This window comes from Nuphar pumila, chromosome 11 (genome assembly GCF_984573655.1).
Source record: "Nuphar pumila chromosome 11, dmNupPumi1.hap1.1, whole genome shotgun sequence".
NCBI classification, from domain to species: Eukaryota; Viridiplantae; Streptophyta; class Magnoliopsida; order Nymphaeales; family Nymphaeaceae; genus Nuphar; species Nuphar pumila.
Genome location: NC_143259.1, coordinates 96720288 through 96781235, shown reverse-complemented (window position 1 = coordinate 96781235; position 60948 = coordinate 96720288). Strand labels below are relative to the sequence as shown.

The 60948-nt window shown below is 36.7% G+C and overlaps 2 protein-coding genes across 2 annotated transcripts; one reads left to right on the top strand and one right to left on the bottom strand.

Annotated features, from left to right (window-relative positions):
* The first annotated feature begins 1868 nt into the window (after positions 1-1868).
* Positions 1869-14736, top strand: LOC149822562 (ras-related protein RABH1b-like). The gene is made up of 6 exons (XM_089981127.1): positions 1869-2113; positions 3241-3311; positions 6472-6560; positions 7045-7156; positions 13952-14042; positions 14290-14736. Exons 1-6 carry the CDS (start codon positions 1997-1999, stop codon positions 14434-14436), a joined length of 627 nt encoding a protein of 208 aa, XP_089837253.1. The 5' UTR covers positions 1869-1996; the 3' UTR covers positions 14437-14736.
* Positions 14737-26592: 11856 nt separating this feature from the next.
* On the bottom strand, positions 26593-27456 carry LOC149822561 (uncharacterized). The gene has a single exon (XM_089980303.1). The coding sequence runs from the start codon at positions 27454-27456 to the stop codon at positions 26593-26595; it is 864 nt and encodes a 287-aa protein (XP_089836429.1).
* Between the last annotated feature and the right edge of the window lie 33492 nt (positions 27457-60948).

The following is a 60948-nucleotide window of genomic DNA, read 5'->3' as shown; positions in this document are numbered from 1 at the left end:
ATATATATATATATATATATATATATATATAATATGAGCTACCATGAGAATTTTCCATTTTAAACACTTTTTTTTTGCAAATTCAGCCTCACAAATGTGTTCAGCATGGTGAATATGTTAGAAATCAACTGTTAGACTGTGTATTTTTTTTATGAAAAATGCACAATTTTTAGATGCTTGAATATTTATGATGATTGTGAGCCGTTGATTTTAAAGCCTTAAAAAATCTTATTTATGCATAATCATGATTGAACAGTAATAACAAAAACAATACTTTTGGAGGAGAATAACAAACACAATATTAGTAAATTTTTACTTAACTTTCCACCTCTTAAATAACCATTTATTCAAAGTAGAAAACTCAAGATACAAATAAACCTTCTGAAGAGCTGAAAATACAAGTATTAATCCACCAATAAAACTTTTTTTTTTTTAATAATTGCAAAAGACCATCAAACTCATTTTGGAGATCATTGATAAGGCTGTACATAAACTGAGGTTGGGCTGGCTCAGCTCAACTCGTTTAGAAGAAGATAGCTATTCAAGTTTGGGACAAGTTCTAGCCAAGCTAGGCTTAGCATGGTTCAAGCCGAACACATTTGAGTAAAAAAAAAAACTGAAATGAATAGAGGAGGCAAGGCTGTACATGAACTGGGGGGTTTGGGGGCTTTTTCACAAATATGACCCTGCTGATGCATTGGACATGGTTGATTTATTAGAAAACGATACTTGGATCATGTTTTTTTTATGACAAATGTAATTTTTTCAGCTTGAATAATTATGAAAATTGTAGACCGTTGATTTTCAAACCTTATAAAAGCTTACCTATATGTTAGATTGGATGATCCAAGAGTTCATCCTTATAACATCAATCCTGTACAGCACATTTGTGTCATCAAATTTGAGAAAAAACATAAAAAAATAGTTCAAAAACACAATAGGCACAGATCAAAGTAAGCAATTATCCTTTTATATATATATATATATATATATATATATAGAGAGAGAGAGAGAGAGAGAGAGAGATATAGAGAGAGAGAGAGCTGCTAACCACTTTTTAGCTAACTGCCAAGTTAATCGGGCTTCTGGGTTTTCCTTAAATCTAACCATAAAAATGTATTCTACATGCTTGATTTTATAAGACTCATCTCTGGGATCATCTGATTCCAATAGGCAAGTAGGTTTTTATAAGGTTTAAAAAATTAACAGTCTAAGATTTTCTAAAATATTTAAGGCTTAAAAACATCTTTTTTTTTTAATTTAAAAAACACGATCCAATCGTTGTTTCCCTTGTGAGCAATTGTTGTCATTGTCATTATTGTTTAGGGCTCCAACCTAAATCCCCAAGCATGGGCATGGAAAGTTCCAACCCAAATAATATTTGGGTCAATTCGTACCCGACTCGATACCTGACATTTTTGCCAGGTGGCTGACCCAACTTAAATATTATATATATAACAACAACAACAACTACGCCTTCATCCCAAAACAATTGGGGTCGGCGATATGAACCAACAAAGAAAATCATTCTGGGTGGGTTTGATTCTATTTTTGTGACCCGACAAAACCCGAACCTCGTTATTAGTTATACGGGCTGGCTCGACTCGTTGACAGCCCTATTATTGTCATTATCAAGAAAAATTCTTCATAGAAACCCAAGTTATGAGGTTTACCCTAAAACGCACCTATCTTTTGAAAATTTCTAAAACACCAACAATTCGATGGTCGGATCCAGATCCAATCAAGGTTGCTCCGAACCGTTGTTGGAGGGGTAGGATCGTCATTTCGAATGGGTATTTCCGTTACAGAGTTTAAAATAAAAAAGAAATTTCGACCCAAACTTTCTCTCTAATTCTTTTTTCCCCATTTCCGCCGGCGATTAAAAAAAAAATCTAGGGTTCCGCTTCTTCCCGGCATCCTCGTTCTCAGATCTCTCTCTCTCTCAGTGTGTGTGAGCGTGTGAGGGGAATTAGGGTTTCTGAGATCGGGAGGGAAAATGGCGACTGTCTCTCCTCTGGCCAAGTACAAGCTCGTGTTCTTGGGCGATCAATCGGTTGGGAAGACGAGCATCATCACCCGATTCATGTACGACAAGTTCGACAACACCTACCAGGTTAGCAACCCCCCGTCTCTCTCTCTATCTGCATCATTCCTTCGACGATTTGCTCTAATCTGAGGGAACGATCGCTTTCTACGTCGTATCTGGTGCTGTTTTTCACTCGATCCATCTGATTAAGAGTTGATACGAAGTTGATTGCCGCAAGAATCTCATGTGCTTTTCGTTTCACGCATTTCGTAAACGGAGACCACCGATCTGCGTTTTGTCCACTGAATTTGCCATGATTACGTGACGGGAACTCATCCAATCTTGATCGTTGAGGTTTTCTCCGTTTTGTGTGTTTGATCCAGTATATCTGTTTTATTTGCCTGAATTCGAAGATACCTCGATTGTTTCATCTTCCCAATCGTGTCAGTTGCGATTTTTCTTGTGTTCTTGATCGTCATCCGCGTTTCTGGGCTGTTTTAGTGTTGGTTTCTGAAATTCGGACGTGGTAGACTTGGTTAATTGCGGTGAATTTGATCATTTTCTTCAATTATTCCGCTGAATTTTGGGGTAATACAACTTCGTTTGCCCCGTTATTGTATTTATGCCGTTTGCTTGAATGTGAATGTTGATTATTTCATTTATATGGCAAGGTCACAGGCAGATTTTTCCTGTTATTATATTGTTTCTTTTTTTTCATTTAAAAAGAGGGTCTATGTTTTGCCGTACTAATGAAACTGGGATTCAAAGATCGAGATAGTTGATATAATTCCAGAGTGGAGCTATAGATGGTACCTAATCTGAGTTGTCTTTGGCATGACTTGATCTCTCACGGGAGAGGTGATCCATAAAGGTGTATTACCAGGCATTATAGAGTGCAGTGCTATTGCTAGTGGATGCTGCTTTCATCTTTCTCCACTAATTTGCTCAGGGTCCAAGGGGAAGTTGAATTGCATGTCCCGGATCAGATCAAGGTCCACATCCAATTCATTTGCGGCTGTGTGTACACACACACACACACACACAGTAGAGAGACCACTTAAGTTTTGTTAATCTTCACAAAGGACACCTAAATCTGACATTCTGGATAATATTCTTACCCTTTCTTTTCTCTTGTGATATGATAGATGCAATCATGTTAACTTGTTTTTGTCTATTCTCTCACATATGTTCATTCTTGTTGGTTTGTATTGCAGGCTACTATTGGCATTGATTTCTTGTCCAAGACGATGTACCTTGAAGATCGAACGGTCCGCTTGCAGCTCTGGTAGGACATTCTTTTTTATCATGTGTAAAATCTGATGAAAACAAAAGTTTCTCTGAAGTCTGAAGAGGATCTTGCTGGCTGCATGCATGTTGTAAATCTAAATGCTATAAAGGCATTAATGTTAGTTAATGCATTATTTGAATTAATAGAGCATTTCTGGTAGACAATTCAGCAATAGCTTGAAATTTTTGTAAGTTTACTAGCCTCTCAAATTTATCAACATTATATAATTTTGAATAATGTCTTGTGTTATAAAACTGGAATTTACTAACTTTGAGAGACCTTTATATGAACGCTGGTGCATCTATGAGTGGTTGCAAACTTACTTTGATTTCATCTGGAATAATAACTTATGAATAAACTTAAGTGTGGCTCATTGTAGACGTATGTTGCACTCATCAGTCTAGAGAGCGTCATGTTTTTACTTCTTAAGAGTGCTCAACTAATGGATTTGTTTTATGTCACACATTCTGCGCTTTGAGTAATTTGAACCTTTCTGGCGTGCTTAGATTTACTGCCACTCAACTGCAATTACATTTATATGTGCACCTTTGATCCAATGCACAAAATGTCATCCTATTGATTGTCTCAAATTTCTATAAGTCACTAGCTAGTAAAACCTTGAAATTAGGGCTGCAACAATGTTGTTAAAATTGGTTCAGTAGGTCAATCAGTTTCTCAAAAAAACATCTGAATCAAATCAAATCGTTTGTGAATCGTTACTTTAGTTTTCACCAATGACACACATCATTAAAAAATACTAAAAAGATTTTAACCCTCTTAAAAAATATTTAAAAACTTGAGTTAAGTGACAGGTGAATCAGCCAAGAACTGATTAGATCTGAATCGGCTGATTCAGACCGATTCTGACAACATTGCTCGAAATGGATGATATATGGTTGGATATCCGATTTGAGTCCGACATGTTATTTCCGAATATGGATCCTTTTAAGTAAAATCTGAATGTGCATTCGGATCAGATTCAGATATGTTCAATTTGGATTACTTTCAGATTTGGCTCGGATTCAGATAAGCATTTTAAGTCAGATCTAGAGTTGATCGAAATAAAAATCCGACGGATTGCATTTTTTACATGTAAATAGTTTGTTTTTGTTCTATTTTTTCTGCATCCAATAACCATATGCATTTCGGATTCAGATTCAACCTTACTTCCTCAAATCTGATTCGGATCCGGATCTGGATTCAGATGTACTATTTACATTTCATATTTGGATTCAGATCTGGCAAGATATGGCCTGAATCTGACCCGTTTATATCCCTACTTGAAATGGCAACAAAAATTTCACTGGCTGATCTGAGACTCTGGGAGTATGTGATTTAACTAGGATGTGCATGATCTGCTTTATATCGTAATAAGTTGGGTTTGTGGAGTTGCATTGTCTTTCCCTAGAGAGCCTTGTATCCAAACCAGGCAGGGTTATACCCAGATTTCATGTAAAAATCTAACAGGAAAAGGGGTAATTTTCAGTTGGCTACCTATTTTTCACTTGAAATACCAGAAAAGGAAAGCAAATCTCAAAACAAGACATCCAAGTGTGTATACAAATTCACCACCTGTGCTTCACTGATGGAAGTTGTTAAAATGTCTATAAAATTATTTTTTAACTCTATTTTGATATATTTTTTTTAAAGAGTTGAACACATTTTGTGTTTATATATTATTTGTAAAATTCATGAAATACAGATTGCAGTAACAGGCGGTTGGTCTAGCCCATTTAAACAGAAACTTGTGTTACAAAATGTCCTTCACAAAAACATCAGTTAATTTTGTGTAGAAAGTGTGCAAGTTACAAAAGAAAGGAAAAAAACTTGCAGTTTAAAGCAAAGAGTGAGCAACTGCATAAACTAGGATGCAACTGGAATATAATTTTTTTCCCATGTGTCTTTGCACACTAATGTGCCATGAAGAATGCAGTTTTGCTTGATTACCCAAACATTAGTGCCAAGTTTCATGTCAGAAATTGATCACACATAATCTTAGGTTCCATTGTAACCTAATTCTTTTTAAAGTTGTAGTTGTGATTGAAGAATTTCAAGAAGATTCATCAATATCCAGTACCTTTTATCTTCTCGTCTTTCATCTTGTGTTTGCAATGGAATGATTTCCTTGTGACTAATTGTCTGTTTCCAGATTTTGTTTTTTTGGAACTAGTATTGCATGAGATATCTATGGTTTTCTGTTGCTCGTGTTTGATATTGTGGGGCTTGCACAAGATGTTTTTATTTCATTTTAGCGATAGCTTCCAGTTGCAGCTATGGATTTTGGTGAATGTTTGTTGCTCCTTTAGAAATTTGTTCCTTTTACTAGTCCTGGTGTTGATAACCAGACACTTTTAAAATTATAAACTTTACCTTGCATGACAATTGGAAAGCTAAAGCAGTTCCATAGAAACTGTGATTAAACTAGGACAGGCATAATAAATTATCTGAGAGCATTTTTTTTTTATTTAATGTATGACATCAGCCAACAGCAAATGCTGCCTGGATTCCTGCATCAATCTTTTTTCTCCAGGACAAAACTATGTGAATCTTTCAATTGGAAGTATTTTTTCAAGCTTGCATATTTTCAGATTCTGTGTATAGTAAAAGCTAAAGCAGTTCCATAGAAACTGTGATTAAACTAGGACAGGCATAATAAATTATCTGAGAGCAATTTTTTTTTTATTTAATGTATGACATCAGCCAACAGCAAATGCTGCCTGGATTCCTGCATCAATCTTTTTTCTCCAGGACAAAACTATGTGAATCTTTCAATTGGAAGTATTTTTTCAAGCTTGCATATTTTCAGATTCTGTGTATAGTAAAATCACATAATGTCTAACTTAGTTTGAACTAAGTTAACTAGCTAATTAGTTTCTTGGACGTATCTCATAAGTGAAGAAAATACATCAGTAACAAAAATAATAATAAGTGAAAAGCTGTAGCTGGAAATTGACCATAAGGTTTAAATAAACTTTTGCTTTAAGACTCTTGCATCCCTGTGGTGTTTGCATTCGCTGGTTAGACTTCACACTTGCTGTTATATTCATAGGGTGTTGATACACATGCTACTGCTATCTCCTTTTTTGATGGAATTAATCCTTTAAATGAAGTTAATTTCCCTTCTGACTATAATATAAATGATTTCAAAAATTAACAGGGATACAGCTGGACAAGAGAGATTTAGGAGTCTCATTCCAAGCTATATCAGAGATTCCTCTGTTGCAGTGATTGTATACGATGTTGCAAGTATGTAGACCTCTATCAAGATTTTCCTTTTATCCTTGTTGCTGAGAAAGTATGATAGGTGGATAATTAAGATTATTTAACATTATATACTGAAGTATTTGATGTTGACGTTGACATCTTGATGCTGTTTATGCAAGTTGTCTCCATAAATCCATATGTTTGTTTACCTACATTTCTAAATACACATGCAAGCACATGCATTCCTGCATCCGTTTTTGGTAAAATCTTCTTCATTTTAAGGCTAGATGTTCACCTTGATTTTAATGATTCTGCAGAGATTTGTTTCATTCAATGCTTAACGTTCTCGCAAGAAAATTTGTTTGTTTCTTCTTGGTTGAGATCTAGACAAATTGTGGCTTATGATTTTCCAATTGTGTTTCTAAGTGCTATTATTGTTCAGCTGTTTTATTTTATTTTTTTCTATCTATTTTTTCACTGCAGATATGTTGCTTTATATTGCTTTTTTTTCCTCTCTGTGTTGCAGGTCGGCAATCCTTTCTGAATACTGCAAAGTGGATTGAGGAAGTACGGACTGAACGTGGCAGTGATGTTATCATTGTTCTTGTTGGAAATAAAACAGATCTCGTGGACAAGAGGTAATTCTATGTGCTCGCTATATTTGGTCCCCCATCAACAAATGGTTTGCTCATTTTGCATTTCTTGGTGGTTATATCCATGATTTGAAACAGGTGTATTTGCCTGTTCTCATGCTTACAGACACGTAATTGAAATAAATAAAAGCCTTTTTAAAATTTACAAGTGATTACATAACTAAGTTTTCTTGAAAGTGATGGCTCCTTTTGTCCATGAATTTGAAGATACTTCTGTGATTTTTATGGATTTTTCTATGGTGGTTACCAAAATGTGAGTGTGGTCACTGTTGTGAATGGAAAAAAATTAAGAATTGTGATGGATACAACAGGTAAAGTAAAGAAACTATAGCATTGAGCAATCAAGAAATAGCATAAATCAATCTAAACTTGCGTAGGGGTGTTAAAACAGTAAAGAATACAGTCTAATACAGCAAAAGCTGACCCATGAATACATCCTTGTCTGGGCTGGCACATATTTGGTACCGAAACACATCCTGGTTTGAATGGAACATAGTAGTAGATATTCTCTTCTAAAGTATGCTGCACAAGTAGTGAGTTGATGCTGCATAAATGGTACTTTATCTATTCAATTGTATTAGTATATCGGCTCTTGTTATAGGAAGCTACACAAATGCTACTTTAATAACTTTAATGTTTGAGGTTAAACCAACGTTAAAAGACTAGGAAGCGGAAGTGGGAAACAAACGAGAAGCCAGATATTTTAAAATTTATAACAAGTGAAAAGCGAGGAATCAACTTAAAGGCAAAATAAGAATAAAAAAAGAATTGATATGGGATCGAGTGAGAAGCAAAATACTAATCAAAGGAGAAGGGAATAAATACCAAAATAAAAATGACTTCTTAAATTTTGTGATTTTGTAGTGTATAATTTTTTCTCAAAATCTAAAAATGATGGTTGTCAATTTAAAGAAAGTATATGAGAAGTGTGTGGGAAGCGTGAAAAAAAGCACATGGAAAACATGAAAAGAAACATGAGAGAAGTGCATATGAATCATGTAGGAAAATAAAGAAGAAACATGTAGGAAGCATAGAAGTGTAGGAGAATTGAGATTCCTATCAAGTTTCAGAAGCGAGGAGTTTTGCGCTTCCAAAGCGAGTTTTCAGGAAGCGCATTTCCCACCTATCTATGGAGCTTCTGGTAACTCTGGGTTAAACTTTTAAATTTTTATATGGGCATATGTCTAAAGATTCTTCTTTAGTTTATTCTTTTATTTTTTGTGATGCTTATTTTCATTTGGATACTCCTTGTTTTTGTTTCTTGCTATAGTAAGGTTTTTGTTGATCAAATCAGAACACCATGTGGAATGGCTTCTGCAATTTAGTTTTTCTTTTCTATTAATCAACAAGTAAAGGGTTGTTGCTTGTTTATCTGTTTTTTCCTGTCATGTGGACATGGGTAAGAGTGCTGTGGCAGGGGGGGGGGTCTTTTCCTTGAAGCAAGCTAATGTAGTATTATTTGATATGCAAGTGCTAGGATTAAATGGATGTTTTTACTACAGTAAGACTTCTCTTACAAGACACTGAACTTGGCAAAGTGTCACGAAAACAAAGCATGCACTATGGAAATGTATATTACAAGATGGAAGGATGGAGTAATAAAAGAAGGATGTTAAGTAGATGAAACTAGGGGAAGAGGAGAACAATGAGCACTTGAAGGGAGGGAGGCTGTAAAGAGGGATATAAAAATTTGAGTGACTTAGGTTGTAGCTAGAGATAGGAAGAAATATAGAAATAGGATTTCCATGTTGTAGGTGAAAATCATCATGATGATGAATATGATGAATTAGATCTGGTTCTCCATGTAAGTGTAACAAGAAGCCTGAGGAATTAGATTTTGATATGAAACACTTCTCATGTTTTTATATGGAATTCGATTTCTTTTTCAGTTGTGGCTGTTTTCTTTTCATGTAGATTCCGAGACGGTGACCAGGTAAATTAACATCAGTATGACATCTTGAATTAATGATAGGAACAATATAGTAACCGTTATTGTGTAACTTCCTTACAACAAACAACAACAACAACTACGCCTTCATCCCAAAACAATTGGGGTCGGCGATATGAAGCAAAAAAGAAAATCATTCTGGGTCTTCCACATGAATCTTTCTCCTCCAATCATTTCTATCCAATGCCATGTCCTTGGTGAGGTTCAAAGCATTCATATCCTTTCCTATCACCTCCATCCATGTCTTCCTAGGCCTACCCCAACCTCTTTTAACTAATATATTTTCCCATTTCTCCATCCTTCTAACTGGAGCATCATTAGGCTTTCGCCGAATATGTCCAAACCACTGTAAACGATTCTCTCTCATCTTATTTTCAATGGGTGCAACGCCTACCTTCTTACGTATCTCCTCAATCCGAATCTTATTTTTTATTGTATTTCCATACATCCATCTCAGCATACGCATCTCAGCTACACTCATTTTTTGAATATGATATCTCTTGGCAGCCCAACATTTCGTACCATATAGTAAAGCGGGCCTAATAGTCGTCCTATAAAACTTTCCCTTCAACCGCAATGGCATTCTACGATTGCACAACACTTCAGTTGCACTTTTCCATTTCATCTACCCAACCTTTATCCTATGATTTACATCTCCATCAATTTCTCCATACTTTTGAATGATAGATCCCAAATATTTGAAACAATCATCCACCAGTATTTCTTGCTCACCAAGCTTTACTACACTCCCATCACTACTTCATTGCTTACTAAATCGACATTCCATGTATTCTGTCTTACTCTTACTCAACTTAAAACCTCTTACTTCCAATGTCTGTCTCCATAATTCTAACTTAGCATTAACCCCAACTCTAGACTCATCAATCAAAACAATATGATCAGCAAACATACACCACGACACATTTTCTTGAATTGATCTCGTAAGCTCATCCATCACTATAGCAAATAGGAAAGGGCTTAAAGCAGATCCTTGATGTAACCCAACCGTTATAGGAAAATTGGTTGTCACTCCTCCACAAGTGCAGACATTGGTTATTACTCCTTCATACATATCTTTAATTATACTAATGTACTTGATAAAAACACCTTTCTTCATCATTGTCCACCAGAGAACGTCCCTAGGTACTCTATCATATGCCTTCTCCAAATCAATAAAAACCATATGCAAATCTTTGTTCCTCTCTCTATTTCTCTCAATAAGTTGTCTAAGAAGATGTATAGCTTCCATAGTTGATCTTCTAGGCATAAAACCAAATTGATTCTCCGATATCATGACAACCTTCCTCAACCTAGACTCAATCACAATCTCCCAAAGTTTCATAGTATGACTCATGAGTTTTATACCACGATAGTTTGTGCAATCTTGTATATCACCCTTATTCTTATATAGAGGCACCAAAGTACTCTTCCTCCACTCATTAGGCATCTTATTTGTCTGCCAAATCTTGTTAAAAAGATTTGTCAACCATTTTAAACCTTTCTCTCCCAAGCATTTCCAAGCCTCGATAGGTATACCATCTGACCCAACTGCCCTTCTTGATTTCATTTTCTTCAAAGCCTCTGCAATTTCTTTCTTTTGAATCTTGCGCATGAAGTCACGATTCATCTCATGAAAAGGAATGAAGAAGTCTCCAAGATCCTGATCATAACTTTCATTAAATAGCTTATCAAAATAATCTTTCCATCTCTCCTTAATCTCCTCGTCTTTAACTAAAACCCTTTGCGTTTCATCTTTGATACATCTAACCATACCCAGATCCCTCGATTTCCTATCTCTCATCTTTGCAAGCCTATAAATATCCTTCTCGCCCTCTTTGGTATCCAACTTGTCATAAACCTCCTTATATACCTTATCTCTCGCGTTTCAAACTACTTTTTTAGCTTCCTTCTATGCTATCATTTACTTCTCCAAATTCTCATTATCGCGACTCTTACTTAGATTTTTATAACACTCTCTTTTAACCTTAATAGCTAATTTGACATCTTTGTTCCACCACGATGTATCCTTACCTAGCGGTGCACCGCCTTTAGACTCACCCAATACCTCCTTAGCCACTTTTCTCATGCCACCCGCTATCTTATTCCACATTGATTCTGAATCCTCCTCGAGACACCAATCAGCTTCCTTAACTACTTGCTCTACAAACATTCCTTGTTTAGCTCCTTTGAGTGCCCACCACTTAATTTTAGGATCTATCCTATGTCTATCTCTTTTTGCGGCATTGTCTAATTCTAAGATCTAAAATTAAGACTCTATGTTGTGTAACTATACTTTCTCCCGGTATAACGTTACAATCGATGCAACAACCCCGATCTCTCTTTCTAAGTAGGAAAAAAAATCTATCTGACTCGTATTAACCTCACTTTTAAATGTTACTAGGTGAGACTCCCTCTTCCTAAACCAAGTGTTTGCTAAGATCATATCATAGGACAAACCAAAATCTAAAATCCTTTCTCCACTTTTGTTTCTTTCTCCTATACCATTAGCCTCCATGGATACTCTCAAATCCATCCCTACTAATGCCTACATGCCCATTAAGGTCACCGCTGATTAAAAGCCTTTCTCCATAAGATATCCTTTGTACTACTCCATCTAAATCTTCCCAAAATTGATGCTTAATGGAATCATCTAAACCTACTTGAGGTGCATAAACACTAATAATATTAATAATATCCATGCCTAATACTAATTTAATAAGTAAAATCCTATCACCCTTCCTACGGACCTCAACTACATTATCTATAAACTCACGACTCATAACAATCCCTACTCCATTCCTATTCCTATTTATTCCTGCATACCAAATCTTATATCCCCAAGGTTCTATCACTTTTGCTTTCTCACCTACCCATTTGGTCTCTTGTAGACATAAAATATCAATCTTTCTCCTATACATAACATCTACTAACTCTACCAACTTATCAGTTAAAGACCCTATGTTCCAAGTGGCTAACCTAATGTTATGGTCTTGGACTAACTTCTTTACCCCCCACCCGTCCAACAAAGTGAGGGAACCCTTGCCTATTCGACACCACACCCGGGCGCCGGTGTGACGCGTCGCTTCCGGGCGACGACTGTGTAACTTCCTTAAGTGAAATAAAAATTGAGCAAACATAACAAGACCTGGAGTGCATGCAAATTATATTGGATTTCGCCATCTTGGAGAAGGATTTAGGGACAATTAGCACTTTTCTAATTTCTTGATTTTTCTTTTATTGTTTTCTTGGTTGGTGACACCTTGTCCCCTACCTTGTGTGTGTTTCATCTTTTACTCTCATTAAGGAATAAATTTTTTAAGGTATCATTGAGGCCTTTTCTCAATGTGGTAAAAAAAAGCACCTTCTAACTTGTGTTTAATATGCGAAGTTTTAGTAATGGGCTATGCTGCTGCTAACTAGGGGTGGGCAACAGGCCGGGCAGCCCAATGGGCCACACCGACCCGGCCCTCTATGGGCCGGGTCTAGGCCAAGATTTTAGGCCCGGCCCCGTTAGGTACCAGACCGAAACCCGGTCCGTTATATACGTGGGCCGGGCTTGGGCCAGCCCAATGAGCCTGAGCTATTTATTAAGTTTTTAATAATATAAATTTTTTAAAAATTAACTATTATATAGTAACTTGGTAACTATTACTGTTTACCTAATTAATTGCACTAATTTTATGAAAACTAGAAAGATAATTAGTTGAGTACTTGAGAAGTTGGAAACTTGTTAATTACTACTATTTACAAATTGATTTGGGTAGGGCTAGGCCGGACTTGGCCCGCTTCACATTGGCATGTTGGGCCAATGGGCCGGGCCATGGGCTGGTCTTCAAACCTGAGCCCATTAAGAATCTGGCCAAAACCTGGCCCGTTAGTAAACAGGCCGGGCCGCACTTAAAGCCGGGCAGGCCGAGCTTTAAATGGGCCAGGGACGCACTTGAAGCCCGGCAGGCCGAGCTCTAAACTGGCCCGGCCCGGCCCCATGCCCACTACTACTAAAATTGCTAATTGCTGCAACTTTAAAAAACATGCTAATAGATATGTCCTCTTGACATCTTTTGTGGTCACTAGGAACTCAGATCAGATGTACTTAATCAGTTATAGCCTAATTAGATCCAGAGTTAGATCTGGATACAGATGAAGGAAACCTTTATTAAAATCCAGGTCTCGATAGCTGATTCTCCCATTCAGATATACATCTACATGTAAATGCGTTCAGGTCTGCTCATATTCAGGGTCAGAGCTGGAGTCAGATTCACATGTGGATGTAAAAACCTAAAGCTGTATCCAACCCTATTAATTAATTGGATCTTGGAACTTTAGCTGAACGTAAATAAACAGATTCAGTCAGTCTGGTATCTGATCCAAACCCGTTATGTATCCCTACCAGGTATTTTATATTACAACTACTTTTAGTTCTGGATATAGTGGGTATCGTGTCACTAGTTGATCGCATGGTATTTATTTTGTTATTTTTTTATTTCTTGTACATTAAACACTAGTTATATTATGAATTTTAAATGTTGAAGCCACAAACATCCTTGAATACAGTCTACCTTTCGTTGTATTTTAAACTATCAGCGAAATTTTCTCATTGATGTAAGGTTATTTTTTTCCTTTTGGAAACACTAAAAGCTAGAAAGCTTGTCATCTAAAGGAGGAACTCTCAGGGTACATCCATCACTTTAGAAGACAAAACAGTAGGCTATGCTTGAGATGAGTGGAATTTTTCTAGAAGCTTCCTCTCTTTAAGTTCGACTTATTGATGCAAACACAGGTTTTTTTAACAAACGTAATTCAATTTCATACTCTTCATCTGTTTGCAACAGGCAAGTTTCTATAGAGGAGGGAGAGGCCAAAGCCCGTGAACTTGGTGTCATGTTCATTGAAACAAGTGCCAAAGCCGGATTCAATATTAAGGTCTAACTCCTCACTGTAATTTTCTCCCGTTGCAAGTTCAGACTAATGACTCATGCAGTTGATTGTAATTGGTTAATCGTAGCATGGAGTCCCATGCACTTTTCCATGTTGATTGACGTGGATCAAGTTGGCAAGATGTGGAGCCGGTGCATTGTGAATTGAGCATTTGTTTCGACTGACCCGAGTAAATGAATCAGTTTACCAATTGAAACACAAACTCTAAGCACAGGTGAAAATTCTTGTGCAGGCCCTCTTCCGAAAGATCGCAGCTGCGCTTCCAGGCATGGAGACTCTTTCTTCAACAAAACAAGAAGATATGGTTGACGTAAACCTGAAGGCTACTGCTTCAAATCCATCACAAGCACAACAGCAAGGAGGGGGCTGTTCTTGTTAGACATGCCATCTTGTCAGATTTTCCATTTCATCGAACCTGGTGCTGCTCATAATTGCTCGTATCATCTGCGGATTGTCTCAGATTTTCTTTGTTAGTGCTTGAGAGAGAGAAACTCAAGGGTGGTAGCTTCGGAGGCACTTGATATGGATACGTACTGGATGAAAGCTTTCTTGTAGAGGTGAGTTTTTCCATTAGTTTGATTTGTAGTTAAGCCAAAACACATGATGTTATTCGATGAGATCTTACATTAAACTTTATTGTTTCCAAATTTACTTGTAAATCCACTTATATTGACACCCTATTCATTGAGTCTTAAACTTGGTTAAGTTGACTTAGATCTGCTGTATATCCAGTCTGTGACTTACTGGAGCCATGTCTTGCAAGATCGAACGGTATAAAACCTTGCCAAGGTTTGACCAGGTAAGGAACAAGCATGTCCACGCAAGATATGGTTGTACCATTCCGAGCTTCTGCAACTTGGTCATCATCATCAATTCAGTCAATTAAATCTACTAGTCATGAGGCCTAGTCAACTTTTTGCTTGAAGTATTTCCGAATTCTGTCTGTGAAGCCAATTCTCAATGCAGTGTCCTAACCGATAGCATTTATGTGCCAAAATTCGCGTTGTTTATGAGTTGCCCCTACTCGATGAGCGGAGCCCTACGGATATCATTTATGCTCCGAACCTGTTGATTGACTTCCTACATTGAACATGCCTAGACCAGGTTGACTTGACTTGGTTGGTAAGGCTGAGCGCTTGACTGTATTGAGCCTTAAATGAGGTAGACTTCACCAAGCCTACCCGAATTGAACGAGTCCTAGCCTTTCATGACTAATCATAATGAGAGTTTATGAGTTGCCCCTACTCGATGAGCGGAGCCCTACGGATATCATTTATGCTCCGAACCTGTTGATTGACTTCCTACATTGAACATGCCTAGACCAGGTTGACTTGACTTGGTTGGTAAGGCTGAGCGCTTGACTGTATTGAGCCTTAAATGAGGTCGACTTCACCAAGCCTACCCGAATTGAACGAGTCCTAGCCTTTCATGACTAATCATAATGAGAGTTTATGAGTTGCCCCTACTCGATGAGCGGAGCCCTACGGATATCATTTATGCTCCGAACCTGTTGATTGACTTCCTACATTGAACATGCCTAGACCAGGTTGACTTGACTTGGTTGGTAAGGCTGAGCGCTTGACTGTATTGAGCCTTAAATGAGGTAGACTTCACCAAGCCTACCCGAATTGAACGAGTCCTAGCCTTTCATGACTAATCATAATGAGTGGCCTTCCTTCTGCTGCCGTGGAATGCACAAAATGAGAGGTACTTTCAGGGTGCGTTTGGTTCAATCTCATGAGATTTAGAAAGTGAATCTCATTTGCACAGCACCCCCAAAAGCAACCGACTAATCATAATCAGTGGCCTTCTTTCTGCTGCCGTGGAATGCACAAAATGAGAGGTACTTTCAGGGTGCGTTTGGTTCAATCTCATGATTGAGAGTTCTCATGAGATTTAGAAAGTGAATCTCATTTGCACAGCACCCCAAAAGCAACCAAATGTAAAAAGTGAGTTGTGCACAGCCCTTCAAAATCCAGCCACCTCATGTTGTATATATCATGCATCCTTCTCTTTATATATATTTTATGCGTTATCCTCTTTATATATTATATTTAAAAAATATATTATACATAAACTATATACATAATTTTTATATACGAGCTCGCCGAGCCAAACACCTTATGTTCGAGCTTGACTCATTTAGGCTAAATGAGCTGCTCATGGCTTGGCTTACCAGCTATACAACTGATCACGAACGGGTTCATGATGAGTCAAATCGAGTTGAGTCACAAGTTAGCATCTCAAATCCGAGGATCTGGGAGATCCTCACATTTGAGATCCAAAGATCCGAGAACAGACTTCCCCTGTCCTGTTCTGAGATCCATGTCTCTGCTCATTATCTTTTGTACCAGGGATCTCAGATCCTTGATTTGAGTAGCCTCGGATCTTGGCTTGAAGTCTGCAACACATCAGCATGCCCCACTCCATCTCAGATACTCAATTCTAAGATTCAAGGCTTTCAAATGTCCCGTGTAAGCCCCAAGGGGGGGTTGACGTGAGGCCTTGGCTGCTAGACAGGCAATCAAGGTTCCATTCTCATGAGCGCTGCCTTCTGCTGAAGCCAACACATAGCATAGGCCCTGGGGGGTAGGGTTCCTAGCCTCGGAGTTTTAAGCTGTCGACATGATGACTGTAGGTATGACAGACTGAGCTAGTGCGATCAGGTTTTCGTGTAAAAATGCAAAACCTGGTGTGGTTTCTTCAGGATATAAATCCAAATAAAATGGCCCGTGTAAAAAGAGTGTAGGTTTACAACATACTAAATTATCCTGATTCGACTTTTCAAATAGTAATATATCTAGATGCGTACAACATGGTTTGTTTCCTAAAAAATACATCTTTGAACAAGTTTTTTTTAACATAAGGACATGAATTTTTGAATTGTAAAAATTTGGCACATTATGGGCCGTTGATTTTTGAAGACCCTGAAAAACCTGCTTACATGTCAACATCACATGATTCCAAACCCATTTCTGAATAAATGAGCCTTTTAGGTAACACCATCCATGGTGTCTGATGGGTAAACAAAATCTAAAAAATTATTGGAAAAAGGTGGTTTTTACTCAATAGTTCAATATCTTCATTTCTACCGAATATTCTCTTTTACTATATAGCCCACAAAACTCTATGAGTTAATCTTCCCAGCAAGTCTATTTTGTGCTGTCTAGTGAACGTGATTGTGACTAAATGTCTCCCCTTATTTCAGCATGAATTTAATGGCCATAAATTAGAAGCATGCTTTTATTTTAATCAGTTATTTAGTTTGTCTACGCCACCGATTCAAGCTATATGAGTGCAACGGCAAATAATATTTAGAATCTTCAGATTAAACACAAAGAAACATTATAGAAGCTAATTAAATAAATGCATGAAGATGGCATGCCCAAAATGGCGAAGAAAAACAATAGATGGCAAAGTCAATATACTGTGATTCACAAGGGCACTGCACATCTGGTGGGTCGGCTTAAGGTATTCAAGTTGAAGGATGTGGTGAGTTCAATACCTTGGGTGTGCATCTTTTGCTTTATCGCCAAAGCAGCAGGCTCTTTGGTGGGCAAAGAGGGTTAGTGGGGTTTTAACTGCTTGGGGGTGGGAACATATAGCGTGTGCCACCACCTGAATGAGGATTTTCTTAGTTAAAAAAGAAAAAAAGTTAGCCCCAAGGGTTTTGGTGTAATGGAGTCCTAGGCTGCTATACCGGTGGTCTAGGTTCAAATCCCATGAGTGTCACCCTTTCTACAAGCCGAAGCTTGGCGACTCCCTGGGGTCAAGGGGTAAGCTCTCAGAGTTTTACGTTGTCAAGAAGACCATAAGTAAGGCAGACAACAACCATAAGTACGGCAGGCAGAGTCAGCGCGACTAGGTCTCTGATCATCAGGCATTTTCTTTGAGTAAAAAATAAAAAGTCAATATAGTGGCCATTGCCATACTGAACAATGAAACGTTTACCAAATCACTACTTTCACGATTCACACTTTTCAGACTGAGGAGCACCTTTATCAGCCTTTGGTGCAACCCTCACACTCATGTTTGACTCTTGAAAGCACCCACTTTTGTGGCATCACACAAGGTGGTGTGCATGTGGGGTATATGAATATCTCTAATTGGAATAAAGGGAAAGGGGGTTTCAGTGATAAAAAAGAAAAAAAATCACATAAAAAGAAAGAAAAAGAACAATTACATAATTATCTATTGAGAGATACTCTGCAACATGGAAGCCCACTTTTCTTTTTATTTTTATGGCCGTCTTTCCAACCTCATTAGATACATTATCTCCCTAATGATAGCTGCTATCTGCGGATGATTACTTACTTAGCAATGACAAGTTTTAATTAGAGGACATAAGATTCAGATAAAGGAGATGGAAGAAAAGTCAACTTCCATGATGATGCATAGATCCTTAAGACCAGCATATTATATTTTAAAATGGCTCATTGTAGAGAGAATTTTAGCTTTCACTGATTACAGGTCAATTACACAATTGAATACTTTTTTAGATAATTTTTTTTTGACAGAAAGCTAGGGTTAGGGGTTCGAACTTACAACATCCCAACACAAGGTGACGTGCACAAACTGATCCTGCCAGTCAAGCGGTACTTGTTTAGATATTTAACAAGAAGAAACCCCGGTTCAGTAAATTCTATTGTTTGCCCTTGTTGGGCACCAAGAAGCCTGCAGCTTTAGCTTTCCGGCAAAGGATGTGTATTTCTGTTGAGAAGATAATATCCTCTCATATCTTTCGGTTATTGTTTCTATCTCACAAACTATCTTACCTTTTAAGGTCCTTCGTTATCCCTTAGATCTGGGTATTGGTCCACTATTCATGGCAAGTGGTTACCTGCCTTGTTATTTGGCCTTATCGTGTGTTTACCATTGGCTTTATATAAGCTGTTTAAGATGAATGGAATAATAAGCTTGTGTGCTGGTTCTCTCGTGGATGTAGGCTCTTAGCCGAACCACGTAAATCTGTTGTTATCTCTTTTCTTTCTTTCAACATGGTATCAGAGCCCTAAACTCTTCCGCACCTTCTCTGTTGGCGTTGTTCGTGTTATCTCATCCTCCATGACGAGCAACAACTCCTCCAGCGGTGACTCATCCTCACAGACCTGCAACAGTGATCAGCAGCGTATTCTCATCCATGAACAGGCAAGTTCGAACCAAAAAATTACTTCAATTCTGTTAAATGGCCAGAACTACTTGTCATGGTCGAAATCTGCCAACTTATTTCTAAGTGGCAAAGGCAAAACTGGATTTATTACTGGAAAATTACCCTGTCCTGATTGTTCAGACGCCAAATTTGATGAATGGCAGTTTGGAAACGATCTTGTTATGTCATGGCTGTTAACCTCCATGGAACCGAAAATTGCCGAATGTTTCTTGTTTCTAAATACTGCTGAAGAAATCTGGAGAACAGCCAAAGAACTCTACGGACAACAATACAACATTGCTCGAATGTTTCAATTGTCCCAGGATATCGGCAATCTCAAAAAACAAAATCAAACTGTGAGCGAATATCTTGGCAAAATTCGAGGGATGTGGGATGAACTCGATTCATACAAACCTATTGTTGCTGACCCTATTACTCTACAAAAACTTCGAGAACAGGAAAATATTTTTCAGTTTCTTGCAGGCCTGGGGACTGATTTTGAAAACCTTCGAAGCCAAATTCTTATGACTCAAGATCTTCCCTCTCTCAATGTTGTTTGTTCTACAATACTGAGAGAGGAAGCCAGGAGAAAAGTGATGAATCAGACGGACTCGATCACCGAAAATTCAGATCGTGTGGCTCTTCAAATTAACTCTAATAGAGGTACTAATGTTGTCATGGGAAGATCAAAAGGGAAAAGGCCTTATTGCACCTATTGCCGGAAAGAAGGACACATTCGGGAAAGATGTTGGACTCTTCATGGAAAGCCAAATATAAATAAAACTGAAAATTTCAAGAACAAGGATTTGGCAAATGCCACCAGTGATTCAGCCAATGTCGTCCACCAACATGATCAGAATGGTCCTACAGGCACCCCAATTACTATGGAAAAACTGACTGAACTTTTCAACTCTTATAACAAAGCTGGTTTTTCTTTTGTCCCTAGTGCTCACACAGTATCCAATTCCATTGATTCAGGTAATTACTTTCCTTCATCTGATTCCATTTGGATAGTCGACAGTGGGGCGTCAGATCATATGACGCAGTCCCGTGACTTATTAAATAATCTAAGTCAAGTTCATAACAAAGGGCCAGTTACTATTGCTGATGGAAATCTTATTCATGTCCATGGTATTGGAGATTTTTCTTTTAAGCAACATATCTCAAAGGCTTTATACATACCTGGCCTTGCCTCTAATCTTTTATCCGTGGAACAACTCACAGAAAGCATTGACTGCAATGTTATTTTTTCCCCAACTAATGTCATTTTTCAGGACCGAAAGACGGGGAAGACGATTGGTGAAGGAAAAAAGTCAGGGGGACTCTACAAAATTAATCTCAACAGTTATGCATCAATGGCAAAAAGAAAGGATCTCAGTAAATCATGGCACTGCAGATTAGGGCATCCCTCAAACTATGCTCTTAGAACTTTATTTCCAGATACTCAATTTGATTGTAACAGTTGTGATACTTGCAAATTTGCTAAAGTAGCTCGTTGTTCTTTTTCTCAAACTGAGAGTGCATCAACTCAGATGTTTGAGTTAATTCATTCTGATGTGTGGGGACCTGCTCCTGTGGAGGCATATTCTGATTATAGATATTATGTTTCCTTTATTGATGATTACTCAAAATATTGTTGGTTATATCTTCTAAAGTCTAAAGATGAAGTTCCTAAAGTCTTTACAGAATTTTATGCATTCATAGAAACTCAATATGATTAAAAAATAAAGGCTATTAGAACCGACAATGGATCAGAATTCAAAAATAAAATCTTTGAAGATTTTGAAAAAAGAACTGGTCTAGATCATCAATTCACTTGTGTCGGCACACCTCAACAAAATGGAGTGGCAGAACGAAAAAACAGACATCTTTTGGAGATGACCAGAGCTCTCTTGTTTCAGATGAATGTGCCTAAGAGATTTTGGAGTGATGTTGTTCTCACCGCATGTTATCTTATAAATAGACTTCCTAGCAAAGGCCTGAAAAATAAGTCTCCGTTGGAAACTTTAAAAGGACGTAAAATTGAGTTATCTCACTTGCGGACATTTGGGTGCACTGTGTTTATTTCAGTTAGGAGTGATAAGCTCAGTCCGCGTGCCATTAAATGTCTATTTCTTGGATATTCCAGTTCAAAGAAAGGATACAAGTGCTATGATGTTCAAAACAAACGTCTATATCTCTTGTGATATTATGTTTAATGAGAATGTTCCTTATTTTTCTAATACTACTGAGATACTCAATGATGACTTTCAGGGGGAGAATCAAACTGTCCTTCCCAGCGTGGACTGGACAAAAGACTTGGTTCTATCTAAGCAGCGTCAAAATCATAATGCAGAAAGCATTGCTGAGGATTCTTCACATCAAAATGAAGAAGATAGAAGTTCATCCCATCATGATGCTATTCCTATAAGACGCTCTGAAAGAGTGACTAAACCTCCTAGCCATCTTAAGGACTTTGTTACGTACAGTTCTACTAATCATCCTATAGAAAAACACATTGGATATGGTCATCTATCAAAATCATTTCTGACGTGCCTCAATGCCATCGACAAACACAGAGAACCTACAAATTATTACGAGGCCAAGGATCAAGCTACTTGGGTTCAAGCCATGGGAGAAGAACTTGATGCGCTACACAAAAACAAAACTTGGGAAATTTGCCAACTTCCAAAAGGAAAAAAGGCTGTGGGATGTCGCTGGATCTACAAAATAAAATACAAAAGTGATGGGACAATTGAACATTTCAAAGCGCGCCTTGTTGCTAAGGGATTTACTCAGACCTATGGAATAGATTACGAAGAGACCTTCGCACCTGTCGCAAAAATGAACACTGTAAGAATCCTTCTCTCTCTGGCCAACAATTTTAATTGGGAGTTATTCCAACTGGATGTAAAAAATGTGTTTCTCCAAGGAGACCTTGAAGAAGAAGTCTACATGCATTTACCGCCTGGTCATCCCCAAGAAGGTAACCCTGACTTGGTTTGCAGGCTTAGAAAATCTCTCTATGGTTTAAAACAATCACCCAAAGCATGGTACTTGAAACTAAGTCAAGTGCTAGAAGAAAGAGGCTTTCAAAGATGCATTGTTGATAATTCACTGTTTGTATTACATTCTTGTGGCAAAACTACCATTGTATTAATTTATGTAGATGACCTAATTATCACAGGAGATGATATTTTTGAAATATCAAAAGTCAAATATCATCTACATAAAAGATTTGATATCAAAGATCTTGGTCAACTTCGATACTTCTTGGGTATAGAAGTTGCTCATTCAAAAAAGGGAATTTTCCTAAGCCAAAGAAAATATGCCCTAGACCTCCTTAAGGATTCAGGCAAACTTGGAGTCAAACCGGCTGACACTCCCATAGAAGCCTATACCAAATTCGATCTTAATGAAGAAGTTATTCCACAAAGAGATATTGAACAATATCAGAGATTAGTTGGTTGTCTCATATATCTCACTGTTACTAGACCAGACATCTCTTATGCAGTCAGCTTTATAAGTCAATACATGCACTCTCCAAGACCTTGCCATGTAAAAGCTGCTGAACGCATTTTGAGGTATATAAAGAAAAGTCTAGGACAAGGACTGGTTTACACAAGAAATGGGCACAATATGGTTTTGAAGGATATTCAGATGCAGATTGGGCTGGAAGTGAAGACAGAAAATCAACTACAGGCTTCTGCATATTTGTTGGAGGCAATTTAGTCTCATGGAAAAGTAAGAAGCAAAACACTGTTTCAAGGTCTAGTGCTGAAGCAGAGTACAGGGCAATGGCTGCCACCACTTGTGAAATGATCTGGACGAAGTCTATTCTTAATGAGATAGGAATAGTTATAAATAGTCCTATGAAAATGAATTGTGACAACAAATCAGCCATTCATATAGCCTCAAATTCTGTTTTTCATGAGAGGACTAAACATATAGAAATCGACTGTCATTATATCAGAGAAAAAGTTCAAAAAGGAGAAATCATCTTGCCTTATACAAGAAGCGTTGATCAGTTGGCTGATGCTCTCACCAAAGGAATGAGTCGATTACAATTGCAAAATACACTCAACAAGTGGGGTTGCTTCAATATTCACACCCCACTTGAGGGGGAGTGTTGAGAAGATAATATCCTCTCATATCTTTCGGTTATTGTTTCTATCTCACAAACTATCTTACCTTTTAAGGTCCTTCGTTATCCCTTAGATCTGGGTATTGGTCCACTATTCATGGCAAGTGGTTACCTGCCTTGTTATTTGGCCTTATCGTGTGTTTACCATTGGCTTTATATAAGCTGTTTAAGATGAATGGAATAATAAGCTTGTGTGCTGGTTCTCTCGTGGATGTAGGCTCTTAGCCGAACCATGTAAATCTGTTGTTATCTCTTTTTTTTCTTTGAACAATTTTAGGTGGGCGTTTAATTGTGCAGACAGAACTGTTTAGAATAGTGTGGTGGTGAGATGGGTGGTAGGGAGCGCAAAAAAAAAAAAAATTTTTTTGGTAGGAAACATTCCACTACCTCTTTCATGTAGGAATGTTTCCTATCAAAAAGTATACATTTTAGAAAAACTCTTTTTAGCCTAAAAATTTCTCTCATTTGGAAGAGTAAAAAAATCAGTATAGATTTTTCATTTTCCATCACTTCTCCTGCATCTTTCTGAGTGCCCCCAAGGTCTCAATCAGATCAAACTGAGTGGCCACCAAAGAAATAACACCCACACTTAGGGGTGGCAAAATCTGACACGACCAGCCAACCCGACCCAACAACCCGCTTCTTAGCCGGATTCGGGTTTGGCTTAAACGGGTTCGTGTCGTAAACGGGTCGACCCGCCTAACCCGTTTATTAAACGGGTCGGGTTTGTGTTAGGGGTATGCCAACCCGCCAACCGGGCTGACCTGTTTAATAAATGGGTTAGGCAGGCGGGTCAACCCGTTTACCCGAACCCGACCTACCGACCCGTCCGCCAACCCGTTTACCCCGACCCGACCCGCCCGCCCGCCAACCCGTTTACTCGAACCCGACCCGTTTACCCGAACCCGACCCTCTTGCTAACCTGCCAACCCGTTTACCTGACCCAACCTGTTTATTAAACGGGTTAACCATGGGTTACCCGTTTAATAAATGGGTTGGGTTCGTGTTTGCCACAGCCGACCCATTTAACAAATGGGTCGGGTTTGTGTTGAGTTATGCTGACCGCCCTACCCACAGTATGCCTTTTCTGACTATTACCACCACCACCGTTCTAGCAAGCTGGGGTTAGGCAGACCCCAACAGAGTAGCATGGGGTTTGAAAGTGCAATGCTCCACCACAAGGAGAAACGTGCACTGACAGCTCGTCGGTACCATCACGACTCTTCCAACTTACCAATTAATTCATTCATATTCATTTATGAGCCCTTGTTAGCCTTTTCTTCGTTCACAGCAAGGGGGGTCTCCGCGTGTCTGGTAGTATAAATGGTTAGCATTTGTTGGGTCTACCCATTGATGATTCTGACTTAATCGGATATTGGTTATTCCGATGGGGATAAAAAAAAAAGTCGGTACCCACTCCAGCTTTTTGCATGGAAAACCCTCCCCTTGAATCCCATCCCACCAAACCCAGTCAATTTTAAATCGGATATAGGACCATATCTGATCCGTCCCCCGCGATGAGTGACACGACACCATCCTCCAATGAGATGAATAAAAGCCTCCCAGGTTTTTGTTTTTTTGAACCGGTTCAACCAACAGCTGCAATCGAGCAAGTTGGGCCAACTTAAATTAGGGGCATAGAGTCCGTCAAGGCCGTGTTTGGGGGTTGGTGTTGGAAAGGAGATGAGAGTGTAGATATCTATAAATGAGAGATGAGGCTGGAGTTGAAAATGACTCTATCATCCCAGCACCAGCCTAATCTTCCAAAACGGGTTCAATGAGGACCCCCACAAACCGTGGCCATATCTATATGTAGGTGCCAACCGACTCGGTCAAGAGCAGTTATGACATAAAAAGATGAAAATACCCTCATACCCTAATAATTTCCTTCAAGGCTAGTCAAGGGATTCAAATACTATATCCGTCCTATTCTCAATGTCACGTTATCTCAGACAAATTCGAGCCATAGTGACAAAACACTTTTATGGGCAATTTCAAAAAATTGAAAAAAAAAAATCATAAATCTTGCATTTTTTTTGGCAAAATCTCGGCAATAAAAAAATAAATTAAAAATTAAAAATTAAAAATTATTTTTATAAGAAAATAATAATACATTTTATTTAAAAATAAAAATACATGATTTTCCCCGATAAATAACCGTTTAAAACATAAATATCGGGTTCAAATCACGGTATTTATGTTTTTCCATAAATCTCATGATATTTTGAAAACCTCGCGATATTTGTCACACTGATTCGAGCACCTTGCCGTCCTTCTCACATGCTTTTAACTTTTATTAAAGATGACGTCATCCAAATGGTCGCCGACAAGGATTAAGCCTAAGGGGGCCGAACCACTACGGCCGAGGACACGCTACTACAATGACGAAAATACCCTTTCTCGCTCGGGAAGATCGAATTCGTCCAATTAAAAAAAGTCAAGGGGCGATGTAGTCAATCTCGTAGGACTAAGGATCTCGACCAATTAAATCCGTCGTGCAGATTTTCAAGAGATACAGTGAATCCAGCCCAAATGTTGTCCTCATCGCTATCTTAACATGAATGTCCCTCAACCGGATCTGCGTCACATCGTCTCCGAAATCCGTGGATCCGGGTCCACCAGACCGAGTTTCACGGGCGGTGATATCCTGGCTTTGACACCATTTTTAATTCATGTGGAGAGTAGACAAAGAGTGGACCCGGCTCGAGTGACTGACCCACACAAACACCAAGAATAGACCAACCTACCGACCTAACAGCCTTCCCTTCCGCATCTTGGCTCGAACTTGGGCCTAGTCGTAAGAAAAAAATCGTTTATTTTCACTAAAAATATCACAATTCTCCCGAGAACGTTTGACCATGCTCAGTCCGTGACCCATATCGATCAGCACTCTTACTCCAATGGGACCCACCACATGCCTAGACGGATCGATTGAGCCGGTTGGGGGGAGGGAGGTCCGAAACCTGGACCCAAAATGATAAGCAAACGTACAAAATATACGGATCCGACATTCCGATAAAGAACGTGGGGATAAAAGAGTAATTTCAGAATATCACCAATCTTAATCCTCAGAAAAATGAAAAAATAACTAAAAAGTTTACACCACGAGTGCACCACTAAACATTTCTTTTCCTTAAAAATTTCTCTATTTTTTCCTTTACACAAATTTCCACGTAAAGAGAAGAAGAAAATCCACACACAAAAAAATAAAAATAAAAGGAAAGAGAATCAACACGAAGAAGAAGAAGAAAAAGGGGGAGAAATTAGGGGATTTTTCCAAAATCGGAAAGTTTCCGGGATCGATTAAAGAGGGAAGAAGGGCCTCCGAAGAGGTACTTTCCCGAATGGGAAACCCTAATTTCTCCGGAGTAGGGAGAACGATCCCGACCTACCTGTTTCCGGTTGGGGCTCGGCCGCATCAACGGGCTCATGCAGAAAGAGAATCCCGATCGATTGGGCTGCAGCGTCCGTCGTCTCATCGCTGGAATCTCCGTTGTCATTGTCGCCTCCGGCGTCCGCCTAACGCCCGGAGAATCGGAGGAGTAGCCACTCTCGTCGGCCGATTCGTCGCCGTTCGTCCCCCTCGCCACAGGCGACATCCCGCAATCCCTCCTCCGGCAGGAGATCTGGCCACCTCCGCCTACGGTGGGAAAGAGGCGGGATTTCTTGTGACGGACGGGGAGGATCGAGGAGAGCCACGAGGATGAGGAGGCGGTGGAGGAGGAGGAGACCCTGGCAGGGGTGTCCGTCGGTAGCTTCTCGCGCTCCGGCCGGCCGAAGAGTGCGGAGAGGAAGGAGAATCGCTTCTCCTTCCTTCGAGCGGGATCTGGGTCGGAGCTAGGGTTCTGGGAATACTTCTTGCTCTTGTTCTTCTTGGGCTGGTTGAGCTGAGGGGTGCTGAAGAAGAGGCTCTCCCGGTCGCGGACGGCGACGTAGGGGGAGACGGATCTCGGGAATGGGAACGGGAAGTCGGAGTAGGAGGTGGTGGTGGCGGCGGATGAGTGGCACTCCGCCGGTGGAGTCCGCAGGCGTTCCCCTTCCGCCACCAACGCCTCGAGCCGCTCCCTCAGGCACGACGCACACACGCCCACTCGGCCTGGCTCGCTCCAGTGAAATCTGCACCTCATCCCCTTCCCTCTCTCTAGAATCTCCGCTCTGTCTCTCTCTAGAGCTCTCTGCTATCCCTCTCTAGAATCTCTGCTCTCTCTGTGGATGAAGGGGAGACGGGAAATTCAAGAAGGGAAGGGTTGGGTCAAAAATGAAGAACGGAAACAGCGGAGGGAGGGAGGGATTAAAAAGGGCCGCGTGGTTTGAAACGGAAATGCTCTTGATATTACGTATTATTACGGAAATGTCGTCACCTAATTAGAGGCATTACTTCAACAAGGGAGGTTAGGGGTACTGGAGTTTATTGACTTTTCCAATGACAGAAATGCCCTTCTCTTCGTACGGATTCACGGTGGTGTGAAAGTGCTCGGTCAATGGTCGTGGGCCAACGACTCGGGCACGGCCTTGTCATTAATGTCGTTTTATTATTAATACTTTATAATATTAATAATACCTAATTAAATCGCAATAACGATAATTATTTGCATTTATTTTATCAAAATTTATAGCAAAAACAAGTTTGGCACAAAGTTTGCATATCGTGGATATTTGGTTAAGTACGGATCCATTTCCCTTTTTCTTTTCTTGGTGATCATACAAAAAAAAAAAAAAAACATCACTGAGGTCCTCTACTCACCGGAGAGTATACCCAGTTTCGACCTTGCATGCAATTGTATTTGGAGTATTAGCATGGGTTGGTCATTATGACATTTTCCTCATCCTGTTGGCACCCTTGTATGCATGTCTACACATGCACATGCATGTGCATGAGAAATTCTCCTAAATTCCAATATAACTACATTCAATTCATAATGTTTAAGAAAATTTTTGTTAGATTGATTTTGATTTCATTTTGCTAAACAATGCGACAAACATAAGAAATGGCCTCTTAAAGTCGAAAGTCTTTTCAACTCAACTAAACACATGTTCTTTTTAATGAGAAAAGAAAATGTTTTTTAATGAAGTAAAAACATAGTTCAATTCTTGATGAGTTTTGAAATGTATATGAGGTTGCCAAATTCCAAAAAAGATTATAAAATTTAAAACAATGTGTGAAATTCATGATGAGTTTTGAAATGCACATTGCAAAAATCCTTTGTAGTTCTGCGAAAGTTTGTATCTTGCAAAATTTAAAGCAATTATCACACTGGTATTGCAAAATTTCTTTTTGTTGCGAAATTCCTTACGAATAGTTTAAAAGTAAAGTTAGGGTTTCACATAAACTAGGTTTTTGTGATTCCAACCAATGAGAAATTATGATCAATTTTCCATAGCCAAGCATCAGTAGTGATTCATCAGCTAAAAATCATCGATGATGAGAAAATCAGTAAAAAATCATCAGTAGTGAAAAAATCAACGATGCTTCCGATAAGTGCATCTTATGGTATGGGTGGGATAGAAAATGAAATTCGCAGTTAACGTTCGATCACGTGGTATGGGTGTGATATATAGCATTCTTGAGGTCATTCACTCTAACAAAATGTGATAGCTAGATAGATGTGTTTTTTCTCTATCAACACAAAGCCTATGTATTTCACAATCAACATTTGATCACATGGTATTAGTGAGATACTCTATATTCTCCTGATCAAAGATGCACTGAGAACCAACATTCTTGTAAAAAAATGGAATGAGTGTAATGTATGAACAACTTTATTTTATGAAAGAATGAAATGAATACAATGTATGAGCGACTTCATTTTATAAAAGAATGAAATAAATGCAATGTATGAATGACTTCATATTGTGAAAATTTGAATGAATGCAATGTATGAGCGACTTCATTTTGTTAAAGTGCATACTTCATTTCTCAACCATTTTCTCTGCATCCTGATGCCCTATTTTTTGCAAACCCCAAATTCCAACCCCTCTAACGATTTTTTTGGTGAATCTCCCCCAATTTTTTTTTTGAGATTTCTCAATAAAAAGATTTTTATAATACCAACGTAATGAGATTGGGAAATATCATAATACTAAAGCCAAATTCTTTTCTGATTTTACCACTATAAGAAACCTGTGGATTAGCGACGACCTAAATCTGTCGCTAATCCGCCGCCAATCCGTCGCTAAACAACTTAGCGATGGATTAGCGTCTGATTAGAGACGTATAGCTTCCATTGTGAATTTTTTGACACCAATTCGCGATGAAATATATCTGTCGCCCATTCCATCGCTAAGTAGCGACAGAATGTATCTATCGCCAGTTTCGTCGCTAAGTTGCAACAGAATAACAAATGCCAACATCCGTCACAAGGCCGTCGTTACTATACGACGACTTTGGTGTTGCGACGGATTTATAGTCGTCGCTAATCCATCGCTACATTTAACGCTAATAGTAATTAGCGATGGATATATCCGTCGCTAATCCGTCACAAACAAGGAAAAAAATAAAAAAAAATATTTGAAAATTAAATATCAAGAATTTTTTTTTTGTGATACAATTTATATTTTCTGTGAATAAAAAACAAAGTACACATCAAAATACATATAAAAGGAAACTAAAAAAATTAATCGATCCACTGTAAAATTCGCAAGTTCTAATTATTTACAATTCAACATTTACATTTTTGAAACAAAAAAAAGGTAGAACAAATTCAACACATGAATCTAATCATCGACAAGATTTTGTACGTCCTCTTGTTCATTGTCTTGATCTGTCCCTTTAGCTCTACTACTCTGATTATCGCCAGCAACCTACACGAGAAAAGAAAGGTTAGTATTGATAAACAAAATATACTGAAATAAATTATACTCTATATGTGATTCTATCATGCTCATATGTGTTCTAAGGCAGTAAAAAAACTGTATATGTGATTCTATCATGCTCATATGTGTTCTAAGGCAGGCAAAAAACTATATATGTGATTATATCATGCTCATATGTGTTATAAGGCAGTTAAAAAACTTTATATGTGATTCAATCATGCTCATATGTGTTCTAAAGGGAGTAAAAAAACTTTATATGTGATTCTACCATTCTCATATGTGCTCTAAGGCAGTAAAAAAACTGTATATGTGATTCTACCATGCTCATATGTGTTCTAAGGCAGTCAAAAAAATTGTATATGTGATTCTACGATACTCATATGTGCTCTAAGGCAGTCAAAAAACTGTATATGTGATTCTATCATGCTCATATGTGTTCTAAGGCAGTCAAAAAAACTTTATCTGTGATTTTACCATGCTCATATGTGCTCTAAGGCAGTCAAAACACTTTATATGTGATTCTATCATGCTCATATGTGTTCTAAGGCAAGCAAAAAATTATATATGTGATTATATCATGCTCATATATGTTTTAAGGCAGTCAAAAAAACTGTATATATGATTTTATCATTCTCATATGTGCTCTAAGGCAGTCAAAAAACTGTATATGTGATTCTATCATGCTCATATGTGTTTTAAGGCAGGCAAAAAACTGTATATGTGATTATATCATGCTCATATGTGTTCTAAGGCAATAAAAAAGTGTATATGTGATTCTATCATGCTAATATGTGTTGTAAGGCAGGCAAAAAACTGTATACTTGATTATATCATGCTCATATGTGTTCTAAAGCAATAAAAAAAATTGTATATGTGATTTTATCATGCTCATATGTGCTCTAAGGCAGTAAAAAAACTTTATATGTGATTCTATCATGCTCATATGTGTTCTAAGGCAGACAAAAAACTGTATATGTGATTATATCATGCTCATTTGTGTTCTAAGACAGTAAAAAAACTGTATATGTGATTATATCATGCTTCATACACAAGCTTGGTGGAAGGTTGCATGAAGTTACAAATACTGACTAGCATGAGTATGGAGTTGATCTACCCCTAAATGGATTAAATCCATCTGTACATAGACCGAGTCTAACATTTCTCACTTCTATTGCGAAGTTCCAATGAGTACGTTCAAAGTGCTTCCAAGCTTCCGTGTCAACAGGATGCATGATCTTGTCTTTATCATGTCGAATTTTATTTGCATGCCATCTCATGTGTTTAGTTGTCCTTGAAGATATATACAATCGTTGCAATTTAGGAGTGATAAGAAAGTAGCAGAATGACTTGTATGAAACTTCTTTTGATCTCGTGCTACCATTGCCTCTTGTCTTTGGCTTGAACCGAGGATGCCCACATGACGGACATGATATGTTGTTTTCCTGATCCTTGAAATACAACATGCAGTGATTTGGACAATCATCTATCTTTTTATACCCCATACCTAGAGCGTTGACCATAACCTTCGCATGATAGAAATTTTATGGCAATTTCTCATCTTTGGGCAACATACTCTTCACAATCATGCACAAACGGTCAAAACACGATTGACTCAAATTATACTCAGACTTCAAATTCATTAGTTGAAGAACTGCAAGCAAGATAATATGACTCTCACAACCGTTCCAAAGTGGCTCATTAGCATATCAAAGTAAATCATAAAATCTACTAGCTGCATCGTTTGGTGATTCTTCATCTACTACAGTTGTTACATCACTAGGACCCATAGCAAAACCGAGTTCTGTTCCTACGACATCAAATATCAAATTCATATATGGATTATTGCGCACCACATTTATCCGTGCATCAAAATCATTTTTAAATTCTTCACCATGAAACGCCCAATTTTGATAATCACTCATAAAACCCTTCCTATATAGGTGATGTCTAACGCCATGAGGTTCTACAAATTGATTATTCTTACAAATCTTTTAGGGACACCTAATCCCACATGTGGGATTCACTGTACTGACACTTGTCGTTGCAAATTCAATAAAACTTTCAACACCATCCATATATTCATGCGATAACTCATTGTCAACTATCTTACAGTACATTCATTGACGATTTGCAGTCATTTTGTCGTATGATGTTACGAATAATATCCTAACTAGTTAAAAGAGAATTATCAGAATGTTATGATAAAGAAAATATCAAATTTATCATGCAATATAAGATGTCATACAATCACAAGAATTATGATGCATGCATTAATAATTTAATATTTTCATGTGTAAACTATTCATAACACGATACATTCATTTAAAGCATGCTTTCATTATACAATTTCATATATAAGTCATAATCAAATTAAAAGTAACTACATGCAAGCATGGATACAATCACATCAAACATTGCAATACATTAAAAACATTCATATCAAAAAAATGTCAAACATGTACCTACAGCAAACATACTCCAATATCCCGCTAACTACTACCATGCCTAGCGTGGAACCCGTACTCCAAAAATAAGAACACTTCTATTCTCATACATTAAAATCATGCTAAACATGATCTCAAAACTCCAACAAAGCAGTCCTAGATATCAACAACTAAGTGAGTGTGCGAACAGTAAAGTGTTGCATCCAATAAATTAAATAACATGTGATGCGCTTGCATCACTTACTCACCATGAGTATTTACCCAATTTGCATTATTTTTGTCACTTACTTACCATGGGTGACGGGGCACAAGCGGGATCCGTTGAGAAATCTACAAGAGACACTATGTTAAAATGAAGTCACCCTTTACCGAAAGGAAAAAATTTAGAATAAATATCGAAGTCGGATGGGATTCCGATGAGGTGGAACACCTCTCAGGCGTCGACCACCTCTCAGTTCGGCCCAACGGGTTTTCGAGTTCGGCTAGCCAGTCAGTAGGCCAGTGATGTACGACAGTGGCACGAGGTCTTTGAAGGCAGTGATCGTCTCCCGGAGCGGTAGACATAGGGTGATGCCATGGTTCAGGAACCCGGTGATCGTCGGGCGCCCCCCAACCTGTTGCCCCCCCCCCCCCCCCCCCGTTTGAAAAAAAAACAAAGTAGGAAGAGCGACCCCCTGCCGAAAAAAATGAGGCAGGGGGTCTCCCCCTACCCGAAAAAAAAAGAGGCAGGGGGGCGCCCCCCTACCGGAAAAGCAGAGGGCGACCTCCTACTGAAAAAAAAAAGAGGTAGGGGGTCGCTCCCCCTGCCGAAAAAAAAAGGCAGGGGGGGGCGACCCCCTGCCGGAAAAGCAGGGAAAAGACCCCCCCTGCCTGAAAAAAAAAAGAGGTAGGGGGCGACCCCCTGTCGGAAAAAAAATGAGGCAGCCCCCCCCCCCCCTTGCCGGAAAAAAGAATGAGGCAGGGGGGGTGACCCCCTGCCGAAAAAAAAATGAGGCAGGGGGGTGACCCCCTGTCGGAAAAGCAGAGGGGCGACCCCCTGCCAAAAAAAAAATGAGGCAGGTGCCCCCACTGCCGAAAAAAAAGAACGAGGTAGGGGGGGCGACCCCTTGCCGGAAAAAAAAATGAGACAGACGATCGCCCTCATGCCAAAAAAAAAAGGCAGGGGGGCGCCCCCCCTGCCTGAATAAAAAAATGAGGCAAGGAGGGCGACCCCTTGCCGAAAAAAAAGAGGCAGGGGGGCGACCTCTGTCGGAAAAGCAGGGGGTGACCTCCCCTACCGAAAATAAAAAATGCGGCAGGGGGCGACCCCCTGCCAGAAAAAAAAATAAGGCAAATGCCCCCCCCCTGCCAGAAAAAAAGAACGAGGCAGGGGGCGACTCCTTGCCGGAAAAAAAAATGACCCACTTACCTGGGAGACGTCGGGCGGCGGTAGGGGGCGACAGGTGGCGGAAAGGGGGGCGATGGGCCGAGGGAAGGATGGGCGACGGACCGGAGAGCGACGGGCGGTGGGCCGGGGAGTGCGTCGGGCGGGAGAGGGCAACGACTGGGGGAATGCGTCGGGCGGGAGAGGGCGGCGGCCAGGGGGAATGCGATGGGCAGAAGAGACGAAACAGGAAAGAGAAAGAAGGGTTCTGATTAAGGATTTACGAGAAACTTAGCGACAGATTTGGTGATGGCCAACTTCCATCGCAACGCCGTCGTAAATGTACATGACCAGTTAGCGACATAATATTTCCATCGCTAACGTCATCGCTAAGTAGAGACGGAAAAACTTTCGTCGCTAAATGTCGCGAGTATTGCGACAAAAACCTGACGTCGCTAAGTCGTCGCTAAGTAGCGACAAATTTGGCGATGAAAGCTTTTTCGTCGCTATTTTCGTAAATATTATGGATTTTAGTGATGGATTTGTTTCTCTCGTTAATTCGCCGCAAAGTTACGACGGAAAAAATCCGTCATAAACTTTCGTCGCTAATGACCATTTTTCTTGTAGTGTAAAAAAGTAAATTGAAATTTGCATGTACCTTGCAAAATTCTTTTCTGATGCAAAAATCACCAATTAAATAACATGTTTATTCCCTATTATATACACATTATATACAATTGATTCTAATAAACAAATCAATTGACTATTATATAAACAACACATATCAAACAAAAAACAAGATCAAACAACTTCATTCCCTATTACATATACAATTCATTATCTTTTTATATAAATAATTCATTCTACTAAAAAAGGAATCAAACAACTTCATTCCCTGTTATATATATATATATATATATATATATATATATATATATATATATATATATATATATATATACACACACACACACACACACAATTCATTCTCCTCAAAAAACAAAAATCAAACAACTTTAACTTTCATTGTTGCATGCGCAATGTTCTCCTTTATCAACTTTCATCCACAAGCGCAAGTGCATCTTCCAGCTGTTACAAACTAACTTACAACATAATATGAAACTGAATGAGCACTTGAACAAAAGAAGCACAATATTGAAAAAATATTATGTAAATTACAAATAATCATGCCATAGACTACTTTGTAAATGCATTGAATACTCACACATTACTTTCTAATCGTGATTTTGCATATTGTAGCCAAGCTTGTGACATACATTGCACTTGTATGACACCGCCTCTTTGTGTTCCGTTCTTTGTCTCTTCAGTTTAGGTTGCCATCTTTTCTTAATTGGCGATAGTGGTAAGTCAAAAATAAGGGTTTGAGGAGCGAGTGAGAAATATTATTGGCCATTGGATGAAATAGATAAGTACCATATGCAACTCCATATGATTAAACTGTATAAAACTTATTGCAATAATCATCTAGAAGATTGCCCTCATACAAAATGCATGTAATGGCATGTTCACAAAGAATCCTGCTAATCTGCTACTCTTTACAATAGCATTTCACACTCTCAAGATCAACATAGTAGTAATGCTTTCAGTCACGAGCTTCATAATGATAGTGGAGGCAATGCACTATTACCACACATAGCTTTTGTGCCTCTATCTAATGCTCTTTAAGCTGTGTAATTATCTCAGGCACCACAATGTCAATCATTTTTTCTCGGTTAATCATTCCTTTCTCATAAAGTTTTATCAACCTTAGATGAAGCTTCTCAATAAGTGAAATTAAAGGCTTGTAACCTATGACAAGAATTCATAAATTAAAGCATTTCACTATATTAGAGGTTAAGCACTCGTACCTTCTAGCGAAAAAATGATTGTTAGCTTAATGTATCGATTTTATCTTATCAGCAACATATTTGTATGCTTCTTCACTTTGACCACAAATCTTTGAAATATAAAAATGACATTGTCGTCTCGTGGGTGCTTTAGCGGTGCACCACTAGTATACACTAACTGGGGCACCAAATTTCTTCAAAAAGTTCTCAGTTAGGTGCTTCATGCAATAATGACAGTTACGCTATGTGCAAGAGACAACATACAAAAGACCTTTGTGCCTATTTGAGATAATTGTCAATTGTTGTTTAACCTTGGGCTTATCATCATTGTAGATATTTAATTAGTTCTTCAAATGCCTCAAAAACCATTTTCATGACTTCTTTGACTCTTTATTCACCACTCTAAATGCTACAAGAAACATATCACTAGAAGTATCAATAGTGTGAGCAGACAAAAAAATACTTGTGTATTTTCCTTTTAAGAAGGTGTCATCTACCATAAGTAGAGGGCATCATTTGACAAACTCATCGTTGCATGCCTGAAAGGATAGAAACATGTACATAAATCTAATATTTGTATCAGTCTCAACGAACACTAATCAAATGATGATAATAAGTAGGAAGAATTCTGAAGGACTCCTCGAATGAACCATATAGCATCAACTTAATCAATTCACGTTCACGCCATGCTTGTTTTTACACTTACATCACGACTAAGGTCATTCATGATTTCTCTTGGAGTCATCTTCTAGTTATCGTGCAAGCATTCATGAATAACACATGAAATTCACTTTGAAGGTGCTTTTTTCGCAACAAGGGTGTCCACTGGTACACCACATGTATGCTCGCTTTGATACCTCTTCACTTTAAAGAATGTTGCTTTGTGTATCCTTGTACAATGGATCTTCTCAAGGCAATCTACCATAGTATTTAAGTTCTTTCTCGTACATACGAAAGTGACTCTATTATTGCAACTCTTCACAAATTTTGTTTTAAGGTTATTTTTAACCACATGATCTCTAAAAAACTGGAGACACTACTCAAGATCAATGAACCTTTTGCCACAAGTAATTTTATGATCACTTGACTCTGTTGATAGGTACTGGAACTGTTTATATTTGTTAAGTTTTTTGTTACGCAACTCATTATATAATTGAGAAGCCTAAGCATTAATTATTTTTAATTGCTCTTCATTAAAAAAAAAATATTCATTAAGAACCAAGGGTTTGACTTCCCAAATGTCTTTACTGCATCATCCTCATCTGCCAGTACTTGTTCTAAATCATCACTAATTTGTTCATCCCTGGTCGTTTATGAGTTTGACTCAATCGACATGGTATACTCAGAAACATCGCTATCATCTGATTCTGCACTTTGTTTGCAAGCAGAAAATAATTGATCAACTAAACAAAGTAAATCAAAACTCATCGTAACTATAGCCCTCTTTGGTTTAAAAAATGCAATATTCATGCATTTCCAACTTTCAAGATTAACAAAAAAAATAACACCTCCAATTTAAGCATAAATTATAAAAAACTTCAACCTTTAGCTAGATTTGCCATCTACATTAGAAGGTTGGGTGTCATACAATATCTTGCGATGAAGATCATCATTACTAGTTTGTCCAAGTAGTTCCACATTATTTGCAGTGATCTTCTCATCATTAACTATTGAGAACAGTGGGTTGTTCACCAGAAGAGTAAGATTAATAATTGGTGGTTGAGATAGATGCACATTATCCATAAGATTTTCATCATTTCATTCTTGTACATCACTTCAAACTCTCACTTAATGTTTAACTATGCATCCTTCAACTTGTTTAACTTTGCAAACATTGTCAATTTATGTAGCTTTAGTAGCAACTAAGTAAATGTTGCTTCTATATAACATTGACTCAACATCATCGTCATCCAAAAGATATCCATATATCTTCACCATCTAATTTTGGAGTGCACTTATACTGGATGACCATTAACTCTTCTATATATCTAGTTTTATAAGACATTAATGCTATAAATTCCTTATAGCTACCATTTTTAAAGACCATTGTAGATCTCTAAAGAGGTTGCCCAGTGCTACAATAATTTACCAATATCATTTCAGCGGCAATCATAATTGTCTACACCAACCATACAACATAGTACTCAGTTAACAACTTTGAAAACCAATAACCCACAATACACCACACAACTGACTCCTATTCAATACTTGTGTACAATCAACCCTAGCCCCAATAAAATAGAGATAAATATTGACAAGAAAAAAAGAAAAAATAATAACTATATGTGCATTTATATGGAATGAAAACTAAACAAAAAACAAAAAAAACAAGAAAACTAGCAGACAAATCGATGAGGGATTTTTGCAAAGTCGTGCTCACCAAAATATTCGCCTGAATGTCATTGAAAGATCGCCAAAAAGATTGAGGACCATAAGAACGCTAAGTGTTGTGAAAATAGGGCATCTGGATAAAAAAAAGAGGGTTGTGAAACGAAGTGTCATTTATATGAAATGAAATTTCATAAGAAAAAGTAATTTCACAATACGGGTGTGATTCAAATAAGAGATTTCACAATATATAACTTTTACAAATATTTTAGAATTTCACAATACTTCATGTAAAACTTGTTATCAATTTCGCAATGATCAGACTTTCGCAAATTTTACGATTTTCATAGATTTTTGCACAAAACTTGTTATGAGTTTCGCAAATTGTTTGGATTTTTGTATTTTTTTTAGAATTTCACAACCTCATATGTGATTTTGTTGACAAGGCGAAAATTAGAAATTCACACGTGTGAGGGGTAAAAGAGACAAGAAAAAAGTGAGAACCTGTGATATTGTCTATTCGGTGGATTCGGTAAATTATAAAGCATTTTAGGAAACACGTAAATTTTGCCGTACCGTACAATAAATTTTCATTGTCATTTTCATGCCATCACCTCCATTTAGATGTACATTGGTGCCCCATTTTCTTTATTTCTTCAACCTGTGCTATATCACTCCTAGATTAGTGTTTTTATATATTTAGTGCAATACATGTAGATATTTTTGGGGTTGGCACATTCTCACATGTTTGTTGGTAATCTTATTTATGTTTGTCTACTTGGTGTTCACTCTAAAATTTGTATCTCTCTCTCTCTCTCTCTCTCTCTCTCTCTATATATATATATATATATATATATATATATATATATATATACTCGTTGATGTTCATTTTGTAATGAAAAAAAAGGAAATTTTGCCACTAAAGTTGCAGTTTCTGTACTTTGCATTTGTTCAATAAATCTGTCTTTATAATCTAAAACTTTCCATCATGATTGTGATTTCATATTTCACACGTGACTATGACAATTATGTCATTTATGAATAATATGCTGAAAAAAAGTTCATCGGCTATATAGAGTGATAACTAATACAAATACTTGGGGACTAATGAGATAATTGGATGATAAGGTTGGACCATAGTTACCAAGCTTCTTGCTATATGGTGAAGTTGGCTCTGTAAACTCACTTGGGAAACGGGAAACTCCTCTCTTCTTTGAAAGGAGGGGAAGCTTTGAGAAATCTGTTTTCAAAATATGAGAAACTTAATTCCTTTTTAGTGGAAAGCTCGCTTCCTCTTAGTTTCTGAAATCCATTCTCTTTCGCTTAACATTTCTCTCTCACTTCTTATCACTTCTCCCTAACTTTTTAAGTTTTTATATTAAAAATAATAACTTTTTATAACAAGCTTCCGTGTTGGTTTTATATTTGTGTTCATGTCATTTTTTATTTGTTTTCGCCCACTTTATATTGATTTTTATGTGTGTTTTTCATTTTTCATGTGTTTGCATAATCATTTGTCAACTATATCCCACTTCCTGCTCCATATTATTTTTTTGGCACTCTCTTCCTCACTTCCGCTTCACACATCGCTTCTCGTATCCATTTTTTTCTGATAACTATGGGTTGAACTATCATACCCAAGGGATATATATTAGGTTAGAATCCAAAGCGATTATCACCCAACTTGGTATCCAAACATAATAATAATAATACATGTTTACAATCACACAGACAAAGAGAGATATCTTTTGTACTTATTAGTTAGGGCTGTCAAGGGGTTGGACCCCTGGCACAAATGGGTGATTACAAAGCCAGACCTGACCAAGAAGTGTGAAAACTGAATCCAGACTTACCACACATAAAACCATGCCCAGGTCCAATTAGTATTTGACAAACCAGTCCTGGCTCATACCTAGTAAAAGAATTTTTTTTTATATTTTTATATTGAAAATTTATGGATCTTAATCAAAATTCGGGTCAGATCTGGCAGTGGTATGAAATTTCATAAACCATACCCAGTGCATATACTAATTGGGCCCTATAGGTCCGACCGGAATCCTTAATCAAACCTACTTTTGTACCAAACCTGAATTATATCGGACCTAGAATGGGCTGGGATTGGGTCATACCTGACCCATTGGCACCTCTACATATTATATTTTTACACTAAAATATTTGCAAGTTTCATGTTTCACCAAGAACCAGTGCTAGGAATGATCACTCTCGTCGGGAAGGCCTGAATCTGATCATATGCTTCCAGGGACGAATGAGAGCTGGAGGGTTAGGTTTTACTATCATAACTAGGGGTGTCAACTGCTCGGGTTTGGTTCGAACCCAGGTATCACCAAACCCAAACCTAATTTGAGGCGATGGTACTGGGTCTAATCGAACCTATCACAAGAGAAACCATACCTGGATCCCATAAGGATTACATGAACTAGACCCAGACCATACCCGGTAAAATACTATGATTTTTTTATCATTTTTACATTGAAAATTTGCGGATATTAATTAATTGGAACATGGGTTGGGCCCCAGATTTGTTATAAAATTTCAAAAATCATATCCGGCTCCATATATTAATCAGACCCTTCAGGTCCAACCTGGATTCTAATTGAACCTTCTTATTTATCACCAAACCCTGAACTTATAGGGTTCGGTACGGGTTGGGTTATGGTCAAACCCGACCCTAATCATAACCCAAGGGCCTTGAGATTAAATCCTATGGGCAGATAAAAAAAGAGAAAAAGAAAAAGTCCAACGGTTAGATGAATCAATTCTGTGGGTCCAAATCCAGACTGACAAGAGCGGGTTCAGAGTTCTGAACTCGATTGATGATGGCATATTCAGAGTGGAACCCGTTAGTGCAGTTAGTAATAAAATAAAGGGGTACAAAGATATAGAAAGGAAAGAAGGAAAAGCAGAATAGGTCCCTTTGTCTTAATAAATTTATGCACGCGAGGGACCTCACGCTTTGTAAAGTTATAAAACAATTGAAAAGCTTTTTGGTGCACTCTATTCTTTGCATTTTTCCATGAAAAGCAAACATTTAGGCTGCGCCCACGCGCGTGTATATATATATATATATATATATATATATATATATATATATATATATATATATATATATATATATATAGAGAGAGAGAGAGAGAGAGAGAGAGAGAGAGAGGAGAGAGAGAGAGAGAGCTTAGGTGCGAGGTTTTCAGTTTTTTTTTTTAGATTTTGGCCATACATATGTGATCTATGTACTTGATTTTATAGGAACATGGGTGGCTTTTTATAAGGTAAAAAAAAAAATCAACGGTCCAAAATCTTTGTAAAAATTTTAGGCTCCAAATATCGTTTTTTGCATCACAAACACATTATCCAAGTATGGATTTGTCATAAATCGACCATTTCCAACACATTTATGGGGGTCAAAACTTTGAAAAAAATATCAGAAGGGCAAAAAAACCCATCAAGCACATATTGCAAACAACTAATGTTCAAGCACCTACGCTTATATATATAGGGTAAATATTGGCTACGATTGAAGGTATGAAACTAATGAGTAGAAATCACTTTTTTCTTTAAGTTTTTGTAGATCAAATGTTACAGCTGTGATCTACATGATTTGTTTAGTAGAAAACTTGGTTTGAATTATGTGATTATGAAAAGTAATTAAGTTTTTAAAGGGGTCCAAAAATCAATGGCCCGCAATGTGTGAAAATTTTATAACTCAAAATATCACATTTTGACATAAAAAAAGCATGATCCAAGGCTTGATCCTTAGCAAACAAACCATGTTGAACACATGTGTAGTTAGATTGAGTCGATACAACTTGCGCCTATGATTTTTATCTCATTAGTTATGTAGCTTCATTAGTAGCCAATATTTACCCATATATATATATATATATATATATATATATATATATATATATATATATATATATATATAGAGAGAGAGAGAGAGAGAGAGAGAGAGAGAGAGAAGTGAACATATTAGACCCTTTTTTCTCATTCTGCCCTATTAGGCCCCATAGTTTGATGTGTTTTATGATAGATCTAAATTGTTAGATGTGTTTAGCATGCTCAATTTAGTGGTAATGACTCTTGGATCATATATTTTTTGACAAAAAAATGTATTTTTATAAGCCGAGAAAAAATGATGTCTTCATAGCCATTGATTTTGGATCACCAAAAAAAACCTGTATACATAGATTTTGGTGATCCAAAGGCTGGTTTCCACTAAACAAAACCTATAGATCACATCTATAGTATTTGTTGATGATTAAATTTGTATGTGAGAGGATGAGACTTACTTGGATTCTTCTTTAAAATGTAGGGATGTCGTTACATGCTCTGATCATCCTTCACCTTGCAGGAAGGTAAAGATGAAACATGTTTTCTCAATCCTCATAGCTTAAATTGTTCTCTCATAGATTACAATATGCAAAACAAACATAAAATTGTGTATAAGAACCTAATCAAAGATTAAATAAGATTAAAGTAAGCATATTAGGTATATGAGAAAAATACCTTTTTTGAACTTGTAGGTTTGTTTGTCGTTTAAGCGCATATTTTGTTTGTAAAACCTTCGTAGATAGGAGTGTTCGTCAATGGTTTATGGACAATGTATTGGCAGCGTTGAGTAGACGTATTTGCACAGAGCCAACACACATGTTAGAATTTTTAGATTTTCTAGATTTTTTAGATCCTTTAAAGCATAGGGGTGCACCCCTATTTATAACGTTTAAGGCACTTATTTGGAAGAGTTCGCCCGTGCAAGGATTCAACCAAGAAAGAGTCTGTTTTGATTTTTATTGCCTTTAAATAATTTTTCAAAATTTTGCAGAAAGCTCGTGGGACAAATACCATGAGTCATATACCTCTTGTAGGTTCATGGATAGGGTGGAGTAGCCCTAGTAAGATGATAAATCTAAAATTGATATTTACTGCCCCTATTGAAGTGATTTCTATGTATTTCTCAAACTCATGATCCCTCTTTGGTGCATGCAATGATATGCAGTGAGAATCATACATTAGTAATATGGGTAGCCTATAATAGCCATGAATGATTGATTGTTTAGACATTTCTGCTCTTTTTTAAAATTAGAAACTTTCAAACAAGTTTATTCTTGCATTTGAGATTCTAAACTTCCAAACAAGTTGATTCTTGCATTTGAGATTTTTACACTTTGGACTTTCTCTTCTTAGGTTGGTATAAGGTAGTGGCACTCAGCTTCACCAGGATTTTTGTCCTTTAATTCCATCTTGGTTTCAAGATACTAGTTATAGGAATGTGGGATTAAGTCTCAAGCATTTTTGCTAGGTCCAAAGGTTCTCACTAAGGCTTGAACACTAGAAGACTAGAGTTTGGGTGAGAATATCCTTCAAGTATGGATTTTGTCCCTAGGTAAGTTTCTTTCTAGCATCAACTTTTATCTCGCAAGGGTTTATTTCTTAACTTTATCATCCCTTGAACTGAGATCCGGTAATCATGGGTTTCAAGACTACCCAATCTAAGAGAGATGCTCTTATCTATCCAACCTCTGTCTCCAAAAATACATGACTAAAGCCTGCCTCCTTGTCATAAATTCCAAAGGTAAGTATTAGTTTTCTCCTAGCACACACTTTTGTTTTCAATCCCGGCCTTGAAGGTCGTTTCATTATCGGAGTCTGCCACCATGCCATGGTCATCGGGGTAAGTATTAGCTTAAATACATTGCTCTTTTTTGTGCATGTTTTTTCAATGTTTCTCTATTGAGATAAAAGAAAAAAATTCTCTGGGGGATGACCTATGAGCAAATCAGCATCGAAGGTATTCACCACCTTACTCTTTTTCTAAAGAGTTGGTCACCTAGGTGAGCTTCTAAAGGCTTTACATTTATACATTGATAATAATCTCGTGCCCCTATAATTCATCTTTATAGACTCATAGATTATAACTATTACATAAAAGTACTTTGGCCTCACAATGTCACTTCCATATTTTCTCATAAGAATTGGATGTCCTATATGATAGACTCTCATGTGTAGGGATACACTTGAGGGAATGACCATTTTGAAGAAAGTTGAGTCTGTCTTAGGGGAAGGTCCCTAACCTTTAATATCATTGCAATGATATGCTTAGCATCATGATGGAGTTCTATCATCTTCCTATGACTATCAGAGTCAAGGTGAACTGGACTACCAAGACTATTGTGGGTCTTGCCGATCAAGATCAGGCTAGTGTCCAAGACAATTGGGGAATAGAGATAGTTATGGGTCCCTCCGAACGAGGTCGGGCTAGTGTCCAGAGGTATACCAGGCTTTCAAAATCATTTGGGTCTTGTCAAATGAGGTCGAGACAGTTTGTGATTAGATGTTTGGATGCTTGGCTGCTAGAGGTTCCTTCTTGTCTAAGAGATTTGAACTTTGAAATGGATTTGTGATGCCTTATCTATGGATTCTGGATAGGTTCAAACTTCTTTGACTTGCCCCTACATCATTTTGTCAGAAAGGCATAATTGAGAAATGGTTCAACAAAAGCTTTCTTAGTCTCGCAACAAGAATAACATGCTTCTGCAACAAAGTGGATAGCTTGGACCCTGAGAGAAGAAAATATTTTTGGATTTTCTTGGTTTTATCTCATTTTTTTTGGATTTTTGAAATATTTTATTTTTTTGGATTTTAAAATTTTTTGAAATTTTTGGTTTTTTTATTTTTTTGATTGTTCAAAATACTATTTTATAGAATTCAGGTTTTTGAAGGCTTACCTGGGGTTGTGAGATGATGATCCATGCAAGTGGTCTTTTTTTCTTTATACCATTGCAGTTTTGCCCTGACTTGTATTTGCCTTTTTCTGAGCATGTTAGCCTTTTTCAGAAGGAGAGGAAGAGGAGATCAAATGGCTACTTGACTTCTGTGAGCCGAGACTGAATTGATGCAAAGGAAGTGCCAACCCTGTATTCTCTAAAGTAACCAGACTCACTACTGAGCTGATAATGGTTGACCCCTTTCTGAAGTGATTCTCCAAGACCCATGAGAGTTTTTTTCTTTACCCCTTTTTTGTTCAGGTCCTCTGTAGCCTAGACCTTGGGTCCCTGCCTTTGGCACTACTATGAGAAGCATTCTTATACCCTACTGGCTTTTTCCCAGTTTCTGAAAAGGTTGGTACCCTATGTGCAAGGCGATTTTTCATCCATTGCCACATTTTCGCACATACGGGTATAAGGGGTGACTCTTGAGATGAGAATCATCTATCTTCCCTCTGTGCTTGAAGTCTTCAGGCTTTTTAGGGGGGTACACATATGCGACTTAGCCCAAACTGAACGATGCCCTATTCATCACTGAGCTTGGGGATGGGGTCACCTTCTTGTTACTAGATTTAGGATAAGAAGTGATCTGATGAGGCATTAAAGGCCATACTCTCTTCAAGACTTTCAGCTAATAAGTCTTCTCTAAACGTGCGATTTGACTCATATCATTTTTTGCTGACTCTTCTTAAGAGAGAGTGGAGGGAGACTAACCCTTTTTATATAATGTTTTGTGATAGGACATTGGGGAAGGAACCTTAGTGTAATTGTTGTTTGGATGGTCCAGACTAATTGCACTTATTTGAGGGGACTCTCATGATATTTCTTGGTTTTTTCCTGGAATATGCCTTCCTTGTACTCTCACCCCTCCCTAGTAGCACATTTATGGAGTTATAAGCAATTGTGAGGAATAACATTGCATGTAAGGACCCAGGGAATACAAATCACTGAGTTGGCAGGTGGCCTTTGTTTTATAGCTTTTTCTAGGAGTCAATTCTCTATTTGTTTAAAAGCTTAGACTTTCTCTTCTGAATTATGATTTTGAAAGGGCTTTTGGAAAATGCCTAGGTTGTTGTTGCTCTGATTTCATGGTTTATCATCAACCAATAACTCGTCACTCACAATGTTGTCCTGAATGATGTCCTTGAGGAGATAACACTCTTTAGTGTCATGTCTCACTGCCCTGTGAAACCGACAATACTTGGATGGGTCCTTACCCTTCATCTGTGGGGGGTTTGATATTTTGAGCAATTTAATCAGACCATCCTATAGCATTAAATCTATGACATATGACTGAGACTGTTTGATCCCTGGTTTACTTAGGATTACCCCTGTATCCATTCTTGTTCTGCTTCTTAGAGGTCTTCTGGTTACCTGTCTTTTGCCTCTTCTCGATGGAGTTTTGTTCTGAGGCCCTTACGGTGTTGACCTGGCCCATTGACGGGTCTGACTTTTTGTAGATGTTGTTCTCTTTATTGTTCTCCAAGAACCCATCATACACTCATCTTTTAATGCCTATCTCGAAGGTTATAGCCTTCTTGATGAGTTCGACATATGTTTTAACCTGAGCCATGTTTATGAGGCTCCGTAGAGGTTAAGAGAAGTTGTCCATCAGAATGACCAGTGCATGAGAATCCGTGATAGGCTCTTTCATCCTCCTAGTCATAGACCGCCACCGATTGATGAACTCATGGGCACCTTCCTCCTTTTGTTTCAGATCATATAGTTGGCTTATGGAAGGAAGGGCCTCAACATTGAATCTGGATTTCTCCATTAACAAATTGATTATCTGCTTAAACTCTCTGATATTCTGGAGGTTATGGGTGGAAAACCATACCATGGCCTCTCCTTTAAGGCTTTGTTGGAACCAATTGATCAGCCTCCTATAGTTGTTTTGATATTTGGACATACTGCTCATGAACAAGAACAAGTGAGTCCTTGGGTCCCCTTTCTCACTAAACTTTTGAAATTTGGGAGGCATATCATTATCGTCCACATACCCTTTGGGTAAAATATCATCTATTGAATATTCTTTTTTGTCCATGTTTAGATATCTCATTCTGGACGTTAAGTTTTGGACTATGTCCTCATCGATTTGATCTTTATGTTCAACTTGGAGGACATGGGTTGGACTGGACGGGTCAATCTAGATCTGTGGACTCTCCTCTCTAGGTCGAACACTTGTGACTCTCCCCATTGATTGTACTCCTCTCGTGGCTCTAGAGTCTATTTGTTTCTCCTTCTAGTCTCTCTATCTGATTGTGTCTATTCTTGTTCTGATTCCTAGGCTCTTCGAGCTCTCCTCTCGGCTTGTGCTTGCTCCCGTCTCAACTATTCTTGAATCTCTCTCATCTTTTGTTTCATCCATTCCATATTCTTTCTAGCCTATGCTAGCAAATCATCTTCCTTGGACCAGGCTTTGCAATGTGGGGTGCTTGGGGTTCGTCTCCTGATAGACTCACCTATGCTAGAACTATCGGCCTCGTAACCCGCATGAGGGACTTTACGAGACTGATGGGGTGTTGTTCATCAGACCCAACTTTGAAATGCTACTACTGATGATGGACTTTGGTAGAATCATCTGTGCCAGAAGTATCAATCTCGTAACCTGCATGAGGGACTTTATGAGATCGATGCAGGCATTGACGTGAGCTGGACTCGGAAAGCATCAAGGCGTTTTCCCTTTTCCAGTTATCCATGGACTCATCCGGAATGTCCATGTGGGTCATTTCATTCAGATCCTCATCAAATATGATGTTTTGCATCATATGGGGTGGCATCCCATAGATAAGATTCTCCATAGGTGGTTCCTCTGTGATGGATTGAATTTTGGAGTTGCGGGCTTTGGATCAAGTATTCATTATACCCCAAACAATTATCTACACAAGCCCAAACAATTTATGAGAGATTTTAATAATACTTGGGTATGAAAAATCAAGAAAACAAAAATAGCATCCCATCATGATCGCCAAAAACTGTTGATGATTAAATTTGTATGTGAGAGGATAGGACTTACTTGGATTCTTCTTTAAAATGTAGGGACGTTGTTACAAGCTTCGATCGTTCTTTGCTTTACGAAAAGGTAAAGAGAAAATATGTTTTCTCAATCCTCGTAGCTTGAATTGCTCTGTCGTGGATTGCAATATGCAAAACAAACATAAAATTGTGTATAAGTACCTAATCAAAGATTAAATAAGATTGAAGTAAGCAAATTAAAGATCTGAAAAAAAAACCTTTTTCAAGCTCGTAGGTTTGTTAGTCATTAAGCATGTATTATGTCCATAGCACTTTTGTAGATAGGAGTGTCCGTCAATGTTTTATGGACAACATGTTGGCAACGTTGAGTAGACGTATTTGCATAGAGCTAGCACGTAGATGTAGAATTTCCAGATTTTTTGACATGTAGGTTTAAAATTATGAGAAAAGCCTAAAACCTAAAGTTGATGCATGTAACTAATGCAAAATAAACGTTGAGAAGAGGAAGCAAAAGATGGCTGCAGACACAAAGGTCTGCAGATGGCCCTGCCTGTTAGTGGATGACAGAGTGCAAATTCGGGGATATGCAAACAACAGAGTCTACATATGCGAGGATCTGTAGACGACCAAATGTGCAGAAATGAAGTTTGCTGAACGACCAAAGGTTACCAGACAGCGCTATTAGACAACGACACAGTCTGGCAAAACCTACTAAAGAGCATTGTCGGGCGGCTAAAGGCCGGCAGACAGCCAAATAGGTATTTTGCAGATGCGTGAGTATGCAAACAGTGACCAGCGAACGACGCTGTCATTGAACAACCAATCAGTAATGGACGACCAAACATGCGAACAACCAAACATGTATTTTGCAGACGTGTGAGTCTGCAAACAATGACTAGTGGACGATGCTATCACTGGATGGCCAATCTGTAGCAGACGACCAAACGTGCGGATGGCCAAACAGGTTTTTTGCAGATTTTTGAGTATGCAAACAGTGACAAGCGGACGACAAATCCATAGCGGATGACCAAGCGGGTATTTTGCAGATGCATGAGTCTGCAAATAGTGACTAGTGGACGACATTGTCATTGGATGTCCAATCTATACCAAATGGCAAATCAAGGATTGTCGTCCGAACAAAAAACTAAAAAATCAAAGTTTTTAAAACTTTTCTGCGATGCAAATCTAACTAACAAATATTGAGAAAACAAAAATGGCATCCCATCGCGATCACTAAAAACTATTTATGATTAAATTTGTATGTGATAAGATGGAACTTACTTGGATTCTTCTTTAAAATGTAGAGACGTCATTACAAACTCCAACCGTCCTTCGCCTTGCAAAAAGGTAAAGAGGAAACATGTTTTATGAATCCTCATAGCTTGAATTGCTTTGTCGTGGATTTCAATATGCAAAACAAACATAAAATTGTGTATAAGTACCTAATCAAAGATTAAATAAGATTGAAGTAAGCAGGTTAGGGATCTAGAAAAAATACCATTTTCAAATTCGTAGGTTCGTTTGTCGTTTAAGCATGTATTTTGTCCATAGCACCTTCATAGATAGGAGTGTTTGTCAATGACTTCTGTAGAGCATGTTGGCAGCGCTAAGTAGACATCTTTGTACAGAGTCAACACGTAGGTGTAGAATTTTCAGAATTTCCAGATTTTTTAGATTTTTCAAATCCTTCAAAGCATAGGGGTGAACCCCTATTTATAACGTTTAGAGCACTTATCTGAAAAAGTTCTCTCATGTGAGGATTCATCCAACAAAAAGTCATGTTCTGTGAAACGTATCAGGGTAGTTGGAAGGAGATAAGGATAATCTTGAACTTATCTACATCTGTTTGGTACATCAAACGATGATCTAGTTGTGTTGTCCCCATATCGGATGACACCCCTATTTTGTTGTCCATAGCGGATAATCAAATTATTCTACCATCCATCACTAGATGACTAAATTGGTTATGTTGTCCATCACTGGACGACTAAATTGGTTTTGTCATCTAGTGGTGGGGTATCTGATTTTTTTACCTGCACACTTGAGAAAAACATTATAGATTGGGCATCATAAAAAAAGTAGTGTCTATAGTATTAGATGTGAGAAAAAATGCAAAAAACTACGATTTTTGAAGGGGCCTAATGTGGCAGAATGAGAAAATGAGAAAAAATGAGAGCATTACTCATATATATATATATATATATGTGTGTGTGTGTGTGTGTGTGTTGGGGGGGGGGTAATGTTTAATAGCTCGTGGGTAAGAAATCCTTTAGTAAAAAAATATAATATTTTTACTTTTGTTTTGTCTTTTTGGATATGTGACCATCATTTGATTATGACATTGACAAGTTGGATGATGTTCTTTTGCGAATGTCTTCTAGTTCACATATTGAGATATGTGAACATCACCTTATTGTGAGGTTAATGACCTGTGTGAATGTTATGAGTTCTTGAATGTCTGAGTTCGTAGAAATTTATGTTACGAACATCATTCAGAAACTGCTATTATCATATCTTTGTTATTATCATTCACAGAGCCACAAACACCAATTATTATCATGAATTCAAAACTTGTTATCTTACATGCAATCTCATGTTTGTGTAAAATTTACATTATCTTCCAATACATGTATCTTTCAATAAATTCATAGACATTAATCACAATATAAAAGATAATGTATAAATTCATGCATATCAATGATAGTCTAAAATTTACAAAACATCCTATTATCTTTTGATATTGTTTTTTGTCTCTTCACCTTAGGTCATCCTGGTTTATGCATCACCTTGAGTGGATAGACTGAAACAAGAGTCATTGGAGTATTGTATGAGACATTATCCTCTATCGAAAAGAATGCAAATGTATGATATGCAACTATATATAAATCAATTTTAAAGTATTTGCTGCAGTAATTTTCTAGTAGCTTGCCCTCATACAAAATGCATGCAATTGCATGTTCGCATAGAATCTCACTCACCTGCCACTCATTACAAGAGCATCCCTTCTTCTCAAGATTAACATTATAACCATGAGATCGGTCGCTGGTCTCATACATATGTTGGTGATAATGTATAAAAACTACATGTAGTTGTTGTGCCTTTCTCTTTAGTGCCTCTACATTTTCTTTTACCTCAGACATAACAATGCCTGGTATTTTCTGCCTAATATTCTTTCTTTTCTCAAACAATGTAATCAGTATGAGATAAAGCTTCTCAAGAAGAGGCACTAGGGGCTTTTATGTATAGGGAGAATCCGCGACTAGAGAGATGTAGCCCAAAACTATGGTTCCATATTAGTCACAATATAATCATATGTAACTTGATCTTGCTCTGGATTTTTTCAAAAAAATATGTGCATTGTGGTTTTATAGTTGCTCAAGCTACACTCTGCCAAAGTGCACTGAGTGATGAACTAAATTTTCTAACAAAGTTCTCTGTCAAATGCTTAATGCAATATCTAACATGACATTTAGGCTATGTATGAGAGACACCATACTTTAGCCTTGGGTGCATATTTGGGATAATTGACAATCATCTTCTCTCGCTAAAGTCATCAAAGTATATAAGTTCTTGCTTCAAACACTCCAAAAATTATGCACATCACTTATTGGACTCCTTATCAAAAAATATCTCACCACAAAGATCAATACTATAAGCTGACAATAATATACCCATATATTTTTCTTTTAAGAATGTATCATCTATCATAAGAACTAGAGGTTATCCTTTAAAAAAGTCATCAATATATCGATAAAAAAATTTGAATATGTACTTAAATTGATCTCTCATATCAATCTCAATGGATAGTAGCTTTCTATTGTTTGTCATCATAAAATGATCCAAATAGGCAAGAAATATCTTGAAAGACTCTTTAAATGTACCATATAGTTCCTTTTTTGTGTGTTTATGTCCACACCATACTTGTTTGTAATTAATCTCCACACCTTCTTCATGATTGATGTCATTCATGATTTTGCTTGGAGTCATCTTCAGATTATCATGTAAGTATGCCCAAATAACACCTGCAATCTATGCAGAAGATGCTTTTTTACTTGAAGGTTGCCTAGTGAACCACTACATATATGCTCTCTTTTGTACTTTGTTACATAAAAGAATTATGCTCTGCACACCTGTGCAATGGATCATATAAGGGTAATCAACCACAGTTTGTAGGTTTTTTTTTCATGCATACGATTGTCATGTTATTACTGCATCTCTTCAAGAATTTTGTTTTATAGTTATTGATGATAACATGATCTTTCAAAAACTCATGACAATATTGTATATCATTAAACCTTTGGCCAACAAAAATGTTTCCATCATTTGAGCTTGTTGTTAGCCACTAAAAAGATTTTTAGTCATTAAGTTTTTTGTTACGCAACTTATCAACCATTTGAGATGCCCCCACTTTAATGATTTTCAATTATTCTTCATTGTATGAAAATCCATTGAATGAGAACATATTTAACCATGTCTCATTAGTAAAAAAACAAAAAACAATTCTACTACACAGTAAATGCTCATATAACTTCTATAAGTGACATAGGATACCATGTCTATGTCAAGCCTACAATTGTGACATTTGTGTTGGTTGCATGATTCACAACAAAGAGGGTACATGACTTTCTTGAGTGGAGTTTACTCAAAAAGCACTCGCAAAGTGTGTCACCTATTTTGTTTATTTTTTATGCAATCAATTTCAATAATGCCCTAACACAAATTGCGAGTGCTTTTTGAGTAAACTTCATTCAAGAAAGTGATGTTATTCCCAATATTGTTGTGAACATCAATATAACTAGTTTACGAACAAAGCTTCACATCCTTTGATCATGTATAATATTAATTATTGGTGCACATTATTCGTTGCGTGCACATACAACATCTATATACTTAATTGGTTTGTGCAATTGCATGCCCTCCGTGTGTGTGTTTAGAACATAAATATTGCTAACTGTTTGGGACAGATGGATGTTCACCTCAAGACTGAGCTTAATAGATAGTACCTGGGATATATGCACATTCTTTATAAGATTTTCATTATTCCCATTATCGCTTCTTAGGTAGATATTTCGTTCATTAATTGCTTCTTGCACTTTACTTCCAACTGCTTTGTGTTTAACTTTGAAAGCAATTAAGTAAACATCACTACTACATAACATTGAGTCTACATTATCATCATTCAAAACTTCTATCCATATTTATTGGCTTTCTACATTTGAAAAATAACTATACTAGAGGCCTAATAAATCTTTCTCATATCTGATTTTATGAGACATCAAAGCTATAAATTTCTTAAAGAAATTATTTTTAATACCATTATAGATCTCCAATTAGAGTAATCAATAAGATAATAGTTTACTTTAATCCTTTATGAAATTATTAACTACCAATATCAACCACACAATATATCACTCATCAAATAAAAATAATATATAAGAAAATGTCATCCATATAGCATTCATGTATTCAATTAACACAACTACCTACAACAACCACTCTAAAAACCATTCACTCCAACCATAACCCTATTACCCCTATTGAATGCTTTTGCACAGTCAACCCCAACCCCATTACACTAATTAAATGCTTGTGCACAATAACTGTAACCTTATTACCTCAAGACAAAACCATTAAATATTAGATAAAAAATAAGCAAACAAATACAAATCATTCACAACCAAACATAAATACTATAACACCGACAAATATGTATATCTATGAAAACAACCCTAAATATAGTCAACTTTAAACATACAATCTAGTGACAAATATTAAATAAAATACAAACAAATATAAATAAATCATCCACAGCAACAACCAAACACAAATACTATAAGGCTATTATATATATATATATATATATAATACTTAAGAATGCAAGAAAACAATACATATATATAAACTCACCTTTTGACCCAAGTTATTAGAGTTGACCAAAATACAAAGAAGTTGACCAAAAGGATATCGTAATATCATCAAAATATTATAAGATGAATTTCACAGAAATTACCACAAATGAGAGAGGAAAAATGGTTAGTGTTTTAGAGAAAAAAGGGTTAGGGTTCTAATGAAATAAAAAAATAAAAAAAATCATAAAAACAAAAAAAAAGAACTGCATGAATCAACAAGCATGAGAAGGTAAGAATATTCACAAAATAACATTATGAATGTCATCCTAGCTTTATGTGAATGTAAGAATATTCAAGTTGTATATTCCAAACATCCTAGCTTTATGTAATTTTAGTTAAAGAAGGTTCATACGTCATATAAGCTAAGGTCGTGAGGTCTGCAAATGTGTGATGTGAACTTGCCAAGCACGAATCGAACATGTGAAGGTAAGGACATTTGCAGTGCATATTTGTGAATGTTAGGACACATTTACAGACATATGCCAGGAGTATTTAGTTAAAGAAGGCTTGTACATAATTTGCACAAAAGTAGTGAGGTCCGTAAATATGGGACATAAACCTGCAAAACTCGAATAAAAAAATGTGTGAACATTTAGGACATTAATTTGCAAAGTTGATTTGCGAAGGTCATACAATATTTGTGGATGTAAGTAATGAGTTTTTAGTTAAATGAGGTTCGTATGATGTCTGTGTGAATATCAAAACTATCACAAATATATGGAGTGAACCTGCCGAATTAGAACCTTTTAATTAGAAAAGATTTGAATAAGGGTTGTGAACTTGAGAAGATGCGTGCATTTGATATGCGAATGTCCTTTGTTAGGATAAAAGTTAGCTATGTTCGCAAATTTGTTTATGCGAATATCATTAGGTCCATGAAATGTTCATGTGAATCTTCTAATTATTGAGAAGTTGCGAGCTTCGTACTGCGTACCTATATATCATGAGAACCTCAGCAAGTTCGCTTGTGCGAAGGATAAAATGTCTAATAAAAGACAAGCATCCATAATTTTGGATATGGAGATAATTTCAGTAATTGTGAGGCATTTCAAAGAACATGCCATTTTTATAAGGACAGTACAATCATTTTTTTAATATAATGTTTGCTACCCTCATAGGTAAGGAACACCCTAGTGAAAAAATATAATATTTTCAAATTTTCAAAATTTCAAATTTTCTGCACATCTGACCCTTCAAATGTGATCTACATATTAAATTTAGTAGAAAATGGCCTTTAGATCATGTTTTTCTGACGTATACCTCAAATTTTATGAGGGTTGAAGAATCAACAACCAACAATGCAACAAATTTTCTAACATAAAAAAACATGTTTTTATGTTCAAAATAAGGATTCAAGAGTTGATTCTTACTATTTTGTCCATGTTGAATACATCCATGGGTCTGATTTGGTCAAATCAACTTTCTCTTATGAGTTTTATCTAGGGGGTTGCTTACCCCGTGAGGGTAGCAAATGTTATTTCATATATATATATATATATATAAAGGGGGACCATCCAACCAAAGGAATGTCCAAAATCTACAACTGATGACAATCAACGACATTCCTTCTCTGAATTTTATCGATCAGTTTTGGATGTAAGTAATGAGTTTTTTATCGATCAGACTTTACATATTGAGTTTTTATCATGCATTTAGTGAGTGACATGTTTTGGATTATGAATTTTTTATGTTTAAATGCATTTTTTAGAATGCTAAAAATCAACCACCCACAATATCTTGTATTGTAAAGTTTTAAATGCGTTGTGAGCTGTCGATTTTTCACATTTTAAAAAACATGTCTATATGTTGTAAAGTCTTCATATAAAGCATATTTTTACTAAATAAATTATAAAGAACAAATATATGAGGTCACTTTGAAGACATTTTGATAATTTAATACAGTTGAAAGCCAGCTAATATTAAATACCATTAGTTTAATTATAGATAAATCCATATATATATATATATGTGTGTGTGTGTGTGTGTGTGGGTTAATCTAAAATCACACTAATTGTATTTAAAATTAGTTGGGCTGGGCTGGGTGGGCCCATTGCCCTATCCCCACTGGGGTTCTCCTATCATAAGAATGGCAATAGAACGAAACTTAACACAAAAGTGCACTCGAGGTTGGTAAATGATCTAATTGATGCATAGTCGCTCTAATATGTGGCATTGATACAATAAGTTAGCTACTTGAAGTGATAAATTGGAAACCAGAGCGCGAGATTACTCTGTCCTCCCTAATTTGAAAATGGATTCGGCATGACCCATGCTATTTTTTTTATGTTCTACGGAATGATTATGAATTAAATCCTACAAATGTGATCTCAATGTTTTTTTTTTTAATTTATAACCCCAAGAAACTGCACCCAACATGAATACCTGGTCGTGCTAGCTCAGCCTGCCATACCTACCATCATCGTGCCGACAACATAAAACTCTGAGGCTAGGACCCCTGTCCTCGGGGCCTATGCTGAGGATTGGTTTGGACAGAGGGGTGACGCCCATGAGAATCTAACCTTGACTGCTTGTCAAGAAGCCAAGGCCCCGCCCCACTATGACAACCCCTTTCGGGGTGATCTCTACGTATTTTATTTAGTAGAGATCATCTTATGACAACCCCTTCGGGGCGATCTCTACGTATTTTATTTAGTAGAGATCATCTATTGAATGAAAGCAATTTCTTTTATTTTTTATTTTTTTAGGTAAACAATTTCTTATGTTAAGAAAGGTTTTCAAAAAAACCTAAAAATCAACATTCTACATGTTACCAAAACTTCACTTTCTTCTTGATTGAAACAATTCTATGCAAAGCATTTTTTAGTAAATAAATGTAATAAACACATCTATAAAATCTAATTAAAAAATCATCCTACAACTAGCTATGTCTTTTTTAAAGTGGTCCATTAAGATCCCCAATTCAAATTTGAACTGATTTCATGGTATAGAATAGTCTCAAGTGAATTCCACTTGAAAGAGAAGTGAAAAAAAAAGAAAGATTATAGAGCGTTATATTATTGGAAATCTAATGGCTCTTTTGCTGCAATCTTCCAGTTGACCTTTTTAAACTAATATATACAGTATATAGATGGGGCATGTTATATTCTGATCGTTTTGAGTTTTAGAAATGCCATGATTTGATTTATGCTTGGACGGTGCTGCTTACGAGAAGCAACCGATTTAAAATGTCTCTATTTCACTGGTATAAGTAATTTATTATTGGTAATTTACATAATTTAAGTGTTATTATTTCTTAGCAAATTGATCATGACGAATGCATCTGTGACGTCAAATTTATGAAAAACAATCTCAAACCCTCGTTTTCCCACGGTAGGTGCGAAACAGAGAAGACAAATACCTTTTACTCATATATATATATATATATATATATATATATATATATATATATATATATATATATATATATATATATATATATATATATATATATATGGAAGAGGGACCATCCAACCAAAGGAAGCCCCAAAACTTATAATTGATGGTAATCCTTCTCTAACAATTGAGTTTTTCATCGATAGACTTTACATATTTGATATTTATCTTCAATTATGAATTTTTGAAGTTTAAATTCATTTTTAAATCAACGACCCACAATACTTTGTATTGTAAAGTTTCAAATGCATTGTGAGCCGTCAATTTTTCATGTTTCGAAAAACATGTATGTATATCATAAAGTATTTGTGTAAAGCATATTTCTTACTAAATAAATTATAAAGAACAAATATATGAAGTTCAATCGATGAGATGCTCAAGCATTAGAGAAGGGGATCCATCTGATCATAGTTGGTTGTATATATACACTACAATTGATTGTACCTACAATCAAGTTTAAATCTCATGATGCAAGTTTTTTTTTACACAATCTAACATCATAGATGTGTTCAACATGCTTGATTTTGTAGGAATTGAGTCTTGGATCATGTTTTTTTGACGAAAAACATGTTTTATGATAAAAAAAAAATGATGCCTTTATAGCCATTGTTTTTCTCATCACTAAAAAAAAACTGTATAAGGTCAGATTGCAGCTATCTAAAAGCCAGTTTTCACAAAATAAAGCATATAGATCACATCTATGGTGTTAGATATGAGAAAAAAAAACTAAACAAGAGGGTTTCACTCATTTGCTAGGTCGATTGTACATATAATCGACTATAGCAAATATCAATGTTGTTAAGTATCTATGCTTCGAGGCACAACATTGAGGCGTTCTTGTTTGTGAGGCATGTGCCATAGTGTTTGAGGCACACATCTCGCTCGAGGTATGTGTATTGAGGAGGAGTGCACACCTCATATACTAAAAAGGTATTTGCGTAAAAAGGTAATGTTTCGTGTATTCACGTAACATGAATTACGTTACCAAGTATGTGCATTAAGGGTAACTTGCTTTTTATTTTTCTAAAAATCATTTAATCTTCCTTGTCTTGCCTCTTGGTACACGTTTCTCTCTCTCTCTCTCTCTCTCTCTCTCTCTCTCTCTCTATATATATATATATATATATATATATATATATATATATATATATATATATATATACCAATTCTCAATTTTTTGTGAGTTTTGGAGATTCACTTTTTGTGCAAACAAACCCTAATTCCAAAATGTTTGATTTAAACATCCCTCGTTGTTTATTAAAAGGTTTGATTTAGGGTTTTTCTTCTCGTGTTGCATATCTTGTTCTTTCAATTTGACGTACAAATGGATGTTGTTTTTCTTGTTTCTTATGAAAGTTGTAGGTGGTTATCAAGTTGGTTTTTTTTTTGCATTGTTTGGCATACAAGGCATTGCATTCCAAATGGTGATCGTAAATCTACTAAGTGTATAAGTTTTTCTAATATTAGAATAACTTGACCAAATATATATGCACAAGTAAAATACAAAACACTATAACCCAAACATGAAATGTGTATCTACTTTATGTGTGTGTTTTTTTTCTCTCAACCAGATCTTTAAAAGCTCAACATAAGTCATGCATATTTTCAGTTTACTTATGAATTGAGATTTGAATCAAAACTTATGATACTATTTTAATTAGGTGAGATATGTTGTTAGTTTTGTTCTTAATCTTACTTAAAGACCAAGTTGAATCTTTTAGTTCTTAATCTTTTATATGGTCATGTGTTTGAATGTACTTTTTTTGTGTGTATGAATTTAATCATTTTTTATGTAAAAAATTATATGTTCTCATAGGTTATTGTTAGTAAAATACATAATTATTTACTTATTTTTATTTTATTATATAGTTGTATATTTTTTTATCTTGCACTACTCATTGTTGTGATACTTGCACTTCAACACCTCGCTTCATCGAGGTTGTAACGTTTCACCTTGCCTCGATGCTTTTAACAACCTTGGCAAATATTAACCCATATATATAGAGAGAAAATATATATACATATGGTGGTTTGGTACTATGATACCATATGATGGTACACACTCTTTGTTTGTGTAGATTTAGCTACCAATTATAAATCTACCTACACAAATGTGTTTAGCATGGTATATTAAAAGAAGGTTTTATCATCTCTAATACACAATGAGATTTTATTTTTAAGACAGTGAAAATCAACAACTCACAATTCATGACAATAAAGGTAGTTAAAAAATAGTATAAAACATAATTTTCAAGTCAACTTTCACACATGAAAATAATAAATAGAGCATGTTAAACATGATCCAATGGTTAGATTTTGCTTTTGGAGCTTAGATCTATGTAAATCAAGTGTGTACCACCATATATATATAAACCTTTGGAACTTGTTTAACATATTTTATTTATTGATTTCATGTGTTAAAGTTGACTGAAATGTGATGTTTTATACTATTTTTAGACCACCTTTATTTTCATGAATTGTGAGCCATTGATTTTTTTGTCTAAAAAATAAAACCTTCTAACATAGTAAATAAATCATACTAAACACATCTTAGATCTATCATTTGATGGCCATATCTATACAAACAAGAATGTGTAACACCGTAAGGTATCATGGTACAAAACCACAGGGTTCAACAATTTGTCTTGACACGCTGGTGGATCCAGCGCATGAAATAACATTGGGGACGACCTTCTTACAGCCCTTTATTATAACCTGATGAATTGAGTCACAAAATCAAAATCCTTGATCTGGTTATGCAATTTGTTAGAAAAAAATGGCTTCAAAATTAACCCAGCCATAGCTGGTCAAGGTAAGATTGTGCAAAGGAACTCACCGTGGCCCTCATGTTCAGTGTTGCACAACATTGAGATATGACCTCTTTTAGGCAACCAAGCACGATAATCACCACAAAAATCTTCAATGAGAGCTGACAAATGTGACTATGCTCTCTCTCTCTCTCTCTCTCTCTCTCTCTCTCTATATATATATATATATATATATATATATATATATATATATATATATATATATATATATATATATATATATATATATAGAGAGAGAGAGAGAGAGAGAGGTCCAACCAAAAGAAAATGACTTTTCTCCTCCAATGCTTGAGCATCACATCAATTGAACCTCATATATTTGCTTTTTATAATTTATTTAGTAAGAAATATGCTTTACATGAAGACTTTATTGACATATAGGCATATTTTTTAATTATGAAAAATCAATGGCTCATAAGGCATTTAAAGCTTTACATGGGCCATTGATTTTTAGTGCTTTTAAAAACACATTGAAACTTCATAATCCCAAATGTGTCACTCACTAAATGAATAATAAAAATCTAATATGTGAAGTCCAATCGATGAAAAACTTGATCGTTAAAGGAAGGAACACCATTGATTATCATTTGTTATAGATTTTGGACCTTCTTTTGGTTGGACGGTCTCCCTTTTCTCTCTCTCTCTCTCTCTCTCTCTCTATATATATATATATATATATATAGAGAGAGAGAGAGAGGTTTAATCTAACATTAAACTAAGTCTTTAACATGAGATGAATTTAACTTTATTAAAATAATTCAAATACTCTTAAAATAATGATATTTTTAAAAATGCAAAGTTATTACTAAAAAAAGTAACTTTGATAGCTTGTAAAGTTTGCTTTTTTTAAAAAATGTTTGACTTTTCAATTCTTTTTATGTTCAAAAGGCTTTTAATGCCCAAAAAAATAATCATGCATTCTAAAAAAATATCATT

Coding starts and splice junctions, on each gene's coding strand:
- LOC149822562 (XM_089981127.1), top strand. CDS start 1,997: ATGGCGACTGTCTCTCCTCTGGCCAAGTACAAGCTCGTGTTCTTGGGC. Junction 6,561..7,044: donor GATTGTATACGATGTTGCAA/GTATGTAGACCT, acceptor TCTGTGTTGCAG/GTCGGCAATCCTTTCTGAAT. Junction 14,043..14,289: donor AAGCCGGATTCAATATTAAG/GTCTAACTCCTC, acceptor ATTCTTGTGCAG/GCCCTCTTCCGAAAGATCGC.
- LOC149822561 (XM_089980303.1), bottom strand. CDS start 27,456: ATGAGGTGCAGATTTCACTGGAGCGAGCCAGGCCGAGTGGGCGTGTGT.